The 50,766-nt window shown below is 34.0% G+C and overlaps 8 protein-coding genes across 11 annotated transcripts; 6 read left to right on the top strand and 2 right to left on the bottom strand.

Annotated features, from left to right (window-relative positions):
* Positions 1-11,823: 11,823 nt before the first annotated feature.
* Positions 11,824-13,295, bottom strand: LOC110618830 (LOB domain-containing protein 15). Its single transcript, XM_021762089.2, has 3 exons — positions 12,938-13,295; positions 12,437-12,686; positions 11,824-12,351 (listed from the first exon to the last, which is right to left on the bottom strand). The coding sequence occupies exons 1-3, from the start codon at positions 12,949-12,951 to the stop codon at positions 11,971-11,973; spliced, it is 645 nt and encodes a 214-aa protein (XP_021617781.1). The 5' UTR covers positions 12,952-13,295; the 3' UTR covers positions 11,824-11,970.
* Positions 13,296-16,971: 3,676 nt separating this feature from the next.
* On the bottom strand, positions 16,972-18,007 carry LOC110618831. Its single transcript, XM_021762090.2, has one exon. It carries the CDS (start codon positions 17,763-17,765, stop codon positions 17,232-17,234), a length of 534 nt encoding a protein of 177 aa, XP_021617782.1. The 5' UTR covers positions 17,766-18,007; the 3' UTR covers positions 16,972-17,231.
* A 1,980-nt stretch (positions 18,008-19,987) lies between these two features.
* LOC110618753 (WEB family protein At2g40480) lies at positions 19,988-22,282 on the top strand. Its single transcript, XM_021761989.2, has 2 exons — positions 19,988-20,339; positions 20,576-22,282. Exons 1-2 carry the CDS (start codon positions 20,100-20,102, stop codon positions 22,031-22,033), a joined length of 1,698 nt encoding a protein of 565 aa, XP_021617681.1. The 5' UTR covers positions 19,988-20,099; the 3' UTR covers positions 22,034-22,282.
* Positions 22,283-22,859: 577 nt separating this feature from the next.
* LOC110619737 (high mobility group B protein 7) lies at positions 22,860-25,159 on the top strand. Its single transcript, XM_021763285.2, has 7 exons — positions 22,860-23,029; positions 23,127-23,288; positions 23,582-23,669; positions 23,757-23,843; positions 24,410-24,454; positions 24,566-24,639; positions 24,728-25,159. The coding sequence occupies exons 1-7, from the start codon at positions 22,953-22,955 to the stop codon at positions 24,777-24,779; spliced, it is 585 nt and encodes a 194-aa protein (XP_021618977.1). The 5' UTR covers positions 22,860-22,952; the 3' UTR covers positions 24,780-25,159.
* Positions 25,160-25,917: 758 nt separating this feature from the next.
* LOC110619257 (5-amino-6-(5-phospho-D-ribitylamino)uracil phosphatase, chloroplastic) lies at positions 25,918-32,055 on the top strand. The gene is made up of 11 exons (XM_021762566.2): positions 25,918-26,119; positions 26,221-26,328; positions 26,470-26,538; positions 26,641-26,745; positions 27,631-27,685; positions 28,701-28,774; positions 29,291-29,374; positions 29,455-29,595; positions 30,396-30,461; positions 31,235-31,344; positions 31,671-32,055. Exons 1-11 carry the CDS (start codon positions 26,009-26,011, stop codon positions 31,837-31,839), a joined length of 1,092 nt encoding a protein of 363 aa, XP_021618258.1. The 5' UTR covers positions 25,918-26,008; the 3' UTR covers positions 31,840-32,055.
* Positions 32,056-34,521: 2,466 nt separating this feature from the next.
* On the top strand, positions 34,522-37,240 carry LOC110619094 (uroporphyrinogen decarboxylase, chloroplastic). Of its 4 annotated transcripts, XM_043958252.1 has the most exons (4): positions 34,522-35,071; positions 35,141-35,182; positions 35,292-35,674; positions 35,915-37,240. In XM_043958252.1, the coding sequence occupies exons 2-4, from the start codon at positions 35,152-35,154 to the stop codon at positions 35,984-35,986; spliced, it is 486 nt and encodes a 161-aa protein (XP_043814187.1). In that variant the 5' UTR covers positions 34,522-35,071; positions 35,141-35,151; the 3' UTR covers positions 35,987-37,240. The 4 variants fall into 4 exon arrangements, with proteins under 4 accessions (XP_043814187.1, XP_043814186.1, XP_043814185.1 ...); XM_043958251.1 differs by having other exon boundaries at positions 34,522-35,182; XM_043958250.1 differs by having other exon boundaries at positions 34,536-35,071; positions 35,141-35,674.
* Positions 37,241-37,362: 122 nt separating this feature from the next.
* LOC110619255 (CBL-interacting protein kinase 2) lies at positions 37,363-40,399 on the top strand. The gene is made up of 2 exons (XM_021762565.2): positions 37,363-37,652; positions 38,439-40,399. The coding sequence occupies exon 2, from the start codon at positions 38,814-38,816 to the stop codon at positions 40,164-40,166; it is 1,353 nt and encodes a 450-aa protein (XP_021618257.1). The 5' UTR covers positions 37,363-37,652; positions 38,439-38,813; the 3' UTR covers positions 40,167-40,399.
* Positions 40,400-45,969: 5,570 nt separating this feature from the next.
* On the top strand, positions 45,970-48,050 carry LOC110618436 (adenine/guanine permease AZG1). Its single transcript, XM_021761567.2, has one exon. It carries the CDS (start codon positions 46,140-46,142, stop codon positions 47,958-47,960), a length of 1,821 nt encoding a protein of 606 aa, XP_021617259.1. The 5' UTR covers positions 45,970-46,139; the 3' UTR covers positions 47,961-48,050.
* The last annotated feature ends 2,716 nt before the right edge of the window (positions 48,051-50,766 follow it).

Below are 50,766 nucleotides of genomic sequence, written 5' to 3'. Positions count from 1 at the left end.
TCAGTGGAGGTTTCGCCTCAAGCTCCTCCTCTGACGGTCTCATCCATGCCCCAGGCCTTATCATTCCATTGAGGGAGGCTCCAGAAAGTGAAGGTAGCTCGATTAGTGGCATCTCGTCCATCCTATCGGAGCAAGATATAGATCACCTCTATGATATATACTAAATTTTTTGAGAGATTTTTCGTATTTTTACCCCTTCTCCAAAGGTCCACGTAAATGACCTGATTCCTATAGAGGACACTGTTATAGTCTTCGAGGAGCAGCTCAAGGCAGGTCTCCAGTTCCCTTTGGACTTGTTTGTCTCAACAACAACATCGAACTACTGTAGCCCTCTTCTCTCAACTATACCAGCTGGGTACCCATAAAAATGAAGAATTCTGATTTTTTAGCAGGCAGAAATGTCAGACGATGTTTGACTGGATCCCTTCTTCATTAAAGAGGTAGAAAAATAAATTTTTTATGACTTGACCATCTAAATTGGCTAGACTATAAGTGAGTAAACTTCAAAATCCTGAATAGTCTCTAATTTTTGATAAGCGGTTGTCGAAGCCGTCAAAAATAACCTATTATCAATCAACAAATAAATTTGCAGATAGTGGCAATAGGGTCGAACCACAGGGAATTGACACCAAGTATCTTCCTAATAATGACTAAGGCAAGTAATAACAAATAAGTAAAAGAGGGGGGTTTGTTTTGATGAGTTAAAAGCTAAAAGCAAAAGAGAAGAATAATTTAAATAAGTGAGAATATCAATGGGAAAGAGATTCTAGCTGAAGTGTGAGCCTAATTCAGTTTGTTCAGAATTGATCATTGATTATTAAAGACTCCTATTTGATTTCAATAAATCAGTTTTGGTTGTGGAAGACGCTTCTCACAATCCAAATTCCTCCTTAGTTCTAGTTCTATTAGGAAACGTTCGCTAATCAAACACTGATCAACAAGTTGCCAAGGAACGTCCTTGGGGCATTTAGTATCGAACAACCGTTGATCGCATTAAGACTTAGAGAAACCCAATTCTATCCTTGCCAACCGCGTGGTCAAGGCTAGGTTATGCAACTGATTATATTTATGTTCAAACAATTTAAGCAATTACGGACCTAAATCATTCAAACAATTTATCACTTAAGCAATTTAAAAGCAATGGGCCCTTATTGATTCTAAAAGCAAAGTAATAATTATGGAAAGGATCAGATTGCATAAATATTGAAACAAGCAAGAGTTCAACAATGGAGTATTAAACCTCCCAATTCATCACAAATCTGAATATTCTCAACTTCAACTAGAAAACGATGAATTTAGCCACTCATGGTGACTAAAATACAAAAATAAAGAAGAAAAGAAAGAAAGAAAGTTTCTGCTGTGTTGCTGGAGAATTTCCGAGGATGGCAGATGCTGAAAGAGATGATGAGATGCCTTTGATGCTGCCCTTTTATAGCTGGAGAGTCCCAAGTCCAATTTGATTAGGGTTTTGTAATCTCAATTTAATTTGGTCTTCTTTGTAGTCTTTGATTCCTCTTTGAATTTTGTGTTTGATTGAGAATGGAACTCTCTAAATGAGGGGCGTGGCTCTTGGGATTGATCTTGTAGTGTTTGAAGTGGGTTTGGACTTCTTTCCTTTGAATTTGGATTTTCTGCTCTTTTCCCGCCTCTGCTGTATTTTCTGCTATCAAAGTGATTTGGGCAGATTCTGCGAGTGATTTGGGCAAATCACTTGCTCAATTTGCCCCAATCGCTTCCTGGGGTTCAGTCCAGTTTCTGTCTTTGTCTCTGCGAGTGATTTGGCCAGTTTCTGCGAGTGATTTGGGCAAATCACTTTGACCCAATCACTTTTCCAGCTTTTTCTGCACTTTTTCTCTAACTTTTCAATTTCTTCCTTTTCTGTAAAAACATATAAAAAACACAAATTAAGCTAGAAAAATGTGTAAATAAACAGTAATAAATATAATAAAAATGTGGCTAAATTATGCTTGATCAAATACCCCCACACCTAGCTTTTTGCTTGTCCTCAAGCAATAAATAACTTAGTAAATCAAGCCCCTTTTTCTTTTGAGCCTAAGTACCACTTAATCAGCCCCCCTAGACTCCTAAATTGAAACACTACAGTGTAGGATGCATGTACTAAGGTTGTCCCCTTCTTTCCTTGTTTCCTATCGCTCACCATGGCCAAGGAAAAGTTTTTGATTTGATCATGCTTATTCTTTTATATTAGGTTTAATGCAATCCCTTAAGAGTGACTTGCCCTATTTTAAGCATTTTTAATTACCAGCACTTTTTATCCTTGCCTGAAAAAATCACCAACCTTTTTACGCGATGGTGCATATGGGTGATACACCCCCGGTTACTCAGTTGGTCACTTGTCCAAGTGGCTACTAGCTCTGTTCATAATCTTAGACCATCGAAACTTTATTTTTATGCTTGAAAAGTCACCAACCTTTTTACGCGACGGTGCACATGGGTAATACACCTCCGGTTACTCAGTTGGTCACTTGTCCAAGTGACTATTAGCTCAGTTCATAGCCTTAGATCATAGGAACAGGTTGTGCTTTTTGATTTGCTGAGTTTTTCTTTTTCTTTTTCCTTTTTATATCAATTTGGGCAAATCAACTCAAAGAGGATTACACTAACTTTTATTTCATGTATTTTATTTTCCTTTCCTATTGGCCACAGCAGTTTCAAGAACTCAATTCAAGAAGAAAAACTTCCTAAGTAAAGGCTACACACTGTGCATGGTTCAATTTAGGTTTAAAGGGTTGGATAATCAATGGGGTCATGAGATAGGAAGCTCTTTTAACCTTGTTATCTATGCTGAGTAGAGCAAAAGTTAAGTCAAAATTATGTGTGTGTGTGTGAAAAAAAAATGTGTGAAAAAAGAAAAAATTTTGGTGTGTGTTTATGGGGCAAAAAGATGCAAAATGAAACAAAAAAGAAAGCAAAAATATAATGTAATCAACACAAAAATATAACCTAGCAGTAAATACCCCCACACCTGTCCCAAACATTGTCCTCAATGTTTAAACATAAATATGAAAAAATTAATAAGAAGAAGGAAAGGGACTGCCTGGGATGTGGGTGATTAGGCCAAGTGATTTGGGCAAATCACTGGTCAAATCACTGTCGTGGCTGGTCTGTGGGCAAAAAATGTTGAACCAGCAGCTGCAACATGCTTTCCATATGCTGCATCCTGTCTTGAGCCTCCACCGAATGGTCTTGAGGTGCCTTTTATGTCCTCCAAGGTCCACCCAATGGCTTTTTTGTGCTTCCTCAACACATCAAGGAGCTTTTCCTCTTCTTCTTGGCTGAGCTGGTTAGAAATAATTACTGGAAGTGTATTTCCAGCTCCCAAGTAGGCATATTTGAGGTGGCTAGGCAAGGTTTTCAGTTCTGGTGTAACTGCTGTATGCTCTGATTTCTGCTGTTTGCTGTCTGATTTGGCCAGTGATTTGGGCAAATCACCCGGTGATCTGGGCAAATCTCCTTCTGTCATTTCTGTCTGTTCACTGATTTGGGCAGATTGCCTTGGTGATTTGGGCAAATCACCTTCTGTCATTTCTGTCTGTTCACTGATTTGGGCAGATTGCCTGGGTGATTTGGGCAAATCACCTTATGTTATTTCTATCTGTTCACTGATTTGGGCAGATTGCCTGGGTGATTTGGGCAAATCACTCGCAGAATCTGCCCACATCACTATCTGGTCTGTCTCTGAGCAGTTTCTGTCCATCTCTTCATATCTGCACAAATCAGCATGGAGTGTTTCCTCTAGATCAAAATCAAAGACTTCTTGGCTCAAGTCATCAATGACATCAAGGCCATAAACAGGAGAAACATCTTTAGGGAATTTCATAGCTTCATAAACATTGAATTTGATAATCTCCCCTTCAAACTCCATGGTTAATGTGCCATCATGCACATCAATTTTGGTTCTTGCTGTGCTCAAGAATGGCCTTCCAAGTAGGATGTCAGAGGTGGTATTGCTCTTGTCTTCCTCCATGTCAATGATGTAAAAATCAGCTGGGAAGACTAGTTGGTCCACTTGCACCAACACATCTTCAAGCACTCCCTTGGGATAGACAATCGATCGGTCAGCCAATTGAATTACAATGCTGGTGCTTTTTAGTGAACCTGCATTCAATAAATTAAAAATAGAGAGAGGCATGACATTGATTGAAGCTCCAAGGTCACACATGGCTTTCTTTATCCCCACGTTGCCTATCTTGCATGAAACAGCGAACATCCCTCTATCCTTGCATTTGACTGGAATTTTTCTTTGAATAACAGCTGAGACACACTCCCCCACACTCACCTTTTCATGTTCAGCAAGTTTCCTTCGGTTGGTGCATAGCTCTTTGAGGAACTTAGCATACCTTGGAATTTGCTTTACAGCATCAAGTAGGGGAATGTTGATTTCCACCTTGCGAAAGGTCTCAAGTATTTCTTTCTCCTCTTTTTCTTTTTGAGACCTTGCAAATCTTTTGGGGAAGGGAGGAGGTACCTTGAATTTCTCTGCTGGCTGCTGTTTCTGCCCTTGACTGGGTTCTACCTGATCTGGTGATTTGGGCAAATCGTTTGGTGATTTGGGCAAATCACTTTCTGTCAAGTCTGCCTGCTCACTGATTTGGGCAGATCGTCTGGGTGATTTGGGCAAATCACTGCCCTGATCACTTTCTGGCAGATTTTCTTCCATGGCCTGTTTCTTCAATTTCTCAACCTTGTTGTCTTGCAGCTCTTTTCCACTCCTCAATGTGATGGCACTAGCATTTTGCCTTGGATTTATCTCAGTTTGGGAAGGTAGCTTTCCTTGTGATTCAAGCTTACTCAAGGATGAAGCCATTTGTCCCACTTGTTGCTTCTTTGCTGGCTGTTCAGCAGCTGTTTGAGTGGTGTATGTTGCTGGTTCAGCGAGTGCAACAACTTCTGGTTCAGTGGTGTCAATTTCTGAGGTTGCTGGTGTTTGGACAGCAACAAGGGATGTAATGGTGGCAGATTCAGCACTTGCTGATTTTTGGACAGCAGGTGCAACAATTGCTGATGTAATTGTGGAATTTTCAGCAGGTGGACAGCAACTGCTGTCTCTATTTACAGTAGGTTGGACAGCAGCAAAGTCTAAATTTTTTACAGTAGTTGCTATCTCTTGGATGACAGAAGCTTCAACAAGTGTTGTTTGGGCAGTAGCTGGTTCAGATTCAAGTGTAGTGGTAATTTGTGCAGCAGACTCAACAGCTCGGTCTGTTTCTTGAGAACCTTCGTCATCGTCCCATAGATCTTGAAGCTCTTCCTCTCTTCTTAATATGTATGCATCCACTGAGTTGACCGCTTGATCCACTTGCTGTTGGAGAATTTTCCCAGAAATTTCCAATTTCCTCACCATCTCTTCAAGTTCCATATTGGAGTTTTGAGGTGTTGCTTGGGCTTGATAGTTTTGGTAGTAGTCAGCCCTTGCATAGCCATAATTTGGATTGTCCCCCCAACATGGATTGTATTGCAGATCTCTTTGGTAGTTATGGTAGTGGTCTGTCCTTGTATAGCCATAGCTCAGATTGTCTCCCCAACCTGTATTGTATGTGTCAAGGTAGGGATTATGTCTTGGCTGTCCATAGAATCCTTCAAATGCATGTGCTTGTTGAAGTTGTTGGGCTTGACCTATACCATAATTTCTCACCATAGAGGTTAGTTCAGAAATTTGAGAAGAGAGAAAAGACATACTTACCGTAGCCATGCTTGTAAGGTCTTAGCAGTGCGTTCAATTTCTGGATCGTAAAGAATAGCTTCTTTACGATCAGCCCTGGTCATAAAAGGAAAATATGTTAGTTTAAATCAATTCCCCGGCAACGGCGCCAATTTTTGATAAGCGGTTGTCGAAGCCGTAAAAAATAACCTATTATCAATCAACAAATAAATTTGCAGATAGTGGCAATAGGGTCGAACCACAGGGAATTGACACTAAGTATCTTCCTAATAATGACTAAGGCAAGTAATAACAAATAAGTAAAAGAGGGGGGTTTGTTTTGATGAGTTAAAAGCTAAAAGCAAAAGAGAAGAATAATTTAAATAAGTGAGAATATCAATGGGAAAGAGATTCTAGCTGAAGTGTGAGCCTAATTCAGTTTGTTCAGAATTGATCATTGATTATTAAAGACTCCTATTTGATTTCAATAAATCAGTTTTGGTTGTGGAAGACGCTTCTCACAATCCAAATTCCTCCTTAGTTCTAGTTCTATTAGGAAACGTTCGCTAATCAAACACTGATCAACAAGTTGCCAAGGAACGTCCTTGGGGCATTTAGCATCGAACAACCGTTGATCGCATTAAGACTTAGAGAAACCCAATTCTATCCTTGCCAACCGCGTGGTCAAGGCTAGGTTATGCAACTGATTATATTTATGTTCAAACAATTTAAGCAATTACGGACCTAAATCATTCAAACAATTTATCACTTAAGCAATTTAAAAGCAATGGGCCCTTATTGATTCTAAAAGCAAAGTAATAATTATGGAAAGGATCAGATTGCATAAATATTGAAACAAGCAAGAGTTCAACAATGGAGTATTAAACCTCCCAATTCATCACAAATCTGAATATTCTCAACTTCAACTAGAAAACGATGAATTTAGCCACTCATGGTGACTAAAATACAAAAATAAAGAAGAAAAGAAAGAAAGAAAGTTTCTGCTGTGTTGCTGGAGAATTTCCGAGGATGGCAGATGCTGAAAGAGATGATGAGATGCCTTTGATGCTGCCCTTTTATAGCTGGAGAGTCCCAAGTCCAATTTGATTAGGGTTTTGTAATCTCAATTTGATTTGGTCTTCTTTGTAGTCTTTGATTCCTCTTTGAATTTTGTGTTTGATTGAGAATGGAACTCTCTAAATGAGGGGCGTGGCTCTTGGGATTGATCTTGTAGTGTTTGAAGTGGGTTTGGACTTCTTTCCTTTGAATTTGGATTTTCTGCTCTTTTCCCGCCTCTGCTGTATTTTCTGCTATCAAAGTGATTTGGGCAGATTCTGCGAGTGATTTGGGCAAATCACTTGCTCAATTTGCCCCAATCGCTTCCTGGGGTTCAGTCCAGTTTCTGTCTTTGTCTCTGCGAGTGATTTGGCCAGTTTCTGCGAGTGATTTGGGCAAATCACTTTGACCCAATCACTTTTCCAGCTTTTTCTTCACTTTTTCTCTAACTTTCCAATTTCTTCCTTTTCTGTAAAAACATATAAAAAACACAAATTAAGCTAGAAAAATGTGTAAATAAACAGTAATAAATATAATAAAAATGTGGCTAAATTATGCTTGATCAGTCTCTCTTGGTTTTCGCCGAGCTTCCTAAACTGGCTGTTATATCCATGGTTTGCTTACTTCTCTTGATCATCATTAGATCCTTCCATAATTATAAGAAAAATCCCTACAAGTTGCCGGTTAGGGGTGATTTCCGGAGTTGTTGCTTCAGATTCAGATCTCCTCTCTTCCCTACCTTTCTTGGTGAATTTTCGAAGAGTGTCGTCCCTTATCAGCCTTTCAATCACATCTTTTAGTTGTCGACACTCCTCCATCGTATGACTATGATCTTCATGAAAATGGAAGTATTTGATCCTGTCTTGTCTCTCTGATTTCTCGGGATTGAGTTGGGACGACCATCTGACTTCCTTGTTATTTTTCTTGATCCATTTTAGAATATGTATGCATGAGTCATCCAGTGGAGTATAATTCTTATACTTACTTTGGTCATCCCTCCTTCGGGAGACAGGGTAACTCCTGTAGTCTCCTTCACATCCTTGCCTCTCTAACTTTTGATTTTGCTTTTGGTTCGCCCACTTGTCCTCCCTTAATGCTTGGATTTCTTATGATTTAATTCTTCCACCTGTATAGTCTCGGCATTGAACCGTAAGATAAAGCTCCTTAGAGACTCGCCTTCTCCTTAGCGGATCTTCTATAAGTCAGAGGAGAGTTTTTTGAGAGGTATACAAGCAATAAATCGATATTTAAATAATGTCGCGAACTCCATAAAATTTTGAATTAAATCTAGACTTAGATATTGGTACCATTTCTAAGCCAAACCTGTGAGTGTTGACCAGAGTACTCAGCACAACATAAAGTCCATGAACAACTAAAAGCTGCATGGTTGTCCTGAAAATAGTCAGGTGGCTTCGAGGATCTGTTGTTCCATCATATTTGTCCAAGTTAAGCAGCTTGAACTTAGTCAGAAAGGTTTCTTCCAAAATTTCTTCTGAAAGAGGCGAGGCATCATCTATGTTAAAGTCCTCCTCTTGTTTCCTCTGGTACCTTTGAACAGCCTGTATTAGCTTCTAGTCTACACCTTTCGGAGTATTGTTTACTTCATTTTCTTCGATCTCGGTCTTCCCTTTGGATCGTCTTTTAGTTGCCTCTGTATGGGTCTGGGGGTGTCGACGGGGGGCTTCTTCCCTTTCCCTACGAGCTGTGATTGATGCCTCTCCCCGAGCCTTGTACTGTTGGATGAATTGGAACATCTGCTCGTTGGTCAAATTAATGAGATCTGCTTCATTGATCATTGAGGGCGTGTTTTGCCCACTGTCAGGGGCGGAAGAGATAATAACATCCTCATTATTAGCAACCTTAGCAGCAGTTCATCAATTACCGACCATTTCAAGAGAAGAGAGAGAAACGTATTCCTTTTTATGAGAAAAAAGGTAGGAGACCGGTTGTAATCCAAATGAATAAAGAGGATTCAATGGACTTTCTAGCAATGGAACGAAATGATACAGCCAGAAAATAAAATTATGTTGTGATTGGTTAAACCTACAAGAAAGAGAACGTGAGATGGTGGGCGCCCATGGCTAGGGGTGAGCATTCGGTCGGTTCGGTTCAAAACCGAACCGAACCGAATAAACCGAAAACTGAAATTTTAGTGTTTATGAAAACCGAACCGAACTGATTTTGGTCAGAAATAGAATCGAACCGAACCGGTCTGATTCAGTTCGGTTCGGTTTAATCGGTTTCTATTTTTAATAATTTTTTTTATTTTTTACACTTTATTTTTAATATTTTAAAATTTAATTAAAATATTTTAATCTTAATATGATTTAATTTCTCTATATTATTGAAAAAATATATTATTATCACTAATCGGTTCGGTTCGATTTTTTCGGTTTTTTTCTGATCAAAACCGAACTGAACCGAAATAATCGAAATTTCTGAAATTAAAAACCGAACTGAAATATATAAAAAACCGAACCAAATTTTCAAATCGGTTCGGTTCGATCGGTTTTTTCGGTTTGAACCAAATACTGCTCACCCCTACCCATGGCAGCCATTCTGACATTCAAATCAGTAAACCTAAAGAGAAAGGTGAGAGAAAGGAATTGCTTAAAACTTGAATAGCGTAAGAATAGTGTACATTTATCTCTATGATTCTTCTTATTTTATATTGTAAGAAGATAGAGATAAATGTAGCATTTTTTGATAGTCTAGTGATGATATGGTTGACTGCTTGATGAGGGATATCGTCAGCCGATAGGTCGGTGATTTCGTTATTATAGGTATAATAGGGATATACTAGACTGTGCCTGGTAATGGTAACTTTGTGCCGAGACTCGTTCTATCTAGGAGAGAGCGAGTCTCAGTAATAAACAAGGTGTTGAGGCGTTTGAGTATTCTTTTTTTGAGTGAAACTGCATTAGAGTTTTGTCATATGACCCTATTTTATAGTGACAATTTGAAACAGTCTGGTCCAAACTGACTCAAATAACTTTTAAACCCACTTTTCACTTGGTCCAAAATGGTTAAGTTAAGTTATTTAGTAGTTTCGTGCTAGCTATTATATATAATATGGAATTACCGTATTCCACCGATCCACAAGCAGGCAGGTAGATGTTACACTCTCTCTTACTAAATTTGTAACATCCTCGTCGCAACTGAATCAGATACAATTGCTAAACCAGGACCAGACCCTTGGGTATCGTGGTTCGCTAATAACTCGAGCGGCTCCACCTCGTCTCACATGGGTAGCCCTTTCCTCGCAGATCTACTAGTTCTGCACAATTTGTTTGATCCAGAGGGGCTCTAATGCTAATTGAAACAGTCCGGTCCAAACTGACTCAAATAATTTTTAGATTCACTTTTCACTTAATCCATAATATATAGTTAATTCAAGTTATTTAATCGTATTTCACGTGCAAACAGGTAATGATGATTATGTTGTTTATAAATTTAATAAATTATAGTCGAATCATATAAATTTTATTTTTAATTAGTAAGCATCATTTCCATTCCCTAGAACATTTTTTTTTTTTTTTTTCTGAAAAAAAGAGAAGCTAGCTGGTGTGGTGTAAGTTTGCGGGACCCTTGTGAATGTGGTCTAATAAACATTTGTATAGCGTTTCACATTTACAATAAATATTAATTAATTTCTCTGTAATCAATTTCATCACTTTCTATACTTTTTAATTTAAAATTTTTATAGTTTCATATATGTCGAGATTTGAGAGTGTGCATGTGCTGCTTCTCATATAAACATTGTACATACACATTAATCATAATAAATACTGAGAGATTCTTCAATCCAAATTAAGGCTCTAATTGTTTCCAAGGAAGTATTTTCTGTCATAAAATAGATGTAGAAAAATTATATTAAAAAATTGTTTATTTTATTTGTTTAGAGAAGGGGATTACATAAGAAGAGTTGAGGAAGAAGAAGGTAACCAGTATGTGAAGCAACCCTGACATGAGACCACATTGGGTCGCATCCATCTTCAGGGATTTCTGGAGCCTCGCTCATCCAAGTTTGACATGACTGCTCCATATCATTCTTTAGTTTAAAAAATTTAATTATTTTTATAAATGGAATGATTAGCAAAAAAATATTTAAGATGTTCATTATTTTTTTTTCATTGGGTTGCGTTGCAGGATCCTTGGATGGGTAGTTCATCCTTTGATGCAGCAGGATATATAACTTGTGAAGGGACAGCTTTATTACTTTGTTCTTTTGTTTTTTAAGAAAAAAAAACTTTGAATTCCAATAATAGTACTCAAGTTGAAATCCACACGCCAAGGAAACCAACTTACCGAGAATATAATTAATTAATAGAGAGATGGGAAATTCAATTTGACCAGTTTGTGAAATGTTTTCAACACAAGTTAGAGCATACAATGCCTAACTCTTCCCTAATTTTTCAAATCAACAGAAATAATTCTCTATAAACATTAGCCTTTTTTAAATAATAATTAATATAAGTAATAATAAAAGGCTCTAAGGGATGATAACGAAAAAGAAACTCATCAATGAAAAATTCCCTCTTGTATTGTAAACATTAGAGAAAGAAAGAATGCAAGTGCATGCCTCATAAAATAATAGAATTGAAGAATCTCAAAACACTAGTAGTTTCCCAACTATGCATTGATACAAGGGTACTAGTGTAATATATAATTAACAAATGTAATAATAATTAAATAATAAAAGCTTATTTCTCTTAAATGTTTTTTCATTTTGTAACCAAATTCTTGAGAAGTTTCTAACCTCTTTCTGGGGATTATCACAACCATACCTTTTGTCTCCCATCACTTGAAGCAACTTTCAGATTCTTCATCAATGGCACACACTAACATGATCCAGCTACCATATAGATGCAGCGAGATCAACACATTCATCCCAAGATCAGAAAGAACTCAATGGAGTAATTGCACCATTGATGGACCTTGAATCTATTATCAGTTAAAATATTCTTCAAGTTATGGCATTTGCTTTGTTGTCATCCTAATGGAGGCATTGAAGTAAGATAGATGGGATGGCTCAAAAAACACATGATCCAAGAGAAGTGAAAAACAAGAAATTCAGTATAAAGAAAAAGAAAGAAAGAAACATATCAACCAACAATGTCTAAAGACATATTTAGACCTCAATCAAGGATTTTAATTAACAGTAATATCCAAAACTAATTAAACAACTCCCCCACCCAATCAAATCATCTCTTCCTCATTTTTATTGCTCTTAGACTAGCTAGAAATTTTAGTTAACCAAAGAAGGAGACATTTTCATTTGAAATGGTGCTAAAGTCGGTGACACTGGTTGGCTGGTGGGTATAAATAGAAGAAGAAGAGGAAGTAGGAGGAGGCGGAGGTGTTGGTGGAGGTAAGGATGAAGATGGTGTAGCAACAGAAACAGCCCCAGAAGAAAGTAAAGCTACATGAGAAGAAGGTAGAATGTTTGCTTCTCTATATTTGTATTTGAGAATTTCAGCCCTAACTGCATTAAGTTCAGCTTGTAAAGATTGAACTTGTTGTTGCAAAGCTGAAATTGCACCCATGCAACCATAAACTGGATCTCTCAGCCTTACATTAGCTTCATATACAAGACTATTAGCTGCATCAGCTCTTTGGCTCTCAGGAACCTCCTGAAATATATATACATATTTTAAACCATCAAGAACAATAATTTGATAATAGAAATTTGATTAGAAAGGTGAATAATTTGATTACCATAAGCATCTTTGAGACATTGCTGGCACCAAAAACTTTGTGAACAGATGCAAACTTCTGGGGTTCATGTGGGGAGAAATATGGAGAAAAAGGGCATTCTTGTGCACACCTTCTCCTCAAGAGCTTGCAGGCAGCACAAGGAGTAATTGTATTTAGGGTTCCAGGAGGACCCAGCATGTGTCTTCTTCCCATTTGAGATGAGGCATCTGTTTCTCTCTTGATCTTTTTGCCTATCTCCTCAAATCTCTCCCTACACAAAAGGAAGAAAATTCAATGCTAAATCGTATATAGCCACATATAAATAGAAGTAAAAATAATAATATATAATTGATTGAAAAACATTGAAGTGATTAGAGTTGTTAGTGTTAGTTATAGAGCACTCATCAGCATGGTCAAAAAGGAAACTTACAAGCTAAAAACTAGATAAAGAAAAAAAAAACTAGGGTTATAGACATATCTTGCATCTAGAGAGAGAGAGAGAGAGAGATTTGTACTTGTTACCTTTCTCTGGACATTCAGGCATGCTCTCTTTAGGTATGGAGGTGGAGATTTTGAGAGAGATTGAAGAGAGGAACAAATAAGAAACAAGAAGAGGAAAGAAGAGAGTGCTTAAAAGGCAAGATAAAAAAGAGAAAGTGTACAAAATAGAGCTTATCTTAATAAAAGAAAGAATAGAGAGAAAGGATTTATAAATATAAATATAAAGCCATATGAAAAGCTAGCTAGCAAATTTCAGCAACTATAGCTTGAAAGCTCAATCTGTGGGAGATTAATGGTGAACTTCAATGGCAGCTTCAGCTAGTAACAGTTGCTATAGCTTATGTATTATAAAATGCCAGCTTTGATCTCTGCTTCCTCACGTGTGACTTCTTAAATGTGTTTTGACTTTTCTTCAATCAATTTATATTAGATTGCTTAATTCTTTCCACAGCCTACATGTGGGTCTTTGCTTCCTTCTCAGGAGAGTCCTTTATTATAACATTATCTAATTAAATACTTAATTATTAACTTGTTAGTTTTCTGTTAATGCACCTTAAACAATCCATTAAAAGGCTTGAAGTGAACTTTAAGATCATGATGATCATCATCACCATCTGTACTTTGTTTAATCATATAGGCTATATCTAGCTAAGCTAGGCATGTTAGTTTCTTGTCAATATCAAGAACCCACCTCCATTAAAATGATCATATCTGGGATCCCAAAGAAAAATTAAAATTAATATCAGCATCACCGTGTAAAAACCGCAATCTACACCTCTTTTAAGATGGCTGTAACCTATTAACACCAACACCAGTTCATCCAGCAACATTTTGTACTATAATTGAAATTCCCCCATTAAAATCTGTGGCCGTCCTTTCTAATAATTGAATCTGAATTCTCCTCTTGAAAGAGCATATTTTTATGAGTGATATAATCATATTTAAAATTATAAATTCTGATGAAAACGAAATGAATCGAATGCTTTATAGAATTATAATTAGGGGTATTTTTTTCTCAATCAAGTGGCATAAATTTGCTTCAATGCTTAATTTGCAGACACCTGTAAGGAGAAATGCTATCTCCTGAAATAATAATGGTAATTGACATACTTGGAAAAAGATTGTACACCTTCAAGATAAGTTGATTTATATTTTGTGTAGACAGTTTATAATATGGATTGATGATAGATTGATGCATGTGCTGAATGCTGATATATAGAAGACATCCCACCTATAATTTTCATAATTGGAAAGCATTAGAATTCAAGAATCTGACAATTTTTTTATCCATATTGTGAACTACCTCGTTTATTTACTTTCCCTCTTCCTAATTTATATTTATTAAGAAGTGTTGTCTGTCTCTTAATCTTGATCTTTCTTTATATTTAATGACCGCTGGATTCCTCCATCCCATTACGAGGCCGGGCCGACAGTAGCAGCCCACAATCAGGAGGCTCCTGAGCCCCCGAATAAACCAGGCCCAACCCGTCCATCCTGTTGATCGGACTCCTATTTAAGTCACTCAATCAGACCGGCTCAGCCCATTTCAGCCTTAAAGCCAGCCCTTTCCTAGGTTCCGGTTCTTTTCCATTAAATCCAGTCACAAGAAGAAAAGACTGCGGGTCCAGTCATTTCGCAGCCATGTCCACTCGCACGCCGAAAGGAATTAAATGTTTGCCTAACACAGGGATAGTCCTGGAGTTATCCGTACGTACGGACCTGCACCAAGGGGTAGGTGGTCCTATAGCAAAAAGGCCATCTCGCGTGACAGAGAAGGGAGAGGATAAAAGGGAGGAAACACTCTTCTCTAGAGAAAAAAGTTTTTCTAAGTTCACAAAATCATTGTAAAACCCTATTTTATAAATCTCAGATCATCAATATTGATAGTTTTAAAGTTCTTTTTGAAAGAAATTAGTAGATGACTTTAGAAGTAAAAGGGTGAATTCAAGTAGAAAATTATTACATGATCATAGCCAAGAACACAAACAATTAAAGCAAAAAAGATTTGAAATCCTAGATGGAATATTTTGATAGAATATATGTTACAAGAAGATGGGTAGCTTTTCTTTTCTTTTGGTTGCTTGGGTGTGATTTTTGGAGGAGTGAATGTCAAAGTGGGTGGTGAAAGAGAGGGAGTGATATATTTTGGAGGGGAAGGATTTGAATAAATTAAAAAAGAAGAGAGAGAGAGATAGATTTGCTTAGATTGTAAGTAAATGGCACCATCCAATTCTTGTTTGACCCGTATTTTGAGGCTAATAAATCGCCATTGTTCTCTCTTTGCCAACCTAACTTTCCCAAACCTCTTATTGCACCAAAACCCAGAAGAGAAAAAAAGAAGAACTCACCCACATGCTCATGCATGCACTGGTCAAACCCTCTCTTCTTCGTCTCTAAAACCCTTTAAAAAAAAATAAAAATAAAAAAATAAAGACCACCTAACGAAGTCTTGGATCCAAGACTTTCGAACCATTTATGTATTAACCATCTCTTTTTCAAACTTTCTTACCAAACAAACATTCGTTTCAAATTTCTATGGTCAAAATCCAGTAGAGAAATATTATATTATTTATGTTTTTGGTGCTTGAAGGGTGAGTAGAGTCTACTGTAGATGATCTTCTTCATTAAAAGTGTTTGAATCTTTTCATTTTACTGCTTAGGTTTTGTTTTTTTATTGGAGCTTTATAGGTGGTGTGATGGTGAGAGATGAGGTAGGTCAAAAAATGGTTGCCATCCAATTCAAGAATTGGGTTTTGTAATATTTTGCTACCCACACAATTAATTGTAGTATTTGATTTCCCATGAAGTCTACTCTGTGGGGAATTGGTGAATGATGCCTCCATGGGCCTAACTTGCTATTTCTCCACCCATGTATATTTCCAATCTCCAACCATATTGGGATTTCTTTTTTCCTACTGCTCCCTCTGTTTTTAGAATTTTTCTTTTTTAATTATTTCTAAATAAATAAGTATAAAAAATAAAAATATATGTTAGAAAATAAAAATAAAAATAGTAGTGTATTCATCATAGGAATTAGGAAGAGGAGGTAGTTAATTGTCCATATCATCAATGGTATGCATTTTGTTGTGATATTTTTTTCCCTTTTCTTTAATTGGAACAATGTTAGGTTAATAATAATAATAATATTTAAGTTGAAGGGCACATTGCATTATGCAAATTCTGACAGTACAATGTACATTGAAGGAATCCCTAATTAATTAAAAATAGCAATAATTTCAGTAGCCAACCATTTTATGCTCTATGAATTCAAATTCATGTGTTTGTTATATAAATATTAAAGATTATCTGAAAAAAAGTACTGAATTTGGTTAATGATCCTTCAAAAGTTCAATTTCTTTTGGCTCCATTTTGGATTCAGCTGTGCAATTAAACAAGTGGTTTTTTAAAAAGAAATCAAATTTTTATGATCAAAATATGCTTTCTAATTTACTTATAAGTTTTTTTCAGTAACAATTTTAACAACAATGATAAAGAATTTAAAATTCAAAATCGAAAGAAGAGATTTTTTAGAAAAAAAAGTTTAAATATTGTTAAAAATATTTATAAAAAAAAGTTATTTTGTTATTTTAAATTGTCATAATTAAATATATCTAATTTACTTTTAACATTTTTATTTAATGTATTTAAATTTTATGTACAATTTCCCCACTTAAATAAAAGATATGTTTTTTGGGACAGGGAGAGTATTTTTCCGTGTAGAAAAATAAAATAAAAAACGTGAGAGGAAAACAGCGTAGCAGTTTTATTAATGATAGCACGTGGATTATTAATGCCCTCTGAAAGCTTGTCCTCCTCTAATTATATAATCCCAATTTATTATCATAATTAATTATTAAAAAAATAAGCATAAAATGATAGCGAAACTCTTATAAAATTACATTATTTATATTATAAATTCATATAATTTTAATTTAAATAATAATTACTTTAATTATATACAAAATAGAAATATATATTTGCACAAGTCCACTATAATTATTATTGATTTGATCCACGTGAAGCAAGGTAAAATATTTTGTAATCATAATCTAACATTTAGAAAAAACATATATATGGAGAATATATAATCTTGGAACAATGCTTTGACATTGAACGAGATGTTCACACAGAAGATTTTCATACTTAATTACCAAAAAAAAAGAATACAACACTGAACAGAAACAAGATTCTACTTGAAATACAGACTAATTATTCACACCATATCTAATAATTAATTAAGAATTAATGTTTTAATCTTCTTCTTCTTTCTCCATAGATATAGCAATCTCTAAACACAATCAAAGCTTTACCTTTATCAACCATAGCACAATGTTGGAGTAGGCGGTTTAATTCTATACTCATTATAGTCGCCATCATCTTCTTCATCATCAATTGTATGAATAGGAGACGTTAAACACAGAAAAAATGGCTGATTTCGCGATTTTGAGTTCTTAAAATTTGATGGGGACAAAAAAGATGGCGTTGAAGTAGAAGACATCGAAGATGAAGGCAAAACATGAGACTTTTTACTATTTTGCGAGATAAGCTTAGAGAAAATAAAGCTCAAGGGATTTTGCTTTGCCGATCTCTTGTACGTAGATTTTGATTTAGAAGTTGAGTAGTATGAAGGAGGAGGCGTCAATGGAGGAACAGAGTTATCAGCAAAATTGTGCTTAGGAGTACCTGGTGTTGACTCCCACATGAAAGGAACTGCGCCTGAAGCTCCACCATAGTAAATCCTGCAAGAAGAATTAGCCATGGAGGTTTCTTTAGACATGATTCTAGTGAAGAACTTGTCGTCTTGCTTGATTTGTAAAGATATTGCAGCTTCATGTCTTTTACTTAGCATCTTGAAGTTGGAGCGTGAGTTTCCAAATTTAAGGCAATTGAAGCTGTTCAGTAATAGGATATCTCTCTAGTCTGTGGGTATATGAGTTTGTCCATCGGCTAAGCAATTTAAGGTTGTGGCAGTGGAGACATTTATGGCATATGTAAAAAAAACACAAAGAATAAAGCAACCATAATTCATTAATTACTATTTAATGACCCACCCAATAGGCAATTACTTTCTTTCCTCTCATTCCATCCAATCAAACTTAAATATCCCTCTCCCACCCTCCAATTTTCTTACAATTAATCAAACCAATCAGTAATGGAGTGTTTCTGCAATTTCCTCTCTGAGTTTCATATAATTCAAATATAATCTCATAGTCATAAAAGAGAGTTAAATACTATTTAAATATTCATTTTTAGTAGGTGAGATGAAATCTATATATCTAACTAGAAATTGATAGAGCAGAGAGATATTTTAGTATTTAAAAAATATTTAATTATTGGAATAATAATAATAATGATGCAGCCATTGATAACGTGGACAAATTTTGGAGTCTCCGTTATTAATGAAACAGTTGAGAAGAAAAGGAAATAAAGGCAGAGATGGGGATGGCAAAATAAATGAGAACCTCTTGTGGTCTATCACTCCATTGAAACCAAGCTTTCTTTTAATGGAGATCAGAGCCTGCAGAGGAGAGGAAATTACTAATTTTTCATATCCTAATGAATAAATCATTTATATTTCTTTTAACATTAATATTTTAAATTTAAAAAAATTAAATTCTTATATTTTAAATCCAACCAACCATGGAAAATATCAATGGAATAAATCAATTATTTTATTAGTGAAAATAGCCCATGATGATGAAATGGGTGTCAGGCATGGCGCGATCATTGAAGCCAACGATGCAGCCTCGTTGAGTGGCAAAACAGAAATATAGAGAGATATCAAGGCTTCCCAATAAATGAGCATTGAATTTGTTTTTTTAATTGGATGCAATAATTGATTTTCTTTATAATTAATGTGTGTTAATAAAGAGTTTTAAATTTGTGATTTTAATTTTTTTTAAAATAGAGATATAATTAGAACTTAATAAAATTATTTTAATTTTAATAATTAAGAATATGTCAATATCAACTTAATATTAATTTAATAATTTATAATTAATGAATTTAAAATTTTATCTTCTCAATAACAATTCAAAATAATAGTATTAAATAGACACTAATTATTATAATTCTGTATCCAAAAACTCATCTCATTTATGTTTCTTCTATTTCTAGTAATAATCACTAAATTATTTGTGAATTGAAATTTAATAAACAATAGTTTTGAAATTTAAAATGAAAATTCAATAATTCTAAATCCATTATTTGGAAAAAAAAACATACTAAGAATATAATAAATATCAAATTGAATGAAAAATCTCAAGAAAATAAAACAATACATGATAAATTGTATAATAAGTTAAATTATTCTTATTAATTAAAATTTATTTTTCATGATTTTAGATTCGAATCCATCTCCATGAAGTTGTAACAATTGTAATATGTTTTAGTTAAAAATGATATCTTTGGTTAATTTACCTCATAATACAACGATCATATTTTAGAAAAAAAAAAGAAATCTAATCTAAAAATCTTCATTTTCTATAATTTAAAAAAATATATATATTTGAAAGAGATGAATCAAATTAGATATGATTAACTAATAATTAAATTTATTATCAGAGAACAACACGCTCTATACAACATGTAAATTTACCAAGTGAATTGTGATTTCTTACTAGGTAGAATAGGTCACACTCTATAATTTCAGCTGAGGGTCGGGGACAGAGGATAAAGCTATACTGACAGACAGCGTGAGCTTTATGCTTGCACAAACCTACTTTTCGGACCAAAATTCAATCATAGCTTCACCCTCCTCCTTCCAACTTTTTCCAAATCCGCAAATCGCGGTCAAAATAACCACTATTAATTACCCACATGTGCCTGATTTCACCTACACTCACTTAATATCCCCGAATCACAAGAGAACCAACTTTGACCTTCTACGTCACTCTCCTATCACATGTCGCCACGTCATTAAAACAATTTCTTCTTTCACCATGGAATCATTTCGCTACCCAAAACGTGGAAAAGCTCTGCGTTGGTTACTCACTGAGTGGAGTGTGGACCAGGGTTGTCTCGGTCTTTTTGTGATACGACTTGGTACTCGGACCACAAACGCCATCATCACACTACAAACCTGAAATTGCATTGACATCAGGGCTTTCTCTTTTGACCCTTTAAATCTCCTCTCACTTTGCACCCTACACTTACTCAACCTTCAACTCTGCATGTTTCCGCAATGGCGGATGCTTCGGATTCTGTCGCTGAACCGGTACCCGGAACTCCAGGAATCCGGGAAGTTAACTCCGATATGGGGCCCGAGAGTTTCGGGCTTTGCTCCCAAGAGAATGGTGCTAACAACGGGACGACGAGGAAGGTGGGTATGAGAGCAGAGATTGACACGTCGCCGCCGTTCGGCTCAGTCAAGGAGGCTGTGACCCGGTTTGGAGGAAGCGGGTCCTGGATTCCTTATTACAAGGTCAGATATAGCTTCATTACAAATGCTGATATGTTTAGAATTACAACTGCTATGAATTGTCTTTTAGATGTTTGCTACTTCAAAACAGAACCTATTCATGCATAAGTTAATGTCTGCAATGCAAAGTAATGACAATGTGGATGTTTGGAGCTGGTTCTGATGAGTATTGAATTGATAATTTGTTATAAATCTTCCTTTTTCTTTATGATTTGAAAGAAGATTGCCATGCATAGCAGGGCTTTGAGGAGATGGACATAAAGAAAATTGAGGAACAGGCAGCAGCATTGGAGAAGGATCTTATTAGGAAAGAATTGGAAACGCTTGATGTTCTTGAAGAACTTGGAACAACAAAAAGAATTGTTGAAGAGTTAAAGCTGCAGCTGCAGAAAGAAGCATTGAAATGTTTGACAATCCCAGATGAGCATATGTCAAGTCCTGCTATCAAAGAAATGAACAAGGAAAATTATAGCTTCCATGTCGACTACCGAGACCCAAGAATGGGAAGTTTGAGCTCTTGCACAACATCATCCCCTGAATTGATCTTAATGGAATTGAAGCAAGCGAAACTGAACCTTGGTAAAACTATTAATGACCTTGGAGTGATTCAAACTTCGGTTGAATCTTTGAATAAGAAAATGAGGAAAGAGAAGACTTTTCTTCAGAAAACCCGCAAGAGGATAACGTCAAAATTTGCAGGTGTGTTGTCTTTGGAAGAGGAGCTAAAACAAGCAAGAGAGAAGCCACATGTTGCAGACAATGTGATAACTGATTCCAAGTCAGAGCCGTTGAAGAAAATGGCTGAAGCTGAAAAATCAGAAGTTTCAAGAGCAATTTTAGCAAATGAACAAACCAAGACAAATTTAAGGACTGCTGAATTGAAGTTGCTTGCTGCCAGAAAAATGGAGGAAGCAGCAAGGGCAGCAGAAGCTGTTGCCTTAGCCGAAATCAAGGCTTTATCAAGCAATGAGACCCCGTCAGGATTTGTACTGCCAGAGCCTGAGAAAATAGCCTTATTTGAGGTACGGTCACCCCTGATTACTAAAACTCAAAAAGCAGAGGGGCTTGCCAAGAAAGTAGACATTGCCAAGCTCCAAAAGCGTGAAGCTAATATCCATAAATCATCTGTTCTAAAGAAATTGAGGGAGGCAACAGAAGAAGTTAAACGAAGTAAACAAGCCTTAGAAGAAGCTTTAACCAAAGTAGAAATGTCAAATAGAAAGCAATTTGCTATTGAAGAAGCTATTCGCAAATGGATGCCAGAGAATGATCAAGAGAGACAGGCAGCATATTATGCAACTACGCTTGGTAATTTTCATTTGCATCAACCTGAGAACCTTCAAGATTCCCCACTAAATGCAGTGAGGGCTTCAAATCTAGCTAATGATGATCCAAAGCCTGTTTTAAGATCAACGATTTCAATGCGGGATGCGCTCAGCAGGAAGCAGGTTATTCCTGAAGAATATGCAATGGCAAGGCCTATAGAAGGCTGCGAAGAAAGGCATAAAGTGGCTTTGAGTCAAATGCTTCATGAACTGAGAGAGGATCTAGCATTTCATCCAAGAGCTGAGAAAGATGGAGGTGATCAAAAGCAGTTGTTGGCACAAAGGAGAAAGTTCGGGTTCATTCACATATCATTGCCAATGACAAAACCAAGTAAGAAAAAGACACAAGATTTCCACAATGTGATGCATTAGACAGAAGAATGTTTTGTAGTTGTTGCAGTGAATTTTCTTTCCTTTATTGGCTTGTATTGGTCTTGAGTTATGATTATAGCCAGCTTATGTTGTTTGTGGCCTTCAGGTTTTGTTTAGATATTCTTTGCTTGTAAAACTCAGACCCAGAGGCCAAGGCTTGAGCTTGTGTTTCACTGTTTGTATACGTCATCATTGTGTTTGGATAAGAGAAATTGAAATATAAGATATTGAGTTTTGAGTTTGATAAAATATATATTTATTTTAATTCAGAGTGACGAATAAATATTAAATTTTATAAACATGAACAGTATCATATTATTTCTTGTTTTTAGAGCTGTTTATATAATTATGAGATTTTGAGTTTAAAAGGTTGATGAAGCTAATTGTTAAAAAGAAAAATATTATTTTAAATATAAAAAATTTTAATTTCTAATGATCTATTTATATATGCGCGTGTCGGGTTAAAAAGGTATTTTTGGTGATCGCGGGAAAATTTTTTACTTATTAATTTTGTCCTGCTGAACCAGTGGACGCACGTTAGCAACGGGTGAAATTCACTCTTATTTTTTTTATGTAAACTTTAATTTTGGTTTTATTTTTTAAGGAAGAATTATGGAATTTTAATTATGTGTGAATTTAATAATTTTTTTTGAAATTATTAAAAAAGCACTATAAATTATATATACCTTGTATTTGTATATTGAGCTGTATGGCGGGAACTTATTTATTTAGACAAATTACCCTCCAGCGCATTTTAGCAAGACCCACATAAACAAGCGCCTTTCACTTTTCTTTCCCATATTTTCCGCTTCCTATTGGCGTAAAAAACAGATAAAAAAAGAAAAAGTTTTTTTCGCTTCCTATCGATAGTGGAGCATAAAATGACATAAAGAGTTGCAGAGCTTGAAAAGATCCTTCAATGGCGAATCCTCCGAGAACCCGCAAAAGGGTTCATGCAGTTCGTCGTGCTCCTGACGGAAGCGCTTTCGAGAAGTGGTAATCTAGATGTACATTTTTGTGCACACTCATTTCTCTTTCTCTATTGGGTTATAAATTTTGATCTTGTTCCGGATTTTTTTAATGCATGTTATAGCGAAAATTGTGGTGTTTTGGCGGCAATTGCTTTGGCTGATATGCACGAATGCGAAGCTGAACCCAAAAAGGCTGTGAAGAGATTCAAAGGTCTCAATGGGAAGCAAAACATTGTGGAAGGCTGCAATAGTGACCAACCCAGATCGCCGTTTCGATTCTTTATGTTCGTTTCTCAACTCTCAACCTCCTATGTAAAAATGACTACAATCATTCTTATATATTCTTTTATTTGCTCTTAAAATTGCATGGTTTTTACTATCTGTTTTGAATTAGTATAAAAGCTTAAAATTTATTTGAATTGTAAGTGATGCAAAATGAAGAAAATGCTTGAAATTTAATGTCTCAGCAACCAAACACTATTAGATAATTTAAGGCTTATGACAAATTTGAACCAGGTGAGTTGTTTCCCCTCTTTTTCTCGAGGATAGTATAATTGATATGCTGGGGATTTTACAGGGAAGATTTTATGAACACATGCAAGAAGGGGAAACTGATTGAGATTGATCAAAAAGGGTTTGAGATTTGGAAGAACATGTCTAAGGAGGTAATGATCATAAAGGGTTTTTGTAAGTACCCTCTTATATATATGCCAATATTGATTTTTATTAATGAATTTTCTTTTTGTTTCTAGGAGAGGCAGCCATATGTCAACAAAGCTCAAAAGGTGAACTCAGCTTATGTTAAGAGTTTGATTCAAGAGGTTGACTATTCATCAGAGGTAATTAGGCCATGTCAGTCCTTCCTTTTGTGAATTATTGTAATTGCATATTGTTGCTGCCCATTTATTCTAATGGATAGTCTTGTGTAGAATAAAGATGATGATCATACAATTAAAATTTTCAAAAACTAAGTTTTCATTTGACAGATGGGTTTGTGTCCCATAAATTGTGCTATAGAATATGAACTTGAGTTTTCATTTGGTTACTGGGGAGTCTTATAATCAACTCTAATCCTCGAAAATCAAAATTTCTTTTCTCATTCTTGTCTCCCCAAAGATTAAATATTCTAGGTTCTCATCCTACAGCATTGTAGCACAATCGTGAAAATTATTATTTTCAGACATTTGTAATCCAGGTTTAATGAATACTTTGGCTTATATTTACTAGTTTCTCTGATTATTATTCTTAAATTTTGGTCACATCTTTGTCTCCCGCATAGAACTTAATTTCAACTACATGCTAAGCATGATATTCTTTTAAAGATACCATCTTCAATAAGGAAGCCTTTCCCTTCTTTCACATTTGAGGTTTCGTAGATTCAGAAAAAGAGTGAAATTGTTTGCAGGTGGATGAAGAGGTAGATTCAGCAACTGTGGGGAAGTTTGATCCGGTCTGTCTACTTCTGAGGCTCACAAAACCTTCAACAAATCGAATTTTGTATATAATCAGAACTATTACGTTTATTTATTTACTTAATTTTAATGTTTTGGCCATTTGCTAGCTCTATGAAGTCGATGGATGCAATGACTACTCTGATAGTTTTGATGGTTTGAGAAGTTTCAACACCTGGGAATTGTAACTTTCTATCTCCTAAATTTACTTTTAGCACAATTTGCTTATTGTTCATTGCATCAGTATTAGTCTGAACTGTCTGATGACACAGGGAAATGGTGAAACCATGGATTACTGGAAAATGGAGTTCTCGGTCTCTCTGAGATCAAAGATTTTGGCTTAAAGGTTACCTGGAATTGGACCTAAATAGGCAATGGTGCTCGGAGAAAAAAAAAGGGCAATGGTGAAAGATGACATCACGTGTGGAGATTTTTTGCTATAATCCAAACTCTCAAAAATGGCAGTCTTTTGGCTATTGTAAGGTAACAATAGGACTCTTCTTCCTTTCTGGAGTTAAAAAGGTTTGGCATTTTGGTGTCTGCTCTATGATTTTTTAACTGGGCATAGAGGGTGAACGAACTTGAACTTGAAAGGAAGCTTTTGGTCCATAATTTTGTTTCCGATTGTTACCTTCCACCTCATTCAACGAAAAGAATGATAAGGATTTTGAGCATTAATATAAGTTTGTCCTTAATTCTTGGCCTTCTTTGATTCAAATGCATTAATTTTCCCCCAATGGAAAGATGACTGATTTCTTAGGAAGATAATAAAAAATGGCAATTAAACAAATAAAATTTTATTATTGTCTTAGAATTTGAGTTATTCCAATAAAACAAGGCTTTATATCTCAATTGTATAAATGTCACTAGTTATTAGTACGTTATATGGGGAATTTGACAACACACTTACTGATGTTTGGCTTAATTTATGAAAATTACCATATTTATAAACTCAACAAATGTTATAAACAAATAAATTATTTAATTTTAGAGTTTAAAAAATTAATTTGACCGATTTATAAGTTTAAAAAAATATTTTTTATTAATTAAATTGCCTATACAATCATATGTAGAATACATTTGGATAGATGATATTCTTGATCACATCATGAATCTTGGATGTTTGATTAATAATATTATTAATAATTTATCAAAAATAAAATCAAAGCAAAATGCAAGCTAATAACTCGACTGTATGTCATATTGGATTATCACTGGAAATAAAAGCTTTCAAATTTTTTTTATATAATTTCAAATATTTAATGCATTAAAACACATCCTTAATATTTTGATATTTTCGCTTCAAACATGAAACTTTTTCTTTTCTTCTTCTGCCGAACCGCACGTGACTGGCTGGAAAGCGGGGGAAGACGTTCCACGTGACACCTACCTCATATTATTAAAACCATAAAACTATTTTCCCTTTTTTTCAACAAAATAATTATAATTTAAAAAATTAAAAAGGCAAAAATGATACACGGGTCCTCTTTATCCGAGACTCTAGTTCTAGTAGTTGCTCTTTCTCCTGGATTTAACACCCAACAAGGCTAGATATGGAGTGCAGTTGCACCAATTTTAGGAGCTCTTCTTCTTTGCTACTATCGCATTCTACACCTACTTCTCGTCTTCCTCACTCTCTCTTCCCTTCCAAGCTCAGATTACCGGTCTGCCTTCTACCAGCTCTTCCTTTTTTATTTAAAAAAAAAATGTGTTTTTGTCCTTCTAATTTATGTTGTTTTTGTTGTGTTTCTTCGTGATTAAACAGAAACTAAAGGTTCGGAATCATTTAGTGATAAAAAACGCTTGTGGGTTCGACGAAAATGGCTCCGTTAATGGATTTCCCATCACACCCGACAAGCTTTTTGTGCAAGAGGTAACATTTGTTCCTTTTTTTTAAAAATAAAACTGTTGATATATATTGTATTGGGTATGTTTTTTAAAGGCCTATTTATTTATTCCTGCTGTTCCTCTCTACGTTTATTTTGATTTTGATATTTTGCTGTTTGTTTATTAGGCAATTGGAGCTGAATATGGAGAAGGTTTTGAGACATTTAGACTAGATGGGCCTTTGAAGGTTGATGTGGTGAGCAATTTGAATTGAATTTGCTGTTTCATATGGTTTCTGGTATTGAGAAAGCATATAGGATATGTATGACTTACGGAAATTTTTGGTTTTTGCAAATAGGATTTTTTGAATGATAGACTGCAAGAAGGTTTTCTTCAACGAATACGCTATGCCATGAAACCAGATGAAGCTTATGGCCTTATTTTCTCATGGGATAATGTTGTGGTAATCTCCCAAAACTCTGCCATTGTGTTTCAAATTTCAAAAGAGTTCACAAATTGCTAAAAGAAAAAAGAAAAAAAGAAAAACCGTACACTTCTGGTTAGATTTTGCTTTGCCTCTTGATTCTGTGGGACCAAATACACTCGAGTCATTAGTGTTGCAAAATCTTAATGGAATGCAGAGTAAATGTCTAAATTAAATTTCATTAATTGTTCCCTTTCAAGTCCATAACATGGTTTTATTGTAAAGTGCTTCGGCTGTGTGTGTTTTTGAGTCTTGTCTTTGGGTGACAAGGGTAGTGCCTTAAGATGTCCCTTTGATGATCAACCATTAAAGTACAAGAATTTTATAAGGATTCCGTGCACTTTGCATAAAGGTGGGGTTTAAAAGTGAAAGATTCTGATGCTTTTTGTTAACCCTCCTTTAAACAATTGTTATGGTAGTGGTAGTAGGATATTTCTTCTTGCTGCTTTTGTTGTCATTGTTTTATTTGCTTATTTGTTTTAATCAATTGAGTTGAAGTTCTAATGTACTAAAATAATAAGAAACAGCAAGATCATAAGTGCATGAATTTCTAATGTAGTAAATTTAATTAAGGACAGCTCTAATTATTAAGGGAATTTGGAGGCTATTTTGTGAAGAAAAAAAGAAACTTGTCTCTCTCTTTTTCTCTAATTGTAAAAGAAGTAAGTTTAATGTTATTTTCCTCCCTTTTTTTGCCCTTTTTTCCCAAACAGGAAAGTTTTCTGCTTACCTTCTGAAATCTTTTAAAACAGGAGTGACACTGTCATTATGGCATTAAAACGGAAGAAAATGCCCAATTATCTGCACGCTAAGGGGCTTATTCCAATGCTATTCCTCTTTAATTTTATGTATGGTGTGTTTCAGGCAGATACTCGGGCTATGAAACTGAATATATGGAAGCAGCTTGCATCCGAAGAGGGTATGTAACTAAAAATGTCTTACCCTTAACTTGCTGAAATTGGAAACTCTTTGAGTTCATGTGAACTTGTATTTTTACCTTTAATTTAAAGTATTGGTAGAGTCAATGATAGAATCAGGAGCATAGTTATCAACCCCCTTGAGAACCATGTTTTGGTTACTGCAAACCGATTTTGCATTTCAAATCATTGGGAGACGTGGTCTTAGTCATCAAAATAGAGGTTCCAATAAGAAATGAAGGATGCAAGGAAAGAAAAAGAAGATAGATAAATAAATATGCATGTGTGCAATAGCATGTGAGTACAAGGATAAGAAGAAGAGGAGGAAGAAGAAAGGCTATGACAAAAGAAAAATAAAAAGAAGAAAATACATTTTAAAACACTTTAAATGAGGCAATAGATTTAAATATTAGTGGAATAGGTGGCAGTGTTAACTTAAAGAGTATAAATTATTTGTTTATTAGTAAAACTTTAAGATATTTTTAGAAAATATAAATATTATCAATTATTTGTCATATATTTAATTATATAAATATTATATTATATGCTTAAACATAATTTACATGCCTTAAATTAAATTAGTGCACCAACTAAATGTACTGCTAGTTAAATTAGCGTACCTATTAAGCCTACTCCCTATGTATCCTGTATTTCATTAATTGGTGTACTATGTTCTACATACCTGTACATGACTGAAGAGTACCACGATCCAGGTAAGTATGATTTGGAGAACTTTCTATGATATTTTTTAACTTTTTGGAAGAGACCTGCTGTTTTTGCAAAGATGTTTTGTCATGGTCTGTATATAAGTTCATTTAAATGTTGAAACAGCAGCAAGTTTTTTCGCGACCTTTTGTTTTCTCCATCATTTTTAGAGATGCAAGGGTTGCACTGGAACATCTTGTTGTCTCTGGGAGTCTTGTTGGATTTATATGGAGGCAATGTTCGTTGTTTTTTCTTTTAATTGTCAATGGGCCTTTTTTTTTACACTGTACACTCATTTGGATTATTGTATAGGAAAGGAAATTCCTGATGATGGATATGCACAAAGGTTGATGCTATATGCAGGTGCTGATCATGTATTTGAGAAGGTTTGAGAAATATCGGGTTCTCACTTTCATATGAAACCTTTTTTTTAGTTAATGACACAATTGAATGTTGGCTAAAAAAATGCTTTTCTTGTTTGATAAGAGATAGTGATCCATGTTTTGTTTAGGCAGAATGAATGTTTTCACTACTGTGTGTGAAGAAGAATAAAATTTAAAGATTTCCAGTTGTGTGGGCTTGCTGAAATTTACCTTAAATTTGATATAAGGGTTGTTTTCCTCTTAGTTCTTGGCACCAAGGTAATTCTAGTTAAGAAAGAGAGGTGGAGAATGTAAAAGCAAAATGTTTTGTGCATTTGGGATATAACATTTGACATACCATTGCATTGCTCAAATTTCAAGCTTTTTAAAGGATAGTCACTCCAAGATTGGGAGGTATTCTTGATTGACCAGCAGTTGGAGTTTGGCTTCATTTGTTTGGTGGGGATTTGGAGTCAATTTCCACTGTAGTTACTTTCAAGAATCTGCTAGCTTACCTGAGCTTTCACTTAATTATTTCAGGTATTACGCTGGGCGACAGTAGAAAGTGAAGTGGATAGATTGAAATTGAGGCTATCACAGCTGTATTATGATCATCTACTCAGAGTAAGGTCCTTTCTACTGACTGGCTGGTATGTTTGTCTCTTGAATTTAAAATTAAATTGCTGTCAATATTCTTCACTCAGCTCAGGGAACCCATTGAGGGGCTGAAAGAGTGGCTGGATGCTGTAGCAAGAGCTGGCATTCCTTGTGCTGTTGTTTCAAGTCTAGATCGGATAAACATGGTTGGGGCCCTGGAGAGGATGGGGCTGAAGAAGTATTTTCAGGTTGTTGACTTTCCTGCATATTGTGAAGAGAGAACCAATGGTCAAGACTCTTGTAAAGATGAAAAGATGTGTGGAATTATGAACAGCTTTTGCCCATTTCATCTAGTTATTTTCTCATATTGATTTGCTGATGGTGTTCAATGATTGATGTAAACTTGTTTTACAGCCATCACCCTGCTTCAACACACCCCACCCACCCCCCAAAAAAACCCACAAATATGCTGTGTTTTTCTAGTTACCATTTTCCCAATAGCCACTGGCTATATATGCTATGTTCGATAGTTCTGTGAGGTGATGGCAACCAAATCAGGTTGGGTGAATTTGAGTTTGTTAATTTTGGGTTGGTAGCTTGGATCAGGTTTTGGGAATTCATTTTAGGTTATTTGGGTTATTGGGATCAGTTTTGTTACACTTTAAAGTTGTGACTATATATTTGCTCCTTTTTCCATAATTTTTTTAAAATTTGAAAAATGAATAATTTTGCGCCATTCTGGTTTTCTATGCTCAAACCTAAAATATTTTAGCTAATTGAAATTTTATTTTGGGTTCAAGTTGGATTGGCACCACTGCTTTCACTTGTCAAATATATTTTCATTTTTGACGATTAAATTTTATCTTTTGGATGACATCCATCAAGAAATGAGTGTATTTTATAATCTAATGTGATGGTCTTAGAGATCATTGAATAATACTACATAGTAATTCTTTGAAGTTGCTAGACTTCTCAATAGTAGTTTGGATTTCACTGTTCATCCAAATTATGGTGGCTGCATCTAATGGTCATCTCTGTATTATTTCAGGCGACAGTGTCTGAGGAAGATGGTATGGAGTCAATAGCTCATAGATTTCTTTCTGCAGCGATAAAGGTATTGAAGCTTATTTTTGTTTTAAGATCATTTATGTCACGGCATTTTCCTTATTGGAGCATATCTTCTACACTTCTTTTTAATGTACTTCTTTTGAAGAAATCTTTTGCTTAGTTCAATTTTATTAGCTATGGATTCTTCGTATCTGCTTAGGATGGCCAATATACCTGTTATGAAGTTCTGTTTAGCTTGATTTGTTGATCTGTACATTTTGACCATGAAAAGGCTTTCTATGCAGTGATAATGGTCAATAATTGAAACTAAAACTGTAAATGCAGTAATATGATCCCTTGCTTTATTTTTTGGCTTGAAAAGTTGGCTTGATGAAAATTTTAGATAGAAAAAGGGTGCAATAATTTGCATATTATAGAGAACTGGTGCAAATTTTTCTACAAGATGGAGAATAATGTGACTGGTAAGACACATTCATAGGCCATATCTCCTGGCTGATTCAGTCCTGCTAGTATGATTTGGAAGAGATTTAAGAAGAGAGAGAAAAGAGAGTGAGGGGGGGGGGGGGGGGGGCTATAGTGATGAATAAGAGAAGTAAGCGCCGTGGCAACTTAGCGACTATGGTAATAGAAGTTCAGAGACAAGTGGGTGAGTGATCAAAAAGCTGATTTCCTTCAAGGGAAAAGGAAAGAAGAATAAAGCAATCACATATGCATATGCATGTACATCCATCATGAAGAATGAGCCAAATAGATTTCATACCTTAGTTGATTCTGTTCACTCACAAAGTAGTTTGATGTCCTTTGATAAATTTCTTGCAGCTGGATAGGAAACCATCCAAATGTGTTGTGTTTGAGGATGATCCCAGAGGCATAACTGCCGCTCACAACTGCACCATGATGGCTGTTGCATTGATTGGTGCTCATCCTGCGTATGTACTGCCAATTTACTTTTAAGAATTTTTAGTTCTGGCGTCTGATTCCTACACTTGCATGATCTAAACTCTGCTTGAAGCAAGACTAACTACGAATACTGCTGGCTTTTCACTGACAATAAATTTTTCTGTTCCTACGAGTTTTTTTTTTTTTCCGAAATTGCAAAATTATCTGTTTTCTGAAAAGAATTCCTGAATCATATTGAGAATTCATACAGCCGGGTTTCTCACTGGCATAGTCGATTGAATTCATGTTGGGTTTGAATGTAGTTTGATATCATTGCATCATCTGTACAGATTTTGACAAATGCAGAAAAATGCAGGTATGATCTGGTGCAGGCTGATCTTGCAGTTGGTAGCTTCAATGAGCTTTCAGTGATAAATCTTCGGAGATTATTTGCTAACAAGGGTTCTGGATTTATGGACAGGCAAAAGCAGATTATAGAGAAATCTCCCTCAAAAAGAAAGCTATCTATTGATACCATTTTCTGATTAGTTGTCATCTTTACCTATCTTTTCCTTTATTTCTCCCTGTAATTTAACCATCATAGCCCCATTCTAGGTACCGGTTTAAGAAGAGAGTTAGGGATTTGAGATTCAATTGGACTTGAATCCGAAAACTATTTATCTTGAATACTTTTGATAAATATTAAATTTATGTTATGTAATTAATAATTTTTTTAATAAATTGATTTTTTTTTTATACAATGCAAACACTAGTTTCATTAAAAGCTTAATAATGGGCAAAAAGTACAAGATCACACAGATTGTTTACTGAGCCTAAATTAAAAGCTCACTCAGCCTAGTCCAATTCTTTTCATGCTTTTGGCATGTATTGCTTTGGGAATTTGCTTTCATCAATTGCACTAAGAATATTGACTAACTTATCAACTATTCATTGTTGTGTTTGTTAGATTTTCATTTAAATCCTTCAATCATTGGTGTTTCAGCTTCTCTAAGTGTAAGGTGTTATAGGAGGTGAGTTTATCAAATCTTTGGATTCCATATCTACTTGTGCGTGTGGGTTTGAGGTCTGTGCCATAGGGTTCCGCGTCAACAACTCTCATATAGATCCCATATCAACATATTTTAACCCTTTCAAAGCTAGCATCTTCATTCCCTTCTCGCTCATGTGTCCAAGCCTATTGTGTCAGAAACCTGAGCTCGATGTACTATCAACTGCAGTAATCATGTTTGAATACCCTATAGTAGTGTATTAAGTTCTAGATTTTGTCCCGTACTATCACCATAACTCATTTCACAATTTTCTAGAAACTCTCCCCAAACACCGTTCTGTAGCCTGTACTGTCTAGCTAGTCAACAGAGATCAGATTTTTCTTCAAGTCAAGAATATATCTGATATCCTGTAGTTTTTGCTTACCCCCACTTGAGGTTTGGATACATACATCCCCCTATCCAGCAATCTCCAAGGCATTATTAGCAGCAATATACTCTTTCCCATAATTTTCAGACTTGAAATTATGGACTAACTGTCTGCTTGGAGAAGAATGAAATGATGCATCCAAATCAAATATCCATGAGTTAATCGGACTGTCCACACTAAGAATTAAAGCATCACCAATGTCATCGGCAGAATATACGAAATCATCATCTTTATAAAACTTGTTCTTTTGGCTTTTCTTCTTTTTAAGTTTAAGGTAATCTTTTTTAAAATGTCCCTTTTCACCAAAGTCCCAACAAATAACCTCGTTTTGCTAAGAGATTTCCCCTGCCCCTTTGACTTCGATCGACCATATTTACTATGGCCTCCCTTTAACTTGCTCCTACCCCTACCCTCGACACTGAGTGCGTTACCAGATGAATTTTGGATTTTCCTTTTGCGAATGCTCTCGCTCATGACAATATCCCAGACTTAATCAAACTTTAACTTTTCATGCCTATGTGAACTGCTAATTGCGGAAACAACAGTATCCCACGACTCAGGTAGAGAGGATAAAAAAATTAGAGCTCTTATCTCATCATCAAAATTAACGTTGACTGATGATCATATTAAATTCGCTAATATGATCCGTGACAGATTCACTTTCAGATATCTCCAAATTAAATAAACAACGCATCAGATATACCTTTAACTTTTGCGAATGCTCTCGCTCATGACAACATCCCAGACTTAATCAAACTTTACCTTTTCAGGACCATGTAAACTGCTGATTGCGGAAACAACAGTATCCCACGACTTAGGTAGAGAGGATAAAAAAATTAGAACTCTTATCTCATCATCAAAATTAATCTTGATAGAGCTTAATTGACTGATGATCATATTAAATTTGTTAATATGATCCGTGACAGATTCACTTTCAGATATCTTCAAATTAAGTAAACAACGCATCATATATACCTTGTTAATGGCCGACAGTTTCTCATACATGTTCACCAGAGCTGCCAGTAATTCTGCAGTCGTTGTCTCCTTAACGATATTAAAGGTAATGTTTCTTGCCAACGTCATACTGATCAACTCTAGTGCCTTCCGATCCTTCAAAATCCAAACCTCCTTTCATAGTTTCTGGCTTCTCCCCTGACAGGGATTCATGGAGGTTATTCTGATACAGATAGTCTTCAATCTGCATCTTTCATAAACCAAAATAAGTTCCATCGAACGTCTCAATTCGAACTTTCGAACTTTCCATTGTCTTTTCAGATTGTTGTGATACGAACCAAAAGCTCTGGTACCAGTTGTTAAGAATCGAACAATCACCCAATCCAAAAATAAGCACGAAAAGAAATCAACACATAGATTTAATATAGTTCACTAATTTAGCTACGTCCATGATGGCTAGAATTTTCTTATTTCTCTGTGAGTTTTCGAATAGAATATATTAGGTGAATATTATATACTTATATGTTTAGAAAAAATACAAAAAGACAAAATACTCCTAAAAAAGAGCTCCCGATTCCCACCTTTGGATGGGCGCTTCTGCTCCTGGCCAACTCAGCGCGGAGTTGGATCCATGACCGTGGAGTATGGTGCACATTCCATATATATATTATACTCCATATCTTAACACGCACAGTTGCCGTGATTGCGCTTTTCTTTCAATTTCCACTTTGAAGATCATATTATATTCATTTTGTTCAGTCATTTTCTTCGTAGAGTTAGCCCGCCTTCCCATCCTCTAGTTAGTCACCAGCTACATGGTGTTGTTTATTTATGTGATGGATGCATTTGAATTTCCAAGGAAGCAGCAAATAAAAGACCAAAGATTGAAAAAAGTGTTTTTATCTTTTTGATCCATGTATGCTTGCAGTATCATCAAACTAACGCCTATGATATTTTGTGAAACTTGGAATCATAGAACTGAATGCAAACCACCTTGCATGTGGCCATTCTGAATGTTTCTTCTGTTGTAATTGAGATTGCTTGAACATATTCATATGCTCACCATACAAAAAAATTGGTTTCAGTGCGTGATCTAATTTTAATTTCTAGATAATCAATGCATTTGTTTAACACATTATCCAAAAGATTTGGCGTATTTTTACTCTACGTCGCACAAAAAAGGATCTTTTTCGTATGAAATCTAATGAAAATATTGCAATAAAATATTGAGTAATTTCACACTTATCATCTTTTCTTCAGGTAGATAATAAGGCTGCAGTGCTTGGTTTTGTTGGGGCTCCTTTTACCCTGGCAGCACATGTTGTTGAAGGCGGCTCATCAAAGCACTTTTCGAAAATAAAAGGATTGGCTTTCTCTGAGCCCAAGGTACTTCTGTAGTAACATCTATCTGATTTTCTTGTACTAGAACATTCACCTGCTAATCTTTTCTTGCAGGCCATATAATAATGAAATCAAATTTTCATGACCCTCCTACAGGTACTTCATGCTTTGCTTAAAAAATTTGCTACATCAATGGCAAAATATATTCAATATCAAGCTGATAATGGGGCTCAAGCTGTTCAAATCTTTGACTCATGGGCCACAGAACTTAGCCCCGTGGATTTCGAGGAGTTCAGTCTTCCATACTTGAAGCAGATTGTGGATACCTTGAGAAAAACACATCCAGATCTCCCCCTAATCCTCTATGCAAGTGGATCTGGTAGCTTGCTTGAGAGGCTAGCTTTGACAGGTGTGGATGTAGTTAGCTTGGATTGGACAGTGGATATGGCTGAAGGTAGGAGGCGATTGGGACCCGATATGGCGGTTCAGGGAAATGTGGATCCTGGTGTTCTTTTTGGCTCAAATGAGTTTATCGCTAATCGGATAAACGATGTTGTGAGAAGAGCCGGAAGAGGGAAACATATATTGGATCTTGGTCATGGAATTGTAGTAGGCACACCAGAGGAGAATGTTGCTCATTTTTTTGAGGTTGCTAAAGGAATTAGATACTAGATGTCTTAGTTTTTATGTTCTGATTATTAAGGTTTATATATTCTTAGCTTCCTTTCTCTTTTCTCAATTGAAATTGATTCTGTTCCACAACATTCGTTACCATTTCATTACTGATCCAATTCCAGAGCATCACGTGGTTAAGAAAACTTGATATATCCATTGGTTTTAGTCAATTTTTCCAATCCAGTGACACAAGTTTGAAAGGTGTTCATGCAGGTTCAGTTACTCTTGGAGAATGTGGAAAAGAATCCACATCAGTTGGGAAGAAAGAAAAAAAAGGGAATGTAAGTGTGGGCAAGGTATATTGGATACATGGTATTGGTAACCCATTATAAAGCCCAGCAATATTTCGGTCCATAATTCCTACAACTTGGACCGAATCCGTCAGCAATTTCAAAACACAGGTAATTGAGACTTCTGTACAGAAAATGTTTGGTAAGCTTTGCTTTTCTCCAATCTTCTACCTTTATTGGCCACGCTAGAGAGCTAAGGGCATGGATGCTGGCACTTGCAGTCCTCTTTGAAGACATGTGCAATAACTCTGATATCTTTTTTTTTTCTTAATTAATTTGTAGTCCATGGAATAGGCACTTGTTTAACATGAAAAAAGGATTATGGTTCCATTAAAAAACAAAATAAGACATGAACATGTCTGGAAAAGATGAATCACCTTATCCTTTGTTATTTAAGTTTGCCCCTCTTCTAAGGGCATGCTTCCTCTGTAGGACCCTGTCGATCCATTGTTTCCAGCTGTGGCCTTAGTTAAAGATGGTCCATGCAAATTTCTAAGAAGTGGGTCTAAAAGCTTCAGCAGCTTTCAATCTACAGCATTACCTGACCTGGACCATAGGATTTAAGATGTCTTATATCTAGACAACAACATGGGCAAATGCAGCAAACCCACCACATGCCTCTTTGTGGTCAATAATGATCTCCATTTGTGGCCTATATGTCACCAAATAGGGTGCCTCAGCAGGTTTTATTTTTTTATTTTTTTCTCATTTTAAAAGGTTGAACTTTTCTAAACCCTCTAATTCTTTTTTCACAACTTTTTTTTTGTAAAAAAAAAAAGTATTAATTGAGGAAAATGGGCATTAAGATTTTAAAAGTGTTGCAGCCTCATATTATATTATGGGGGGAAATCAACCATAGAATTATTAATCCAATTATTTAAAAAAGAAATTAAACTAATAAAATCTCAATATGCAACTAATATAATTTGAGATTGCTTCCCTACTATGTTTAACCTTAATGATACTTTTTAATCTCAAGCCTTTAAAAAAAATTAAATTAATTTTATTTAATTACTTTCCTCTTTGCAATTTTAATTTGTAATATTTACAAATAATTTGTAATATTTAGAAGCCGTACCAAATCTACAGGTAAAGTTAGGTTGCACATTCCCATTATTAGAACATAAGTTAGGTGATCAAAATATTGAGAAAATTAAAATTTATCTGTATTCACAAATTATTATAATATTATTAAAATATTTAACTTTAGACATTTTGATTAGCATTTTCTCATTAATACTAAAAAAAATTTACATTTTATCATAATATAATATTTCTATGATTAAGTAAAAATATAACTAAGAAAGGTTAAAAATAATATATATATATATATTTTTTTTATATCAAACAAATAAGAAAATTTTGATAACTTACATGAAACAAAGCAAAGATTCAAAATTTTGAACTAACTCGAAAAGCTTGGCTTTTTTTGTGGGTTTTAGCTGGCCTTGGCCAACTGCAATTCTTTATGTTTCTTCCAAGCAAAAAGAAGGCATCTTCTACCTCTGATCTCATTTTCATGTCATCCCCTATTAATATACACAGCCTAGCAAAAGCGCAAAAAAAAAAATTCCTTCAATATGCAGAAGCTGATAGTCACATCTGATTTGGTTATCCTTCATTGAATCCCTCTCTTCACATAGGCTCTCTCCTTTTTAAAGGTATTGCTTCTTTTCAGAGCTTTATTTCTCGTTTTGTTTCACATTTTCTGTGAATTTGCCCAAATGGTTGATTTTCTGTTATGTTCTTGATATTGGGATCTGTAGTTTGTGATCTTAATTTTTTTAAAAAATATGGTGGGTTTGAAGTTGTTTTTCAAATGACAGAACCATCATGGATTAATATGTTGCTGCATTTTGTGAAGCTGGGAAGTTTCAAATATCAGATTCTTTTGCGTTTATGTTATTCAATTTTTCTTCTATAAAAATTATTTCTTGATCTATGCATTGATGTATGAATCTAAAATCAAGGAGAAGATTTAAACTCGTGATTTCTTTGTTGTAGAGTAATTGGTTGCATTTTAGCATTTAAACTCACGAAGCAAACAAAAGAGCTCTGTTTGTTTTTGCTGAAAATATTATCAGAGAAAATTTTATATATTATCTTGCAGTTGGAACCCTCATAAAAATATTTCAATGAAAAGTGTCTTAATTTTATTTTCAGTCTCCACTATCGTCAGCAATAGAGATCATTATGTCCAGTAAATTAACTAAATCCCTTATGTCATATCCTTCTATTGTATTCAGCATTATGAGAAATCATCAATAATCCATTTCAAAAACATGTCTTGCAATGTAGTAATGGTGAGATTTTTGCCTAAATGGTATTGCCCTATTGCCTGCTATTGCTATCGGTTGGATTTGGCATGTTACTAGATTTATTATTGTTATTTTGTTAGAATGAATCCTGTATGAATACTTTTTTTCTGTGATTTATTTGTTCACCAGATTCATTTCTAGTATTTGCTTGGCTGCTTGGTGTTTCATCTCCTCATATAGCATCGAAAAACACTAGGGAATGCTGAAAAATGTGCTTGAATTCTGGTAATTCTTCCTATGCGGTCCAAACCCGATTCGAATTTCAATTTCAGCTTCCAGTATCTATCCTTCATGAGGTTGGATATTCAGCATACAACAGATTCACACTTGAGGTCCAAATGGACAAGGAAATCACAACCAGGATTCCTATTGTGCTAAAGCACAATATTAGTGAAGACGGTTGAGTTCTTGAGTTCAAAATACTTCTTTCCTACAAATTATATATAATATTTCTAGGCCTTCTAGCTAGAGGACATATTAGTCTATCAGGCTTTGATATTTACAATGGAGCATAAAGGCAATGTATTGATGCAGAGGTATGACTTTGGGCGATTGTTAGGCCAAGGAAATTTTGCTAAGGTTTACTATGCAAGGAACCTTCAAACTGGTCAGAGTGTAGCTATTAAGGTTATTGACAAGGAGAAGATTCTGAAAGTGGGGCTGATTAATCAGATCAAGAGGGAGATATCCGTTATGAAACTCGTTAAACATCCAAATGTTTTACAACTTTATGAGGTCATGGCCTCCAAAAGCAAGATTTACTTTGCCATAGAATATGCTAAAGGTGGTGAGCTCTTTAAGAAGGTAGCAAAAGGAAGGCTCAAAGAAGATGTTGCAAGGAACTATTTTCAACAGTTAATCAGTGCAGTTGATTTTTGTCACAGCAGAGGTGTCTATCACCGGGATTTGAAACCAGAGAACTTACTACTGGATGAAAATGGAGTTTTAAAGGTATCAGATTTTGGATTAAGTGCACTTGTCGAGTCCAAGAGCCAAGATGGTTTGCTCCACACAACTTGTGGAACTCCTGCATACGTTGCTCCTGAAGTTATCAAGAGTAAAGGCTATGATGGGGCCAAGGCTGACATTTGGTCTTGTGGTGTAATCTTATATGTATTGCTGGCTGGTTATCTCCCATTCCATGATGCAAATTTGATTTCTTTGTACAGGAAAATAACCAAGGCAGAATATAAATGCCCCAACTGGTTTCTGCCTGAAGTGCGCAAGCTGGTCTCGAAAATGCTCGACCCTAATCCAAGTACTAGAATTTCCATTGAAAAAATAATGGAAAATCCCTGGTTTAGAAAAGGGTTCAACCCGAAAGCTGCTGAAACTAAAATTGATGTTAAGAAATTGGATCCTTTGGTGGCTGATACAACTTTGGATCCTTATGAGAATGCTTTCATTTTTGCTGAAGATAAGAAAGAGTTGAACAGACCTATAAGCCTGAATGCTTTTGATATCATCTCTCTTTCAAATGGGCTTGACTTGTCTGGTTTTTTCACCAAAAGTCAGCAGGAGAAAGAAACAAAATTCACATCAATGCACTCTGCCTCAACTATCATATCTAAATTAGAAGACACAGCTAAGCATCTGCATTTGGAAGTAAAGAAAAAGGATAGAGGGCTGTTGAAGTTGAAGGGATCTGAAGAAGGTAGAAAGGGGGCATTGTCCATTGATGCAGAAATATTTGAGTTTACTCCATCTTTTCATATGGTAGAGGTGAAAAAATCAGCTGGTGATACATTGGAATACACACAGATATTGGAACAAGGTTTAAGGCCAGCTCTCAAGGACATTGTCTGGGTATGGCAAGGGGAACAGCAGCAGAAACAACAACAGGCGCATTCGTCATAGTCCGTTTCGCTTAGGTGCTGTGCTGTTGTGTGCTATTGTTGTCTTTGAAATTTTAGAGTTCATTTCATTAATGTATACTTGACTGCTTATGTTTGCAAGAGACATATGATTTTGTGTGCTTGAGCCAACCATATCTGGTAAGACTTCATTTCATATGTTTGCAAGAGACATATGAAATAAGCTTGTTTCTGAATTACTATTTCTTGGAAAATTTTATCTCAGATTTGTTGAAATATCCGTGTTGAGTGCAAAAGTTGATGTAGAAGGTAATGCTTAGGGCATCATTGGGAGAAAAGAAGGAAAATGTTCTGTGCATGTATTGATCTGGCATTGAAATTTTTGGTTCTTAACCATTTTCTTCGGTTGTGAGCTTGGAAGCTTGACCTTGTTGCTAAGTGGGAACTCTTTGATCATTATTTATATCAAACAGCTATTCATCACCACTCACCAGTGTTGAATACAGCACAACATAGACATAATGTCCACCATATTTTAGTTCAATTGCCTGCCACATTTTCCTCACCAAATCTGATACTGTAAATCTATTTTTAAATATTGGTTTAATCTGAAAAAAGACATCCAACCCATTTGCAAAATTACAATTTAATCCAATTATTTCAATTTTAACAATTTTAACCGAAAAATTTAATGGGTTTTAGCTTATTGGTATTTGAGTTTAAACCCAAGAAAAAACCATTTCGACCAAATTGCATAGCTAGTGATTTTATCCAATTGGGAAACTGAGCTTTCAAAGAGCAAAATTAAACCTACAAGTATCAAACTCTTTCCCCCACCACAATTTTGGAGATATTTGGTTGGCTGAAATTGAAAGCCTAATTTTGATCAATCAGATAAAATACAATTTGTTCTTTGAATTTCTTCTATTCTAAGCATGACGGATAATTTATAACAAAATTTATTTAAATCCTATAACCTTTCATCTTGTCAAGAAAGGTAGGAATTTAGATATAGAAGTAAGTGCAGGAAATTAATAAATGATGAACCCACATGTCCATTTAATGTTTTTTCTGCACAATAATAAACACAAAAGAACTGATCTCTTGTGTCCTATTCAAAGCAAAGAAAAGAAGACAAAAGCAAAGTGAAACTGAAATTCACATCCTGAATTGTCTCCAACCCAGAAATGTTTCCACTTGCTAAAGCATAATTCATTGAGGCCTCAAAACAAAGTTCCAATTTTTAGACATAGACATGACTATTAAATCTATCTCCAAACACATCCCATCATTTTTAAGTCTTGGAAATACCAATTCCTACAATCTTTTGGCTCTTTCAATGTCCATCCATACCAAAAAAAACCTCCAAGGCAACCATCAAACTTGGCCACTTGTCCTAGAACAAACTGGTGGGTCCTGTCCTGTCCAGCCTTCTGCAACTTTCTAACCAGTGATATTTCAGACAACTAAGCCAATCCTTCATTTCTTGCCCTTAAAACTTGATACTATATACCTCCATTTGCTGCCTTTACAGCAAGCTTACAGATTCCTGGTTCTGGTTTCATGCACATTGTTCACAAAGGATTCTGAAACATGTTTTCTGACTATATGCATCTCCAACCCATTAAACTGAAACTGAATTCTGTTCATACCAAATTGATATATTTATCTTATCGAATTAAACTGAGATTGCTTTAGCAAGTATTCATGGAATTGCCTTTAAACTAAAAGATTAACTGGAATCTTAAAAAAAAAAAAGCATAATTAATTAGGTGAATGATGATTGAATGGCACGTGTTTACATGCTTAATTTTAAGTAATTGATTTAGCATCTATGAGTGTTATCTTTATCTATGAAAAGGGGAAGCTTGAAAAAGGGAAGAGAAAATTCACATGATGCGTGTCAGGCAATTGCAAGAAAGGTGGTGAAGGATATTAACAAAAAAAATTTTAAATTAAATTAATTTATTATTTAAAATATATATAATTTAAATTGAGAAAAGAGATTAAACAAATTGGATGGATTCATGCATTTTCATCTCACATCAACTTTCACTAGCAAAAGGGGAAAAAATAATATCTGTTTTGCTTTTGAATATGTATGTAATTTTATTTAGTGGCAAAAAAGAAAAGAGATACATCTCTCTCCTTCTGAACCATTAAAGTCTCATATTATATGAAAATTGTGGGCCAATAATAATTTGTTTTATTTAATTGTGTCATCATTTAAACTGCATTTCTTTTCTTTTTTGTCTAATAAAGCAATATTAAATTTTGCTTTATTAAATTTAGTAAAGACCCTTGTGATTAAGGAATTAGAGAAAAAAAAATAAAAAGCAAGTAGTAGCCCTTAAAATCACTATTTTTTTAAAAAATAATATTTAAAAGTGGTTAGTTAATTAAAGACATGAATTAATATATTATTTGTGGATATTAATAAAAAAAAAAAAAAGCAAGCAAATGATAAATGCCACTTGATGAGATTACGAAACAAGTGGACAAAACATGGATCCAACTAAGCATGTCTGTCAATTTCAATGAAATTGAACTCTTATAATCAATCTCTCTTATTGTAGTTCCTATCACTTTCTCTCTAGATTGAAGGAGATACCCACTAATTAATAGAAAAACTTTAACTTAATATCAAGATATTTATATATAAAATTTTATTTTTATATAATTTATTTTTTGTGGGAGTAAACTTCCTTGCATGTTGAGGTGTTGTTGGCCACTTCTTTTTTAGATTAAGAAATTGATTAAAATCTTTATGCTGAATCCAATTGGGATTTATTCCTTCTTCATCATGATCATGATCATCATCATGATCATGATCATCACTCAAAGAAAAAATCTGATATCACCTAACATAAAAATCCTAAAATGAGTGGTTACATGATGCTATTAAGGAAAGGAGTCAAGTAAAGACTCGATGACTATTATGATAATGCCATTTAAATAATTATTACATTCATTTGTCCATTCTTAAGAATCCCATTACCATGCATCTTAATTTCTTCATTAAACAATCTTCTTTATATTAAATTTCTTAAAACATTACTGTTTAAATCCTATTTAATAATATTAATTATTTTAGTAGCTCTTAAATATTTTAAATTTATATCAACTACATAAAATGTAACAGAAAAAGAAAAAAAAAAGAAAAAGTTGATAAAGTAAGCTCAACTGCTCATGTAGAAAAGTTAGCCATTGTCTTAATTTATGGCTATGAAAGTATGCCATTTGTACAAAAATCCTAAGGTTGCTAGACTTAAAATTTAATAATTTAATATTCATATTATAATTCCATCAAATTAACAATCTTTTTATTCAATTTTTTATTATGTAATATTTTTTAATCTTTAAATTATATTAAAATTAATATTTATATCTTTCTATTAGTTATATATTTTAATTACATCAAATTTTTATACTAATATTTTAATTTAATAAAATTAAAAGTCTTTTATAAAAATATATTTATTAATTTTAATATAATTTTAAAACGTAAATGTATAAAAGGGAGGATTTAGGTAAAGGTGAGTAAGTTGAGGGAAGATAAGGTAGTGAATACTGGAAAGTGTCCAATCATAACACATAGTCTCGTGAGTTTGCCACCCTATCCTTTTATCTTAATCAATCCTCTTCAGTGCGTTGCACATGTTCGCTTCTTTCGCTCAATAAAAACCCTTTTTTATTATTATTTTATTAAATTCATTTGAATTATCACAAACTTAAAACTTAATTTATAAATTACCCTTTTATCTCTGCTAAGGACGCTTAATAATTTTTCTGCTAAAATATTATGTATTTTTATTTAAATAAATATCAGACGGCCATTTAATTTTTTTTTACGTATATACAAAAACTACAAAATGACTGAATCTATTTATTATTTTTTCTCACATCACATCACCGAACTGGATTATTTATTATTCAACCTGAGCTCGCGATCGATCCGACTTGTTCTACATGGTTGGATCAAAACTTAAAATACCGAATTGATCAACAAAAAGAAATTTCATAAATTTTGAATCAACATTAATCTTTTTAGGTTCGGTGTCATTTAAGATAAATGAAGCTCACGATGATCAATATCAATCTTACTTTTTAATACATAAAAATTATGTATGGTTTGTGAACTCCATCCATGTTTTTATCGATTTTCGTACATAGAAATTAAATTTAATTCCTTCACTTTTGTTATGTATAAAAAATTATTCTATGGAATCACATATTGATTAATCATGAAAAGGAGTTTCATACTTAGTAGGATTAACTTAGTAAACTTTCATGCAAAATAAATGAGAAGCAAGACAGTTTAATTAATTAATTTATTTATTTTTATACAATTGAAACTTAAATTTCACAATTTTTTTAAAATAAACTTGTTTGATGTTGAAATTAATATGAATGCTTAGAATGTGATTATCCAAAAAATATATATTTAATTTAATCAAGTGGGGTAATTTAAAAAATAATAATAATAAGACAGTGTTTGACCCACAAAACGTGGCAGCTCACCTAAGCCAACTAGACAGCTGTGTTTTGCTGACAAACAGCCCTCTTCTCATATCCTTAACAGACTTTGGAATCCTCTCTTCAGATCCTTAAACCATGGCCAAATCTTTCTTATTTTATTTTCTCATTCGAATATGATAAAAAAAAATTAAATATTATGAATATAAATATTTTTAATTAAATAAAAAAAAAAGTTCGAACTCAAATTTCAAAGTAAAAAAAGCACCAATCAAAAGAGCATCAATTTTCATTTGATACATGGGTTGAGCCCTCACCAAATCTACCGTTGAGCTCACCCACATCACATTATTCCTTTTCTTCATTTAAAAAATATAATCATTGTATATTTAAATATTATTTTTCTCCATAGAGTTAATTAATTGTACTAGTTGTTTTTTTCCATAAAAATTATTGATATTAAAAATAGTAGTTTTTTTTTTAGTGTCAGTTTGAGTATTTAAATCTCGACAGTTTTTTATTTTATTTTGAATTATTAATTTATAACTAATATTTTAAAAGTTAAGATGAATTCTTGAAGAAATAGTGGTTTTCAAGATTCAACATATTGTTCAAAATGTTGAAATGGGACCTCTAATTAAATCAAACGTGCAACCAAACTACTTGAAAATGCAACTTACCTTTTTTCTTTGTTTATTTATTTTTATGAAAAAAGAAAAAAAAGAATATCAAGAAACAATGGTACTACAGGAAAATGCAGAAATTTGGAAGTCAAGTTTTTTTTTTTTTTTTTTCAGAAAAAAGAGGAGTCAACCAAGCCATTGCTCCCATTTGTCCATGTCTCTTATTGCCTACAAAAAATGGCTGCTGCAAGAAAGTTGCTTATTAGTTCCCACTTCTCCGTTTTCACACTTATCATATATACACCACACCTCAAACAAATCCATAAAAAAAATAATTTATAAAAATAAAAATAAAATTCTTGTTATATAGTCACATAATTTAAATATAGAATTTTGATGAACAAAATTTATTTATTTTTTGTTATTATAGTAACACAATTTAAATGTTGATAATATTATTCCCCTAAATTCAAACCTTTGAAAATTAAAGATAAACCCAAAACCAAAAGTTTCCCAAAAATGTTATAGTAAGGTTGTCACTTTCTCTGTGACCCAAAATTAAGGATCATAACTGGGTAATGAGCAGAGGTTGATGATATCTTACGTTATGTAAGAGAATTAATGACGAATTAAGTTTAGCAATTTCAATTCTTTACCAAAGTTGTTTATTATGGTTCACACTTAATTTATTTTTTATTTTTTAAAAAAATCATTAAAAAAGATTCATTCATAACCTACCACAAAAACCCATGAGATACTTTCCTCTTATTTAAAAAACAGATCCCATCCTTAGAATCTATATCCTCTTCTTCTTCTTCTCCTTCTCCTTCAACCCAAAATTTCTCTTTGTTTCTCTCTTATTTATAGATATACGAGTTTAGAGAAAGACACCCATTAACAAAAAGTTTCAGTTTTTCATGGTCATGGACATGGAGGCTGGATCTCCTTCACCCAACCAAAAGCCTTTAACCAGGCTAAACGCCTTCGTTGCCAACTCTCGACTTGGCAAGCGATTCAAACTCGCCGAGCGAAACTCCACCTTCACCACTGAGTTACGTGCTGGCACTGCTATTTTCCTTACCATGGCTTACATCCTCGCCGTCAACGCCTCCATCCTTACCGACAGTGGCGGCCCTTGCTCTGTTTCTGATTGTATTCCACTCTGTTCCGACCCAACCATCCCAGTCTCCAACTGTACTGGGTCATCCCTCCGAATCATCCAGCCTGACGATTCTTGCAAATTCGACCCGGTTAATCCAGGATACGCTGCTTGTTTAGATAAAATACGTAAAGACCTTATAGTAGCCACTGTAGTTTCTTCTCTTATTGGATGTGTGATAATGGGTGTCTTTGCTAATCTTCCTCTCGCGTTGGCTCCTGGTATGGGCACAAATGCTTATTTCGCTTATACAGTCGTCGGATTTCACGGGTCGGGTAATGTTTCATACGAGAGTGCATTAACTGCAGTTTTCATCGAAGGTTTGATCTTTTTAGCGATATCTGCCATTGGGTTACGGGCACAACTAGCGAAACTCGTTCCGAAGCCGGTGAGGATCAGCTCCTCAGCTGGTATCGGTCTTTTCCTCGCATTTATCGGTTTGCAAAACAACCAAGGACTCGGATTAGTTGGATACAGTCCGTCGACTCTGGTCACTCTCGGTGGCTGCCCGAGATCCTCACGTGCCTTGTTAGCTCCGGTTACGACGTTAGCTAACGGAACTATTGCTTTGATCCCGGGCGGCACCGTTTCGGGGGATATTCTCTGCCTCCGTGACAGAATGGAGAGTCCAACGTTGTGGCTTGGAATAGTTGGATTTTTTATTATTGCTTATTGCTTAGTGAAGAATATTAAAGGGGCAATTATTTATGGAATTGTTTTCGTGACGGCCGTTTCGTGGTTCCGAGACACAAGTGTAACGGCGTTTCCTAACACCGTTGCAGGGAATGCAGCTCATGAGTATTTTAAGAAGGTGGTGGATGTGCATGTAATAAAAAAGACAGCTGGGGCTTTAAGCTTTAAGAGTATAAGGAAAGGCTATTTTTGGGAGGCTTTGTTCACGTTCTTATATGTAGACATTTTGGACACAACTGGTACCTTATACTCAATGGCTCGATTTGCTGGATTTTTGGATCAAAATGGAAATTTTGAAGGTCAATACTTTGCTTTCATGTCGGATGCCACATCAATAGTAGTTGGATCATTGCTTGGAACATCTCCAGTTACGGTGTATATTGAATCATCAACGGGTATACGGGAAGGAGGACGTACAGGATTAACATCATTAACCGTAGCCGGATATTTTTTCTTGGCATTTTTTTTCACTCCATTATTAGCGTCTATACCTGCTTGGGCAGTAGGTCCGCCGTTAATTTTAGTGGGAGTATTAATGATGAGAGCAGTGGTAGATATTGAATGGAACGATATGAGGCAAGCTATACCAGCATTTATTACATTGATTTTAATGCCTTTGACTTATTCTATTGCTTATGGATTGATCGGTGGAATTGGGACATATATTGTTTTGCACTTAGGAGATTGGGGGGAGGAACTCCTGGTGAAGGTTGGTGTCTTGAATAGTAGAGGTGAGAAAGAAGAAGTTGATAGTGGTAGTGGGCCTAGTGGCAGCAATCGTAGTAATGGTAACCACAGTAACAACGGCAACGGCAACGATTTTAGTGATGCAAATGAACAAAACAGACAAGATAGAAGAATGAAAACAATTGAAACGGAAGTTTAGGGACTTGGGATAGTACATAGTATAATTTTGCAAATTGTCTTTTGTCCTTAATTTTAGAATTTCAATATAATATATATATAATTATTCTCATTTTTTGAATTTTTCTTAAGAAATAGTAGGGGGAATTAGAGGTTTGATTCATAAAAGAGGTTGATGTAAATAAATACTATTCATCTTATGGTTGATCAGATTTTTGTTTTACTTATAATTAATTAATTGATTCTAATTATCCATGTTTTATTAATTTTCATTTTGAGAAGAGAAAGCATGTGACATGTGTAGAGATGCTCAAAACTGTAATTTGACTATTATGAATTGGATCCAATAGATTTCACAGAAATTCTTTATTCCAAAATAACTTTTTTTTATATATATATATTAATGTGGGCTAATGAATTAATAATAATTAGTAGACTATATTCCCTTTCTCACCACAAAAGGGATTAATTTCAAAGTAAATAAATAAATAAATTTAATTTAAAATCTCACAACTTCTTTTTTTTTAATGAAAAATTAAACATCAATAAAATCTGAAATCTCTTAAATCTATTCGAATACAATTATTATCGAATTTCTTTTTGTTTTAATGGAAAATTAAATATCTGTAGAATCTGAAATCTCTTAAATCTATTCAAATACAATTATTATCGAACTAAATTTGTGAATGCAATTTTTCAATTTTTTATATATTTAAAATAAAAAATAACATAAAATAAAATAATTTAATTATTATCTTATTCCAAACTTTTAGATATTACTCCCTCTCTCTCTACATAAATAAATCAATCTTTTGCCTTTCACTTTGGTACTTTATGGTTAATCATTAACACTTTTTCTAATGGTGAATATGAAAAGTCTTCTTTTTAGTGTTTATAGGCCTACCCAAGGATTTCTTTCCCCTTAAAGTGTATAGGTTCTACTAATGCATCCAATTGTATTAAAAAAAAGAATAATATAATTGAAAAAGCTAAATTTTATGTGATCCAATAAAAATTAAAATTACATAATTTGGAATCAGACCAAAATCGATACATTTAAATTTAAAATTAACTTAATCAACTGGTTTTAATTCTTAAATCGGATAAAATTATTTATTAGAGACCGTTTTGATTTCTCCTTTTTTAAATCAAAATATAACTCAGTTTGAAATCAGTTGATTTAAATTAAAATCAATTGATTCAAACCATAACTTATCTGATTTAAAATTTTATTTTTGTTTTTTTCATTTAATTTATATGGGTTAATTTGGTTTCCTCTAATTTTTATACTATATATAAATAAATAATGCATTATAAATTTAAGTTGTATAAATTTTTGTATTTTAATGTGTAAAATATTAATATGTAGTAGTTTTTGAAAAAGATTGAAATGGAATAACTAAAATCAATTTGAATCGTAATTATTTAAAATAAAAATTGATTCGTATTACAATCATTTCAAATTTAAAGTATATATAAACTTTTTGAATCATAATTATTTAAAATCGAAACTGATTCGTATTACAACTATTTCAAATTTAAAGTACATATAAACTAATAATTATGTTTAAAATCGGATTGAAAACTAATTTAAAATATGAAATTAAACGTAAATGATAAGAGGGTAAGAGAAAAAATATTGCTACATAATTAGCCATTTATACATTTACAGGGCTAATTTGGTGATAAGTGTATCTGACTAAATCTGAGATATTTTATATTCTACTCTCCTGATTTTTATTTAAAAAAAAAAAAAACTATTTATATATGGAATCATTATATTAATATTAAAAAAGATATAATCAAAGAGTATTATTTTTTTTGTCAAACAATGAAATGTAGAATGCATACTCTTCTCAATTGAATATGTTACATATCAATTTTATATTGCACATTGCAAAAAACTAGAGATTTTTTTAAAAATTCAAGAAATTTATATTTAAAATAAACTTATTATATAAATAGTAAAGTGTTCAATTTTAGCAAGAAAAACGAATGAAACGATGAAGTAGGCACAGAAACAGAAATTTTGTCTGTTTTTGTTTGTTCACAGGCAAATGGGGAGTTTTGGAAAATCCAATTTCAGTCAAAATGGGATGGTGACTTTGATTGATTTTCGACTTCCCATCACAATATTTGTTCGTTCGGTAACATCGTTTAATTTTTTTATTTTGATGGGACCCATTGGTTTAATTAATTTATTTGTGTTTTTAGCCTAATTTGTGTTGAAAAATACATACTAATTTATTGACTTCTCTTGTTTTAATAATAAAAAAAATTATATATTTAACAATAAAAATAGTTATCTAACTGCCACATGAAAATAGTGAATATAAATCATTTATTTAATTCTGATTAAAAAATTAAATTTAATGATTTAATTATTCTTAATCTAATAATTGATAATTAGAGGTTAAGTTATGTAAAAGAAAAGAGATGGAAGGGAAAATGGGGCATTGGGCAATAATGTTAGAACTGTCTTAATCACTGCCCATTCCTTTTTCTGTCACTAAATAAATATTAGTAATTAAGTAGGGCACCCACCCCTATTGAAAGTTGCTTCCACCTTCTCATGGAAATTATTCTCTGCACACGTTTTCATTTTTACACAACTTTCTGTGTTCGTATTTTATCCCAATTAGATCATCCGCCCATCGATTTGAATTAGTTTAATATCATTAAAAAAACATTTAAATATATTTAATTATTTTAATTTCTTTGTAAATTAATTTTTAATATTCTATGTATTATTTAATATATAACAAACTCAACAACACTGCTAAATATATCAGAAATATAAGAAAAATCTAATTTCACTTTCTATTTTT

This window comes from Manihot esculenta, chromosome 7 (assembly GCF_001659605.2).
Source record: "Manihot esculenta cultivar AM560-2 chromosome 7, M.esculenta_v8, whole genome shotgun sequence".
Taxonomy (NCBI): Eukaryota; Viridiplantae; Streptophyta; class Magnoliopsida; order Malpighiales; family Euphorbiaceae; genus Manihot; species Manihot esculenta.
The sequence above is the reverse complement of the archived record's forward strand: the minus strand, read 5'-3'. Positions and strand labels throughout refer to the sequence as shown.

Coding starts and splice junctions, on each gene's coding strand:
- LOC110619737 (XM_021763285.2), top strand. CDS start 22,953: ATGGCGAATCCTCCGAGAACCCGCAAAAGGGTTCATGCAGTTCGTCGT. Junction 23,030..23,126: donor GGAAGCGCTTTCGAGAAGTG/GTAATCTAGATG, acceptor TGCATGTTATAG/CGAAAATTGTGGTGTTTTGG. Junction 24,455..24,565: donor CTGTGGGGAAGTTTGATCCG/GTCTGTCTACTT, acceptor GCCATTTGCTAG/CTCTATGAAGTCGATGGATG.
- LOC110618436 (XM_021761567.2), top strand. CDS start 46,140: ATGGTCATGGACATGGAGGCTGGATCTCCTTCACCCAACCAAAAGCCT.
- LOC110618831 (XM_021762090.2), bottom strand. CDS start 17,765: ATGCTAAGTAAAAGACATGAAGCTGCAATATCTTTACAAATCAAGCAA.
- LOC110618830 (XM_021762089.2), bottom strand. Junction 12,352..12,436: donor ATGTCTCAAAGATGCTTATG/GTAATCAAATTA, acceptor TATATATTTCAG/GAGGTTCCTGAGAGCCAAAG.
- LOC110619257 (XM_021762566.2), top strand. CDS start 26,009: ATGGAGTGCAGTTGCACCAATTTTAGGAGCTCTTCTTCTTTGCTACTA. Junction 26,120..26,220: donor CTTCCAAGCTCAGATTACCG/GTCTGCCTTCTA, acceptor GTGATTAAACAG/AAACTAAAGGTTCGGAATCA. Junction 31,345..31,670: donor TTGATTGGTGCTCATCCTGC/GTATGTACTGCC, acceptor AGAAAAATGCAG/GTATGATCTGGTGCAGGCTG.
- LOC110618753 (XM_021761989.2), top strand. CDS start 20,100: ATGGCGGATGCTTCGGATTCTGTCGCTGAACCGGTACCCGGAACTCCA. Junction 20,340..20,575: donor CCTGGATTCCTTATTACAAG/GTCAGATATAGC, acceptor CATGCATAGCAG/GGCTTTGAGGAGATGGACAT.
- LOC110619094 (XM_043958250.1), top strand. CDS start 35,168: ATGACCCTCCTACAGGTACTTCATGCTTTGCTTAAAAAATTTGCTACA. Junction 35,675..35,914: donor ATGTTGCTCATTTTTTTGAG/GTTGCTAAAGGA, acceptor GTGTTCATGCAG/GTTCAGTTACTCTTGGAGAA.
- LOC110619255 (XM_021762565.2), top strand. CDS start 38,814: ATGGAGCATAAAGGCAATGTATTGATGCAGAGGTATGACTTTGGGCGA.